The following is a 72089-nucleotide window of genomic DNA, read 5'->3' on the forward strand; positions in this document are numbered from 1 at the left end:
GGCTCAAACTCATGACCCAAAGATCAAGAGTCGCATGCTCTACCAACCGAGCCAGCCAGGTGCCCCAAGATGCTGCTCTTTTTATTTCTGAAATTTCTTGTTTGTATTAAAGTGGCAAGAATGGGCATTTATACTTAAGGAGACACACCCACCCCAATCTCTAAGCTCATTGATTTATTAACTGGAGTCAAAATGTATGACCACCAAGAAACAATTTACAATGCAATGAAAATGATAAGCTTCACTTTCTGAATAATATCAGAGCAAATGGTTCCATGAGAATACTGGTCGAGTGGTCTTCCCAACCTCAGGAGTGATCACTTAAATCTTGTAACTACGAGAGCTATTACTTACACATTAGATAAATCCAACTTAATAGCCACAACTCAATAATTTGTTCAGTGCCTTTTCATGTTTTAGGACATTTTAAAAGAACAAAGGAAGGAAGAAAGGAAAAGAAGGAAGAAAGGAAATGGAAGGGAAGAGAAAAAGAAAACTAGCACTTAAAATTTTAATTATTAAGCTCAACACAAATCTTTCTTCATCCTTGATATTATTAAAAGTTATACCCTCACAGTGTTACACCAAAATATCAGCAGACCCCTCCTTTATAATTGCTAGTTTGCAGAGTCCCTACTGTTGCTACCAGAACATGCTGTGATATATTGGAAATTCCTAAGAGGTAGTTGGTGCAGAGGTTAGGATGTAAGCCCTGGGCCCTGAACTGGGGTAGGGCCTGATGCAAATCTTAGCTCTGGAATTGCTGTTTGTATGAGCCTCAGTAAGCTAATCACGGTGAGGGGCAGTTCACTCCAGGATACAATTCAGATAATAATAGCTCTTCTATAACAGTACTATTAGAAATATTAAGTGAGATAACATCTATAAAATTAGGACTTAACATAGTGCTTGGCATATAATTTTAGATGCTTAATAAATGTTACCTATAATTAGATCACAAAGTAAAAATTGGAGGAAAACAAGGAGAATAATCACAAGATGAAACTATGCTTTTGAATCTGTTATCTGTGATTCTTAAAAAATTTGTTAGCTATTTAATATTTGACCAGTGAATGTAAATATTCTTGCCCATGCTGTATCTAAACTAGAAGATAGTCTTTTATAATTGCTGTAAGATTCTGTTGGAAATGATAATTTCTTAAGACAATAAACCCACTGGATGGCATTTTCATCTTATTATAAGCCAAATTTCATCCCTACAAAATAAAATACCTAAAAATATACTTGCTTTTAGAGATAACAAGTGTTATCGAGGGTGTGGAGAAGAGGGAACATTTGTTGACTGTTGGTGGGAATATAAATTGATGTATCCACTATGAAACACAGTATGGAGGTCCCTCAAAAAATTAAAAATAAATAGAATTACTGTTTGATATAGCAATCTCCCTTCTGGATATATATTCAAAGTAATTGAAATCCAGATCTAGTAGAGATACCTGCACTTTCAGGTTCATTGCAGTATTATTCACAAAGCCATGATATGAAAACAACTTAAGTGTCTGTTAATGAACAAGTGGATAAAGAAGATGTGGTGTATTTACCGTGGACTATTATTCAGCCATGAGAAAGATGGAAATCCTGCCATTTGAGGTAATTTGGATAAATCTTGAGGGCATCACGCTAAGTGAAATAAATCAGACAGAGAAAGATAAATACTATATAATACCACTTACATGTGAAATTGAAAAAAAGCCAAACTCAAAGAAACAGTTGAGTAGTGGTTACCAAGGGCTGGAAGGTTCAGGAAATGGAGGGATATTGATCTAGGGTACACATTGCCAGTTATAGGATTAATAAGACCTGGGGTCTAATGTACAGCATAGTGTTATATCTAATAATATTATATTATATATCTGAACGTTGCTAAGAGTAGATCTTAATTGTTCGCACAGCAAAAAAGAAATAGTAATTACATGACAGGATGGAGGTATTAGCTATGATATGGTAGTAATCATTTTATAATATATAAGTGTCTCAAATCAATGTGTAGTATGTAGTATGCCTTAAATTTACACAATGTTTTATGTCAATTTGATCTCAATAAAACTGGAAGAAAAATAAAAACCAAAAATATACTTGTCTTGGCCAAGCAAGTTTATTTGATTTTATAAATACAATGTGTGCACATTTTTGGGTACATGTTTGATTTATATTTACCTTAAATCTTTTAGTAGATGTGAAAAACATGCATATTTTCCCATGGTCAATAATTGGCTGCTAGGTTTTGTCACTGAATGCAAGCTTTGATTCAGTTCCTGTTGAGAATTAAGTAATAAGAGAATAAGGAAAATTATAATGAAGAATTTGCCAAATTATACCTTGACAAGTTTCTGTGTTAATGTTTTGTTCTAAATTGCATATTTCATTTGAATATAATGTCAATACTAAGATCCTTTAATATAACTTTAACGATTTATAAGATTTCAGTTTTTTATTTAAAAAATGCACAATCAATGGATTTTCATTAACTACATGTGTGGAAAGCCTGTCTATTTGGATGGTGAACCAGGGTCCTGCTACTGACAATTGTCCTAGAAGACATGGTATTAGCCTGAGAGTCTAAATCTATGTAATGAGAAAAATTCACAATGATTTGTCAGTGTTCTTACAGTGATTCAAACTAGGTACTTTGATTGTGTAAATTAAACATAAAAACATCCTCATAGTCTAGGGGTTGCATTGACCAATATGCTAAGCACTAGCCCCAAGCAGGCATACAAATTTAAGTTAATTGAAATTAAATAGAATTTAAATGCAATTTCTCAGTCCCAGTAGGCACATTGCAAGTGCTCAATATCTCCATGTTGCTAGCGGCTACCATATTAGAAAGTGCCAGTATACATCATTTCCATCACAGCAGAAAGTTTTATTGGGCAGCACTGGTCTAAAGTTTCCATTTCCTATAGTAATGGAAACTGTTCTTTTTTCTCATTTTCATCCCTTTGCTTAATTTCTTTCTCTTCTTTCTTCTGCCTATTCACTCCTCATCTCAATAGAGTATCAACCAATATGATTTTAGTTTCAAAATGAAATTAAATAATTTATTTTAATTAAAAATTAATTTCAAAAAACAAAATCTTATGTTTCCTGAGAAATTTAGAGAACAATATAGAAAATGATGTTTCATTTTGTTTTTTTTTATTATTCTGATTGAGGTATAATTAACATACAATACTATATTAGTTTCAGGTGTACAACACAGTGATTTGACATTTGTATACATTGCAGGATGGTTACTGTAATAATTCGAGTTACCATCTGTCACCTTACAGAGTTAACAAAATATTACTGACTATAGGCCCCATGCAATACTTTACATCCTCATGACTTATTTCTTCTGCAAGTTTGTACTTCTTAATCGCCTTCACTCATTTCACTCTCCCTGCAATTCCCCTACCCTCTGGCAACCTGTTCTCTGTTTCCATGAGTCTGAGGTCTGTTTTGTTTGCTTTGTTTTTTAGATTGCACATGTAAGTAAAATCCTGTAGTATTTCTTATTTTACTCAGTGTAATACCCTTGAGGTCTATCCATGTTGCCACAAATGGCAAGATTTTATTTTATTTTTTACAGCTGAGTAGTATTCCATTGTGTGTGTGTGTGTGTGTGTGTGTGTACACACCACATTTTCTTTATTCATCCATCAATGGACAATTAGGTTGTTTCCATATCCTGGCTACTATACTTAATACATCAATGAATATAGGAGTACATATATCTAGAAAAGGATATTTGAAACACTCTGCAGAGATGAATATTTAGTTACAAATGTAATTCCAACATGAAGATCTATTCATTAATAGTATATTAGGCAAAATTAGTAAACAAAATTCATTTTGATTTTTAGTACTACACCTTAGAGAGAATTCTCCATCCTCTTCTCATATTTTCAAAAAGAAAGGTGTATTTCAGAATTATTTCTCCACACCTACCTGTATAAGGAAAAGTGACTAATCCCATACTCTTTAGGCCATTCGCTGGTAGTGGGGACCACTGGGCCCCCAGAACAGAACCTTGTGTTTCCACTTGCTAATGGCTAAGTGCTCAGGTTCAACAGGCGCCTTCGCCTGCTCCTGCAAGGGCAGTTCAGGTACACGGTGCTCTCCCTGTGCTGTTTTCTCTCCAAAACAAGCCTTTTCCTTTTCCTTTTTCTTTTTTTTTTCTTTCAAGTTTAGATCATTTTGCAGGAATGAGTTGACTTCAATCCAGGCAAGAATGATGTCACTTCGGTCCCAGATCTAGGAACATTTTACAAATAAGCTAGCTTTAACCTGGAAGTCCTGCTTTGGTTCAACTATTTAAAAAATTGGTTCCCCTGGAGCTATTAGGTCTTTACCAGTTATTCCATTAGCCAGAACCTGGGAGAGGAGAAAAATCTTTAGAAAGATAAAAGCACAATATATAACAGTGCTTCTTAACCCTTTTTTTCTCATTACTGCCCCCTTAAGAAGCCTTTCTAGACATTTTTTTTCCCTAAACCCCCATCATGAAATTTTAATACCTCGGATTTCCTATAATTACTGTCTGTATGCTTGTGCTTTGTACATAAAAAGAGTAAGAACTTGTCACTTTCCAAAAATCAAGTTTTATCTCCTTAGCAACAATATTGCCCCCTTTGATAATGCCAGATAAACAGGAATTGAAATATCAGAAATAGATACTATTTTCAAGATCATTTACTTATGTTGTAGCGCACTGTCATGAATATTTCAAAGCTTGTAGTTTGCAAGTGTGGAGATTAGAAAAATATTTTTTCCTCCTGCGTACATCATAACTTGCATACATTAGTAGTTTAGTAAGGAAATAACCTCTTTGGGCTTTCTGAGAAATCACAGTATCTGAAGTCACTGGATCTTGATCTTTGAGCTCTTACGTCTTTCTACTCCAGCATTTTCAATGCCACTGCTTACAGGCAGGAAGAGGGGGTGGTTAGGGTCAGAGGGAAGTGGGAAAGGGTAAGGGAAAGGACATGGAAGGAGGGGAGGAAAGGAGGAAGATACCTACATAATAGCATATAACATTTATTCTATTTTCGAATAGTCATTCAAATCCATTAGTGAATAGCTTACCCATGTCTCTTGAAACCTCTGAACATGAGAGATTAGCACTTGGAGAGCATCTCTTATTCCCCACCCTCAATTATTTTTTAAAAATATTTATTTGTTCATTTGAGAGAGAGAGCGAGCGTGCAGGTGGGGAGAGGGACAGAAGGAGAGAATCTCAAGCAGACTCCCTGCTGAGTGTGGCGCCAGATGTGGGCTTGATCTCACAATCTCACCACGTGAGATCGTGACCAGAGCCGAAATCAGGAGTCTAATGCTCAACCAACTGAGCCACCCAGGTGCCCGCCTCAAACCCTCAATTATTAAAATCACTTCCTAAAAAAGAAAGTAATATTCAAATGTTGAGCACTGAGTTCAATATGAAGTCTGCCATACTTTAAAGTAATCATTGCTAAAGATTTACACTAACCTATGTTTCGTTTAGTCAAAACTTTCCTCCTGTATTATTTGATAAATCAACAATTTTTTGGCAAAAATCGTCAACTCTTACAATTAAGACAATAAAGCTTGTCACTGATACTTTCCTTCATTATGCTTTGCACAGTAATAAAGAGAAGAAATATGGGGATTTTAAAGTGTAATGAATTATTGTTCTTAAGATGTAATCAGTTAAAGTAGCAGGCAAAATGTACTCTTTGATTTACACTATCACTCATTCATTTGTTCATTCAAGAAATATTCACCGTGGGCATCACGTGCCTGGTGCTATGCCCTAGAGGAAAGCTGGTGCTGGGTGATCATTCTTGCCCATCTGTGGAGCTCCCCCTTTTCAGGTTAGATCCTCACTAAAAAAGGGCTTAATGTCTTTTCCCTTTGGTTATATTTCTTTAACGAAATTAGGCTTCAGAAGATACAGTTCCTTCTTTTCTCTCCCCAAATCTTTGCCATAAGTTGACAAATTATTTAGAAGTCTCCATCTGAACCTATCACATCCAAGACATGTCTGTTTGGAGAAGAAATGAGCTTTTCAATAAAACAACTCCAGTTATACAGGGTCTAGTGCTTTAATGCTAATATTACCTTCCTAGACTATACTGAAACATTGGCCCGTGACTGTTATTTATTCATCTGGGGACAAGCGAAAAACAAGTTGTAAGTATTTACTCTGAATTCATTAAAACTCCTTTATTTTGGGGGCACCTGGGTGGCTCAGTTGGTTAAGTGGCTTTCTTCGGCTCAGGTCATGATTCCAGGGTCCTGGGATCGAGTCCCGCATTGGGCTCCCTGCTCAGCAGGAAGCCGGCTTCTCCCTCTCCTTCTGCTGCTGCCTCTGCTTGTCACGCTCTCTCTCTCTCCCTGACAAATAAATAAATAAAATTTTAAAAAATTCCTTTATTTTCTAGTGTCTAAAACATTTCAATTTGTCTAGGAAGAAAAAAACATCCTCTTATTATAAGGCTATTATTTGTTTAAAGTATTTTTCTATGAATTAGTGCATAGAGAAAGTAACATTTGGGAACATATAGAAAGAACACAGATGGTAACAGGGGACGGACGGTGACAACATGACCCTACCTCACTGAGACAGAAAAGCATGTCACAATTTGCTTTGTGACATCCTCCATTGGGAAGGAGAGCATTCTTCCATGGAGAGCTAAAACCTGACATCAGTCTGCTTAGAAAGGTGTTCGTCAGGACAGCTCACACTCCTGCACTTCCAGGTGATTGCAGTCCTCAGTGAGTGTGAGAGTGGCCCATAAATAGGGTCAGGTGAAGTAGGAATGGCTAGGGACACATGTCTGATCTTCTGATCTGAGGTGAAATGAAAATACAATTTCTTAACACAGATTGTGCTTTTAAAATGCAGAGATGGAGTCTTTACTTTGTCGTGCCCTCATTTTGTCTTTCTTCACTGCAAATGACATGTGAGGTGGCATCCTCCCCATTGAGTATGCAGATCTGCAGATCATTAAATACGAAGGAAGACAGCTTTTCATTATTTATTTAGCCAGAACAAATAGTACATGAAATCTGTGTGTTGCAGACGGGGTTTCCATGGAGACTATTCTATATGAAAGAATGCCTGACCAGGCTGGAAGATTTACTGTTACCATCACCAGCCATGGCAACATTGCAAATCCCACCACCATCTTGACTTTAAAAGTAATTTGCATGGTAAATGGACTCTACCTCCTCACTGTTCTGGAAATCTAAGGTCAAGCAAAAATGATGCCTATGTGTTTCAGTGCATTTCTACAGATTTTAATGTGACTTTTAGTTTTGCTTTTGGTTTTTCTACCCAAAAGAGCTACAGAGCTGCCTGAGATTGTTTCTCCTTTCTACAATGACTAGAAATAGCGCTGATTTTCACATATGGTAAGTTAAACCCCAGAAATTACTCTTCATAGGGCTCCTTAGTAAATTCCTTGTCTTAAGTGGATCCTGCAAAAAAAAAAAAATCTCCTTATATATGCAATAGCCAGATGTGACTCTGGCTCTTGTATATGTACCCTTTGTGGGTTTTTACAAAGTGATTCATTCTAGATAGAAAGCTGAAGGATTGACTTGATGTTAAACAAATTGACAAATACCAGAATCAAGGGAGAAAGGAATGAGGACCAGCAGAAAGGGAGGGCGCAGAGGGCACATTTCTTTGGTCGTTGTCAATCCATTTAAAATACTTAAATTCAGAGAGCTACCCCTAGAAAACTGAAAGTAGGTTAATTCTCTACTTTGATCGCTACTATTCCCTCCTCATCTCCAAGCATAAGGTAAAAGCAATATGCAATCCTTAACTGTTTTTCTATTTTTTTAAAGATTTATTTATTTATTTGAGAGAGAGAGAATGATAGAGAGCACGAGAGGGAAGAGGGTCAGAGGGAGAAGCAGACTCCCTGCTGAGCGGGGAGCCCGATGCGGGACTCGATCCCGGGACTCCAGCATCATGACCTGAGCCTGAGGCAGTCGCTTAACCAACTGAGCCACCCAGGCGCCCTATTTTGTTTTGTTTTGAATGAGGTGTCTAAGGCTTGACTAACTGGAAGGAAGGAGTTGTCATCAGCCGAAAGAGCAGGAACTTCCTTCCGGTGGGGCAAGCTGGGATGAAAGTTTAGAACTCCGTTTCGCACATGTTCAGATATTTGTTAGTCATGTAAGTAAAGATGTCAGGTAGCTTTTGGATTTCTGAGTCTGAGCAAAGTCTTGAAAAGAGATGAGTGTACTTAGAAAACAGAAATGCACCAGGCACAAAGCCCTGTGGCACTTACATTAAGAGTCAGAGCAAGAGAACAAACCAGAACAAAAGACTGAGAAGCAGAGCTGCCTCACCCCGTAGAGACCATTTGTATTCTTGTCTGGGTAAATGGCATCTCCTGGAATTGTGCAGTTGATGGCCCATCTGAGAAAGCATGACCAGTGAGGCAGAATAAACATGAGAGTTTGATATTCTAGAAGCCAAGTGGGAAAAGCTTCAAAGAGTAGAAAATTATCAACCATGAAAAGAAGCGTGATGAAGGCAGAGACTAGACCACTGTAGTTTGCTTTGTAGAGGTCATTGATTCCTTTGACAAGAGCAGTTGCCACTGGTCAATAGGGGGCAAATGCCTAATTAGAACACGCTAAAGAGAAAACAGAAGAATTGGAGAGTGGGATTATATAGATCATTTTTAAGTAGACTTTTTTTTCAAAAGAGAGCAGAGAAATAGGGCAGTAGCAGGTGAATTGGGCCAAAAAAGAATGATTTCTTTTAAATTATAAGTTGGAAGAAATAATAGACATAATCTATTGTTATTCCAGTAAGAGATATTATTATTATTATATATTCTTATATATTACATGTAATATTATCATATTATTTCCAGGGAGGAAAGATTGGTGATGTAGGAGCAGGGAGGGAGAACTGTTAGAGTGATGTCTTTAGTAATCAAATACAGTGTACAAATGACATGATAGCCTTCAAATACAAGCACCCTCTGAAGAAGACAGTCACAGAGGACTGGAACTGATGCAGGTTGGTAGATGACCATGGTGACGGGACTCTGGATGCTTTGTGAGGTGTCACAGATTGGGTTCTCTGGTGGCAAACTGAGATGAAGTTTAGAATAGTGCATGTGCATTAGGGATCAAAACCTATGGAAGGGAGAGGGAGGAAACAGGATTGGGTTGGAAGAAAAATTCAAAGTACAATACATGCCGAACAAAGCCTTAACCAGCTCCAGAGAGAGCTCTGAATTTGTCCCTCAGGGATGTTTATGCCACCCCCATTCCACTGTCCCTAAAAAGACATTGGATTTGGGGTCCCTCTGGAAGTATGCACTCTTGGGCTCTTGTTAGGTGAGGTAGACCCCACAGTAGCTGCTTGCAGGGGAGCATAGCTGCTCCCAGTTCTCCCAGCAGCTGGGCTAATAGCTCTCTCGTTGAAGGGGGTGTGTGTGTGGAAAATCATCTCTATGTCCATTGCATAGAATCCTTTTTTTCAGAACAAAGAGGCAAGGAAATGGATACTTGGAAGTTAGGAAGGACGGTGAAATTGGGGGTGGGGGGAACAGAGGGCTTGCAGCTAGGAGAGGTATGATGCTGTCACCCAGGTGAATGACCGGTGAATGGACTAGGGAAATACAGAGCATTTCCAGGCAGCTTTAAGAGCCCATTTTATGTTAGGAGTTAGGAATTTCAAGCTATACCAGACAGTGTGGCGCTTTAGTCTTCTCTAATCACGTTCAACTGTGTATGTAGAAAAGAGTGAGAGAGTGAGAGAGAGGAAGAATTGAGAAATCAAACAGTTACTAGGGGGCCAAATTGTTGAGGGATTTGCAGGCCATTTAAGGACCTTGTCTTCTTACTCTGAACGAGATGAGAAGCCATTTCAGGGTTATTTTAATCCTTCTTATTTTGAAAAATAATATACATATAGGAAATTGCATAGAATATAAATGGACAGCTCATTAAATCATCACAGGTGATCAACCATAGAACCCTATCCAGGTCAGGAAACGGCATGGCCAGCCCTGTGAAAGGGCCACTCTTGCCCTCTCCCAGGGATTATTCCTTTCCTTGCTGTTAATAGTATTTACTCTCCAGACATTTACGGTATTACTTTCTTGCTTTTTCTTGTAATCGTTGTGCTATCAAACATTGTATCTGTAGAAACTAAAGATTAGGTGAGCTAGTTTTTACTTTTCTTTTTTCATCTTCTCATAAATGGAATCAAACAATATATGCGTTCTGTGTCTGGCATTTCTGCTCTATAGTACATTTCTGACATTCACTTATGCTGTTGCATTTGTAAGTTCAGCCAACCACAGGGTCAGACTTGGGTTTGGTTTTCAGAAATTTTAAGCCTGCAGCTATAGAAGATAGTTTTGTGGAGGAAGTTGTTTTTGTTTATTTCAGAACAACATAGAATTTTTCTGAGTCCATACCCAGATTGTGACATTAGAATTTTCTTCCTTTTTCTTTTTCTTTCTTTCTTGCTTTTTCTTTTTTTTTTTCTTTCTTTCTCTTTTTTTTTTCTTTCTTTCTTTCTTTCCTTTTTTCTTTCTTTCTTTTTCTTTCTTTTTCTTTCTTTTTTTTCTTTTTTCTTCCTTCCTTCCTTTTCTTTCTTTCCTTCCTTCCTTTTCCTTCCTTTCCTTCTTTCTTCCTTGTTTTCTTGCTTTCTTTTCTTTCTTTTTCTTTCTTCCTTCCTTCTTCCTTCCTTTCTTTTCTTTTTCTTTCTCTTTCTTTCTTTTCCTTTCCTTCCTTCCTTTTCCTTCCTTTCCTTCTTTCTCTTTCTTTCTTTCTTTCTTTCTTTTTCTTTCTTTCTAGATTTTATTTATTTATTTGAGAGAGACAGAGGGCAAGAGAGAGCATGAGTAGGGGGGTCAGGGCAGAGAGAGAGGGAGAAGCAGACTCTCCGCTGAGCAGGAACCCAATGCAGGGGTTCCATCCCAGGACCCCAGATCACTACCTGAACCCAAGGCAGATGCTTGTGGCTCCTGGTGAGGTTAGAATTTAAAGCCCAGAGCTCAATTCCTCCTCTCTCCAAACCTTCAGGTGTACTTAGAAGCAATCAACCCAAGGCAAAGTCTTTATTTTTTATAAAGTGTTTTATGGCAGCAACTACTTGATCACTTAAAAACTTTGTCTTCCTAAACACAAGCTAACTATACAGTTGCTGCATGCCTAGGGCTACTCCTGTTTTATTGACCATGACAATGGGTCAATGTTACCTTTAAATCTAGTCAGAAAAATAACTCCAGATTCTTACCCTTAAAATTCTATTTCTTCTACTCAAATTCAATTCCATTCAAGGTTCAGTCAGGAAAATATAACCATTAAAAAAGTATTATGAGAATAAGAAGTGTTACTATGGAAATTAAAACATACACAAATGTGGAGGGAGCTGGAAAAGGAATGACAGGAAGAAAAGAGTTGAGAAATAATAGCAAGTCACCACCAGGACAGAGGTGGGATTAGGTAGGAGCATGCAGGAAAATCTCCACAAGACTCCCTCTTCCTTCTTTACAAAATTATATTAGTATTTCCTATCTCACAAAGGATTAAAACATATAATGCCAAATATATCCCTTTTCTCAGAGACTAACACCTTACATAGTCACTCAAATCATAACCAGAGTGTTATTACAGAGGATTTCCCTTCTCAACCCCACCCCCTAACATTGCAAGTCCTTATCAATTCACATTCCTGAAATTTCTATCATCCAAAACCACATCCCTATTTCAACCCCTAGTAAGTCTTCATCATCACTCTCCGACACTGCCTTCATCAATAATTTCCTGATCTGCCTCCTTCCATCCTTCCATTTCGTCCCTCTAACTCATTCTCCCCGTTAGTGGTATTTACAAGATATGAAAAAAAAAGAAAAAGTCAGTAAACCAGGGTAAAACTCAAGCTCCCCAGAGCTCTCAGTCATCTGGCTTCAGTTCCTTTCCAGCTTCTGGGATCGGTTTCCTCCGTTCCAGCCACACCCTCCACATCCATCATACCTATCCGCCTGCTGGCTTCTAAACACCTTGACTGGTTTTACACTTCCATAGCTCTTCTCAGGCTTATCCCTTATATTGTAAGAATCAGCTCCAGAATCATGTCCTCTGTAAATTATTCCCTTTTCTCCCTTTCCCCAATCCCTACGCAAGGTAGAATTGACCTCTCTCACCTCCATGTTCCCACCATACTCTGTACAAACATATACTTGCATGATACAGCACCTGGTACCCTTGTTTATTTCCAACAGCTGCACTCTAAGGGTTGTATCCCCAGCATTAAATAGATGACCAATAATAAGTACAAAACAGACATTTATTAAATTAATGAGCAGTTGAAAGCTCAATGGCTTGGGATGCCTGGGTGGCTCAGTCAGTTAAGCGTCTGCCTTCAGCTCAGGTCATGATCTCAGGCTCCTGGGATCAAGTCCCACGTCGGGCTCCCTGCTCAGCCAGGAGCCTGCTTTTCCCTCTCCCACTCTCCCTGCTTGTGCTCTCTCTCTCTAGCTCTCTCTCTGGCAAATAAATAAATAAATTCTTAAAAAAAAAAAAAAGGCTCAATGGCTCCGTAACCCCAATTTCCACTCGGGTGGTTAATCTAAAGAAATATTAACAGCAAATTATAAGTACCTCCCTATCAGTTGTTACAAGACATTCACAAGATTTGTGCTTCTATTGTTTTTTTTTCATATTTACAAATGAATCTAGTGCCATGATCTTAAGTGGCTTTCTCATCCTGAAGCCATTTTACAAAGTAGAGAAAATTTGGAGGGGAAAGGAAATATCTCCTAGAATACTAAGCCTTCTCTTCTTAATCTTTAGTTTTAAATTCTCTGGAAACCTTATTATATATATGTATATCATTCATTATTCTTTGCTATCTGTAAGGTTAGCTCTCTGAAAGGTATATTTATGGATAGAGCAGCATATATATATAATCTTACTGGATGACCAATATAGAGATCAGCCCAAAAACCCCACAGTAAATTTATCATTCTTTGTTAATAAAGAATTTAATAGCCATATTTTGATATCATCTAAAATATGAATTTTAAGCATATTTTATTATCTTGAGGAAAAAAGATCATTAATTTTGCTGTCAAAATGCTATCATTTCCACATTAGTGTTGATAAAGTATTATCAAAACCAGTTCCAAAAAACAAGTGAATCCATTTTCTACTGATCTCTCTGGGCCATTTTTGAGGCACATCTAACCTGAAAATCTTTGCCAAAATAGATTTCTGATATCCTGAGAAATACTTTCAAGTTATTAAATAAAAACAATTATCAATAATACTGTGGCATTCATCTGGAATGAACACACGTAAACCACTGTATTCTAGAAACACAAAGTAGAATCCCACAGGTTATGAATCAGCAAGAAGCATCTGGCAACAAGGTTGCAATTACTGTCTCGTACAGAGAGATGTGATCAAACAGTACTGGTCCTCAAGGAAATTATACTTCAATATGGGAGATTGATACAATCAGTTACAATAAAATGTCATGTGTATTATGACCATGTAAGTAGAGTACTCTATGAGAATTAAGCCTATTATTATATTTCATGTTGCATTCACAAAAATGAAACTTTTTAAATGAACATTTTGAACGGGATAATGCTGCTTGACCATGCTGGGAACAGTCTTTAAATGCCTCCTCAGTTCAGAGATCTATATGTAAAAGTATCTAGATATATTATCTGACTGAAAACTTATGAAAACTAAAAAAGTATATCAATTAGCATGGCTGAATTCACATTTTAATGAGCAATCTATACATTTTCCTTTTCTGTAACAAAAATAAATTATACAACTTTAAGAGATAGTTTATATGTAATCTTCCACATCCTCTGTCCTGAGGAAATGGGAGAGATGCCATTGCTGATTATGCCTGGCTGGTCTCATCTTGGCTTAATCTCCACTTTTCCTTCCAGAAATTTTTCTTGATCATCTGTGTTCCATTCAGGTCCTTCCCTTTTCAGTTGTTCCTATGTATGGACATTTACAGTATTGGTAGAAATGTCCTTAGACTTTGTTAATTTGGTCAAATTTCACCTCTCATCACAATATGCCTAGAATGAGTTCTGTAAAATGGACATAGACAACTAAATTTGTTAAACTGAAGATACTGCCCTGTTCTCATAATGTAAGAGTGATTTCCTATCTAAAGTCTAAATTATAAAGAAATTCCCCATAGTGCAGAAACATACATGCTGGACATTTTCTAGACATCTAAGACTGTTAAATGTTTACTCCTGGCTATACTCATTTGGAAGTTTTTCCTCTACAGCCATTTGAAACCCAAGATTGTCTAAGACAATTGTTTAAGTTGAGGTCCATAGATATATTTTTGCAGGTATAAAAAATCTGTAAGAAACTGAAAGATTTGCATAGAAATTTAGTTTCATAACTCAATGTTTCCCAAACTGTGGTCTGTGGATATGTTCTTGGAGATCCACAACACTTTTTTTTTTTAAGATTTTATTTATTTATTTGACACAGAGAGAACACAAGCAGGGGGAGTGGCAGGCAGAGGGAGAGGGAGAAGCAGGCTCCCCAGTGAGCAGGGAGCCCAATGCGGGACTTGATCCCAGGACCCTTGGGATCACGACCCAAGCCAAAGGCAGATGCCCAACTGACTAAGCCACCCAGGCACCCCTCCACAACCCAACACTTTTTAATTAAAGAATTTGTGTATTATCAAATTTGAGAAAGATTTATACTGTTGTACCTGCTCCAAAAGGAGAAAACCTTTTGAAAGACTGACTCTCCATCTTCTTTCTCTTCATATATTACTTAAAAACAAGATGAAAGTCAAGGACCCTCTCTCCTAGAAAAATGTACATCTCAGGTTTTTAGTGGGTTCTAGAAAACTGGGGAACAAACCTCAGGTTAAGAACCACAAAGTCTACACTAAAGAACAGTATTTTCCTAACCTAATACAAAATATTTTAATAGTTCTTCTGGGCCCCATGATCTTCTCATATGGGTTGTCCTCTTAGCAAGACTAGAGATAGAGATCTCTTAGAAATGTTCACTACTATAAATTTCTGCCAGCTATCATCCATGACAAATATTTCCCAAAACGTGTTCTGGTAAGTAATGGTACAGAGGGATGTTCTATGAAGAAAAATAAATATGAGAAGCAATATATTTTATAGTCCATATATTACATTGGACCATTTGAAATGTCTTACTGTGTAGGGAATTTCATATGGTTCAAACTAACTATATGAATGTTAACAGTTACCATTTGGGTCATATATCTTGTTAGAAACAATGTTTAGCCCATATATCCTCACTGTAAATAAAAAGCTTTCACCATATAAGGTTAGTTTGTTCTGTTTGGGGGATGGTGCCATGAAACTAACTACAAAATAAAGCAATGGAACATTTATTCCCATTTTATCAACCTTATAAGTAGAAACAAAAGGTACTAAAATATGCATTATAATCAGGCTTTTTTGTACTAGCCTTCGTGTGTGTGTGTGTGTGTGTGTGTGTGTGTACCTTTTTTTTGAATGTGAAGAAAATTTTGGTATTTTTCTTCATTGGCTATTTTCATTATGTTTGATACACAAATTTGTCCCTTGTTTCCAGGGCACTAAGTAACTGTACATGTCTAATACACCAATGGTAACAATTTAGGTACAGAAAGCACACAGAGCCAAAAATGAGATGCAATTTCATTGTTGCAAATAGCTCAAAACAAGTACTTTGGTCTGACAGAAGGTATTAAGAAGATATTTCTCAACTTTAATTTCAGGCACACTACAGTAATTGTTTCCTTGGTTTTCTGGAACATAATTGCCACATAATCTAGGATCAGACTAGTTCTCAGAGTGAAGTAAAGAAAGCTTTTGGAATTCTGGCAATTTATTTGCAGAAAAAGATACAAATGTGTTTTTTTTTTTACCCGAAATGCATTAAATTATAAATAGTGTAGAATGTATTAAATCATAAATAGTGTGACTGCAACAAAACCTGGCAATGAATTCTCATAAATAATTCTATTTTTTCCAGCTTGCATTCTATTAAAAATATTTTTTATAGTTATACCGCAGAATTATTGGTATCAAATTTGCAATGTCATAATATTTTATGAATGTACATGAACACAAATTCATTTTCCAAAATAATCTAGTTTTAAATTTGTAAATTTGGGTGCCTGGGTGGCTCAGTTGGTTAAGCGACTGCCTTCGGCTCAGGTCATGATCCTGGAGTCCCGGGATTGAGTCCCGCATCGGGCTTCCTGCTCAGCGGGGAGTCTGCTTCTCCCTCTGACCCTCTTCCCTCTCGTGCTTTCTATCTCTCATTCTCTCTCTCTCTCAGATAAATGAATAAAATCTTTAAAAAAATAAATTTGTAAATTTTTTTTGAAATAATCTATTTAAAAATCTACTTATTTTCCCTAGTACTTAATTGTAGGAGTACATGACTATTTTCAAAAATTCTAAATACCCTAAACATGTGAAGATAGCATCCTAAGTAAAAAAATTTCTCAAGCCAACCTCAGGTACCCTAGTGAAAGAGACTGGGAATGGGTGAGAAGTAGACAAACAAAGAAAGGACTTACTGTTCTTCCTGTGGTTGAATTCCCCTGATTTGTGTCACCCAGAAGGGAGGCAGGATTGCCGCCTTCTACAACAAAAAAGATCTCAGGAATGGGACACTGTATAAAAGAACTAGTAGAAAGCATTGAAAACCAGTTATGATTTTTTATGCAAATTTTATATAATTGAATGCAAACACTAACATTATTGTCCAAAAAGAACATATAAAGATGATGCATTATGGAGAAGCTGAGTGGCTCAGTCGGTTAAGCGACAGACTCTTGGTTTTGGCTCAGGTCTTGATCTCAGGGTCGCCAGATGGAGCCCCACCTTGGGCTCTGCACTGAGCAGGGAGTCTGCTTGAGATTCTGTCTCCCTCTGCACCCCACACCCTTGCTTGCTCTCTAAATAAATCCTTTAGAAAAAAAAAAAAATTCTTTCTCGCTCTTTGCCCCCAAACCCTGCCCCGCTGCTGGTGCTCGCTCTCAAAAAAAAAAAAAAAAAAAAAAAAGATGCATTATGTCCGAGCTTCTGTCTCTCCCTAAATCATTATGATTGTTATCTTAAGAAACTTTGTCCTTCAAAAATACACTAAGATTTTTAGCACCTGGAGATTTAAAATACCACTTCTATTTATTAGTTTGAAATTATAGTAGACTAGGGCGCCTGGGTGGCTCAGTTGGTGGAGTGACTGCCTTTGGCTCGGGTCATGATCTCAGAGTCCTGGGATCGAGCCCCGCATCGGGTTCCCTGCTCAGCAGGAAGCCTGCTTCTCCCTCTCCCACTCCCCCTGCTTGTGTTCCCTCTCTGTCTCTCTCTCTGTCAAATAAATAAATAAAATCTTTATAAAAAAAATTATAGTAGACTAGAACTTAGATTCTATTCATGTCTTAATCATTAAATGTTCTGAAATTTTTAATGTACTTAGTGTACACCAACTCCAAGGAAGCAACAAAAAAATGTAGCACACAAAGCAGTGGAGGTGGAGGGCAGGGAAGAATAAATCAGCATGTGGGTGAGAAGAGGGAAAAAGAAGGGAAAGCATTCTATATTCCTCACTGACCCGAAACAATGGAGACCTGGGCACACACACAGGCCCCCTGCCATTGCTTATTCCTTTCATCTCCCCTACGTCCAATTAGTATTGACAATTAGGTCTACTAATCATTTAGCTGCACAAAAGAGATGGATACACTTTGGTCCTGAAACTACACATTCTATTCCAGGTCTCCACTAGACAGTCTCAACCCAGTTCTTTCAATAGCTATTTCTATTAAGTAGACATGTCATCCAGTTACCATGAACTTCACTATCCTTTTTGGGGCAGGGGGGAAAGGAGGAGAGTTACTCATCTTAGTAAAACAAATATGTTAGCTTAGGCAATCATTTTAATTTTACCATTTGCAACATGGATGGAGCTAGAGAGTAAAATGCTAAGTGAAATAATTCAGAGCAAGACAAATACCATATGATTCACTCATATGTGGAATTTAAGAAACAAAACAATGGGAAAAAGAGAGACCAAGAAACAGACTCTTAACTACAGAGAACAAACTGATGGTTACCAGAGGGGAGGTGCGTGGAGGGATCGGTGAAAAAGGAGATGGGGATTGAAGAGTACACTTATCATGATGAGCACTGAGTAATATACTGTTTAATCACTTTATTGTACACCTGAAACTAATATAACATTATATCTTAACCACCCTAGAAATGAAATTAAAAATTTAATAAAATTTAAAGAAATAAAAAAGAACATTGGGAAAGCAGACCAAAAAAAAAAAGAAAAAACAATTTCCTAGGTCTCATCTTACATCTACTGAGCTGGAATCTGGGGATAAAGTTCAAGAATGTGCATTTTTAGTAAGCTTTCTGAACCTTAGGTGATTACAGTGGGTGATTTCTGGGCACTCTGAAGTTTCAAAATCCCTCAGTTAAGTATAATGAGGAAGCATACGGGATATAACTGTTTAAGGTAGCAACTTAATTGAAGATAGATACCAAATGGTATATCATTCAGGTCTATGTTTCATCAGATAATACCTACAGTCAGACACCAGTAGTTGAGGCACAGAGGTTCAAAGATTTTTTAAAAGCCATGGCAATTACAATGGCTTGTTGATATACTGTAAGTGAATGTTAACATCTCACTCTTTCCATTCTTGTAGAAAAATGTTTTTAGTACTTCTAGATATAATCTCAATTCTGAGAATATTCTATCAACCAGAAAAAAAAAGACTGCCCTAAACTATGAAGGTTACCTCCTAAAGAGAAGCTACAAACACATTTCAAGAAAGAATAACAAAGTACAACATATGATAAAGTCAATGTGTACCAAAGCAAGAACTTCTCAATTGGGCCCCAGGAAACTTACAGTCTCCCCAGCCTCTGGGGATGTGAAGGACCTGTGTGCAACCAGAGTCCATGGGGTTGTGATGAATGATCTCCAGATTACCCCAATGATGTGCATAAAAATATTATTTTCTAAGAGTGTCAAGGAATAAAAGATTGGGAAGCAACAATTTAGTAAGAGGTACTGATGTGAAAATCAAGAAAACTAGGTTCAACTCCTTGTCATCCCACTGAGTTACCTTAAATTACTTAAATTGGAACACTTAGGTTCCTCATTACTTGCTAAATGACAACTAGTTTAAACTACTTCTAAGGCCTCTTCTATTTCTAAAATTCTGTAATTTTCTTTGCATTTACATTTCATGAAGTAAAATAATACTTAGTGGTAATTTAATTAAAAGCTCTAAATTCAGTCATTCAATAAATACTTATTAAGCACCTAATCTGTGCCAGGCATGTGAGAATCTGGAAAATAGATATAAAAGATAGTGTCCTAAAATGGGGTTACATATACTTCATTGTGAATAAATATTATATTTTATTATGAATAACCAGTGTCCCTTTAATTAGTTAAATAGTAAAGTCTACTGAATAACGCCTAAGTTCTAGAAACCTGTAGATAATGAAAAGCTTGCCTGTGCAAAATTAATAAATGTGAACTTCATAGTCAGAACATCTACCAATATTGAAGGGTTTTCTTCTCTGTATCCTTCACTTATTTAAAAAAAAAAAAAAAAAAAGGGTGGGGGCACCTGGGTGGCACTGTGGGTTGATGTCCAACTCCTGGCTTTAGCTTGGGTTGTGACCTCAGGTTGTGGAATCAAGCCCTGTGTCCAGCTGTGCACTCGGTGCAGAGCCTGCTTGGGACTCCCTCTCCCTCTGCCCCTCCCCACCACACTCTCTCTCTCTCACTCTCCATCTCTAAAGCACTGAGTGTTATACGCAAACAATGAACCATGGAACACTATATCAAAAACTAATGATAATAATGTATGGTGATTAACATAATAAAAAGACATTTACCTTTACTGGTAAATTGCATTGACAATCAAAATCACTTTTCAAAGTATACATTTGTAAAAATAGTTTATTTCAAAGACTCTCAATAAGACTTCAACATCTTATTTTCAGATATACCAAGACAATCGATGTGTTCAATATATTTTAACCCACGATGAAAGTTGCTCCAGATCTATTAGACCTATATACATTGTTAAATTGAGCAGGGATAGGGAAAACATGGACTCAGTTTTAATTAAATATTACATAGATTTTTTTTCCTCCACAAAGTGAAATTTTCATATGGATACAATTTCACAAAGGTTACAAATATATATCAACTTACGACTGAAGGAATCATTTAGTATTTTACAATGTTAAAAATCTAGCTCCATAACTGCTTTCTTTAAAAAAAAAAAAAAATTCTTCCCATATAATATAAAAAATCCAGATTTCTCCAGAAACCTAATACAGTCACCTAGTAGTAGGATCCAAAATGGGAAGAAGTACTATCCCCAGAAGAGGGTGGTGGAGGCAGTGGTGGGGGGGGGCGGGGGTATGGAGTATGGTAAGGGAATTAATGGATGAGATGCCAGGTTAGGTGCAGCCCACCCCAGGTTTACAGATGCAGGTGGTGGAGGTGGAGGGAGTGGTGGCAGAGGAGGAGGGAGTGAGAAACTGTGCATGTCAAACACTGGAGGAGGAAAGGGATACTGTGGCATGATAGGATTCTCTTGCCTCTGAGGTGGAAATCCTGAAGTCTCCTGAAACACCATATGCTCAGAATTATAAAACTGTGGCGATGGAGGCCTGCCGTGGCAAGGTCGAGGATATCTACCCCGGGAAAATCCTCGTGAGAATTCTCTGTTACGATATCCTTTTGAATGCTCTGAAGCAGAGCTATGAACATTCCAATTCTGATGTACTTCTGAAAAATTTTCACCTTTGAGTGAAGAAAAAAGCATAAAAACAAAATTAAAATTAATTTTAGTACATCAAAAAACACTGCTTAAAATTTCAATAATGCCTTTTCTTTAACTTCTGGTATTGTCTTATGGTAACTAAAAAAGCATAAGGCTTAAAATTATCAATTTTTAATGAACCCAAAAGGCCAGAGGATCAGGAAGGACAACAGATGTCTCATCAGAAACCATAGAGGACAGAAGAAAGTGGCTCAACATTTTCAAGTGCTGAAAGAAAACTCAATCCAGAATTCTAAACGGAATGAAAATATCCTCAAGAAAAAAGGGAAACTAAAGACATTCCACAATGAAGAAAAACTATTAATTTATCTCCAGCAGGTCTACATTGAGAGAATGACTAAAGCAAGTTCTCTAAGCAGAAACAATAAAAGAAAGAAACTTGAGACATCAGGAAGGAAGAACATGACAAAAATATGAGTAAATACAATAATGTCCTTCTTTGAATTTTCTAAATGTTTGACGGTTGAAGCAAATATAATTGGTAACATGATTCTAATTGTATATATGAACTATTTAAGACAATTTACATTATAAACTAGAGAAAATAAAGGAACATAAAGAGGTAAGGTTCTACAAAAACTGGCAAAACAATGACACCAGTAGATTGTGATAAGTAACGTATATACAATTTAATACCTAAATTTAATACCTACTGAAAAAAGTCATACAAAATAATACATTCAAAAACACTACAGATAGGATGCCTGGGTGGCTCAGTTGGTTAAGCAACTGCCTTCGGCTCAGGTCATGATCCTGGAGTCCCGGGATCAAGTCCTGCATCGGGCTCCCTGCTCGGCGGGGAGTCTGCTTCTCCCTCTGACCCTCTTCCCTCTCGTGCTCTCTATCTCTCATTCTCTCTCAAATAAATAAAATCTTTAAAAAAAAAAAAACACTATAGATAAATCAAAATAGAATTCTAAAAAATGTTATAGTGCTGACAAGCAGTCAGATAAAAGAAAACAGAAATGAAAACTGGAGCGAATGAACAGAAAAGGGCAGACAAGCCCTAAAATATCAATAATTACATTAAATATGAATGGTCTAAATACATCAGTTAAAACACAGGGAATGACTGGCAGAGTGGGTTAAAAAACATAACCCAGGGCGCCTGGGTGGCTCAGCTGGTTAAGCGACTGCCTTCGGCTCAGGTCATGATCCTGGAGTCTCGGGATCGAGTCCCACATCGGGCTTCCTGCTCAGCGGGGAGTCTGCTTCTCCCTCTGACCCTCTTCCCTCTCGTGCTTTCTATCTCTCATTCTCTCTCTCTCAAATAAATAAATAAAATCTTAAAAAAAAAAAAAAACAAAAAAAACATAACCCAACTATATGTCTACAAAATACTCATTTCAAAGGATACAGTCAGGTTGAAAGTAAAAGGATAGTGAAAGTTACAACATGCAAACATTAATCAAAATAAAGGAGCAGTGGGACGCCTGGGTGGTTCAGTCGGTTAAGCATCTGCCTTCAGCTCAGGTCATGATCCGAGTCCTGGAATCGAGCCCCATGTTGGGCTCCCTGCTCAGTGTGGAGTCTGGTTCTCCCTCTCCCTCTGCCGCTCCCCCTGCTAGTGCTCTCTATCAAATAAGTAAATCTTTCCGTTTTTTTTAAAAAAAGAAAGTAGTTACATTAATATCAGATAAAATAGATTTCAGAACAAAGAAAATCATCAGAGAAAGAGACAAGAAAATTCAACAATATACATATAAAGAATTATACACTGTGACCACCTCTGGTTTATTCCAGTGATGCAAAGGCTGGTTCAATATTCTAAAACCAGTGTAATCTCCTTATTAACAGGCTACTGACAAAAAATCATGTCATCTTATCAAAGTACTGTCAAAATTTAACACTCAGATTTTTTTAAAAAGCTCCAAAAAGGAATAGGTGGGAATTTTCTTTACTTGATAAAGAACATCCACAAAACCCCTATACCTAAATTATACTTAATGATGAAAGACAATGTTTCCTCCTAGGATCAAGAACAAAGCACATTTTACTCAACATAGTGCCAGAAGCTAGAGCTAGTAAAAGAAAGAAAGGGAGACAAAAAAAAACACACAGTTTGAATAACAAAAACAGAAAGAATATTCTCCCTATTTGCAACTGACATAGTTGGCTAAGTGAAAATCTCAAAGAAAAAACTCCTAGAGCTAGTGAGTTCAGCAGGGTCACAACATATAAGCTAAACGTACAAATAATTTTATTTCTATATTCTAGCAACAAAAACATGGACACTGGAACTAAAAATGCAAAACCATTTACAATGATTTGAAAAATTAAATATTTAGGTCTATACTAATGAAAACAAAAAACAGGATTTGTAAACATGACAAAATGCTGCTGAAAAGAACTAAAAATCTAAATTAACAGAGATGTATACCATTATTGCACAATGGAAGACTCAATACAGTTAATTTATCAATTCTCTCCAAACCAATAAACAGGTTTTACATGACTCTCATTAAAATCCCAGCAAGTTAAGAAGAAAAAAAAAGGGGGCGCCTGGGTGGCTCAGTTGTTAAGCGTCTGCCTTCGGCTCAGGTCGTGGTCCCAGGGTCCTGGGATCGAGCCCCGCATCGGGCTCCCTGCTCTGAGGGAAGCCTGCTTCTCCCTCTGCCCCTCCCCGTTTGTGGTCCTGCTCTCGCTGTGTCTTTCTCTGTCAAATAAATAAATAAAACCTTAAAAAAAAAACACGTAAGACTTTTGCCAATATAGAGAAGATTATTATAAAATGCATATGGAAAAGCAAAGGAACTAGAATAGCTAAGATAACTTCGAAAACTTTTAGGAAAAGAAACCAGAAGAAAAAATTTGGAATGTAGGTCTAGACAAGAAATTCTCAGACTCCACAAAAGGAAAACAATAAATTGGGCTTCATCGAATTTAAAACCTTTTGTCCTGCAAATGGCCCTCTTGAGAGGATAAAAATACAAGCTACAGGCTGGAACAAATTATGTACAAACTTCATAACTCAAGAACAAAAAAGCAGAAATATAGTTAGAAAATGGGCAAGAGACATGAACAAATATATCACTGAAGAAGATATGCAAATAGCAAATAAGGACATGGAAAGATGTTCAAAATCTTTAACCATTAGGAAAATGCAAATTCAAATCACGTTTAGATATCACTACATACCTATCAGAATGACTAAAATAAAAAAGTGACAAAACCAAATGCTGGTAAGAAAGCAGAGAAACTGAGTCACTCATATACTGGTCATGGGAATCCAACTACCGCATAATCCAGCAATTATTCTTAGACATTGATCCCAGAGAAATGAAAAGTTGTATTCACACAAAAATCTGAACACAAATACATAAACAACTTTATTCCTGTAACCAAAAAATGTTAACAACCCAGATGTCCTTCAACTCATGACTGGTAAACAACCAGTAGTATAGTCATACCATGGAATACTGCACACCTAAATGAAAAGAAACAAACGTGAAACATAAAACGATCTGGATGAATCTGCAGGAAATTATGTTCAGTGACGAAAGCCAATCCCTAAAAGTAACATACTGTGTGGCTCTATTTATGTAATCATTTTTGACACAAAATATATTACAGAAATGGAGAACAGATTAGTAATTGCCAGGAGTTAAGGAGGTGGGAGGGAGGGAAGTGGGAGTGACTATAAAAAGGCAACATGAGGGATCCTTTTCTGTGGTGGAAATATTCTGTATCTTGAATTGTCTCAATGTCAATATCCTGGTTGTGATATTGTACTGTATAGTTTTACAATGTTACCATTTCAGGAAAGTGGGTAATGGACATTCAAGAAAATCTCAATTATTTCTTACAACTGTGTGTGAATCCATAAAAAGTTTAACTTTTTTTAAAGTTTCCTTTAAAAAAGGCATAATGAAAGGAAATGCCATGTTAAAATATAAAATACTTTGATTTAGGTGTAAAGTACCATATCATTTAATTCTAAATATGGAAGCAAAGAGGTTTCTTAAGAAAAAAGTGCCTATATGCACAAATGACTAACAAGGCTTAGTTTTACCCCTAGAAGCCATTTTTACATACGTAATCTCGAAAAACTAACACTGAATATCCCTCATGACTCTCTTCTGCCACATCTTGTATTGTGTAAAGCCTCCTATGTTAGATGAATGCCACAAGGTAAAGAGAGATCCCACATGTTTCCTTCAATTTTATTAGTTATCGACTTATATAAATGTTAAGTGAAGATAAAAAATTACTATATATTGCATTTACTCACTTGATTCATTAGATTCAGACTTGAATTTTTTCCGGCCCTGAATCTGAGACTTTTTCCTCTGTTTGGCTTCTTTTTCCTTTTCATCATCACTGAAATCTAAAGCCTTGCAGAGGAAAAATATAATTATGTCACATGGATTTACCAATTCATTGGTACATACTTGGAAGTGAGAAGGATAGACCTATTATTTAACACTGACCCTGAAAGAATATTACTTCTTGATATGTAGTATTTTCTAGTAATATCTGAATTAACTATTTATGACTCTTAATTAACACAGGCCAGAGTACTCAAGGCTTTTATTTTTTCCTAGAAAGTTTTGGATAGATAATTCTTTTTTTGCAGATAGGTAACTTTAAAATGCCAATCTTTAACAACCTTCAGATATGGGTATTCCCTAGCTAGAAGACTGACTTCAAGCTTGAGTCAAGAATGTCAACAATGCTAAAGGGAAGGAACAGTTAGGAATATGCGAATAACATAAATGATCAGAACTAATATAAAAATAGAAGAGAATGTTTTATCTTTCATTCATTCAAAAATTTATACGTACCCATTCTATGCCAGGCACTGTTCTAAACACTCTATAGGTATTAATTCTTTTAATAATATAATGTCAAATATAGTAAGGGCTGTAAATAAATAAAGCAAAGTAAGGAAAGAGAAAATCACTGCAGATGCAATTTAGACTGGACTGCAGGGAAAGGCTTAGATAGTACCTTTATCTTTAGAAGATAAACTCAAGATAAATCTCTAATGATGAATTAGCAGTGAATAAAGGAAAGGAAAATTTCAAGAAGCAGGAATATGTGCAAAGGCATGGTGTATTTCAGACATGAAACTGGTTTTGTAAAGCAAAGCAAAAGCTTCTTATATAGTGAAATCAGAGATGATAAAATTGGAGAATAAAGAACTTTATGTCCCAGTCACTGGGCATATCCTAAGAGCAGGAGGGAGGTATTAAAGGATTTTAATTGGCATTGTTTTATTTTAGAGAGACTGCTTTGGCAATATTTTGCTATCACCTCCTAAAGTGAGAAAAAAATTCACATGTTTCTTGTATACATATTAAATTTGCACTCAGACACATTTATTCAACTACAAATTATATATTCATGTATTAGAAATGAATACCAAAGTGAAGAAGATGCATGCCTTATACATAATCTATGATTAACATCAGGCAATAATTCTATACTACAAAATTTCATAATAAAATAAACTTTAAAATCAAGAGTTTTCCCCTATTACAGAATTAAAGGACATTCAGTCAACTACTTAAAAAAAAATAAACAAAATAAAACCATGAAGTATGCTGGAATTTAATTTTAAAATTAACCTAATCACAGAAATTTTATAAACAACATTACCATAATTAGCAACTTCAAAGCTTAGGTCTAAAACAACAGAGATGTATTAGGGTATTTTCATTTCACAAGAAATATGTTTTAAGACCTTTGTGAATTTTCTCAAATACTTTAAAAACATGTAATTTCAGTAATTACTGAAGATGACCTAAACATAACTAAGAACATTAAGGGAACCTTCAGAGCTGTAACAGAAATCACATGTATATATAACATAAATTAGAAAACATAACCCCATGGCATTGTGGATACTGAACTAGGATCACTCACTGGTTAAGTGAACCTGTAAGTTAGCGTTACCTGATTCATGCCTCAGCAAAATTAGAAATTAATATGAATCTTCAGCACTGCTTGAGAACATCTAAAATGAATAAAGTTAAATCTACAAACCCAATAAATTTATATACTATAAAACTTCATCAGAATTCCTGAGTATGTTTAAAAACTCTCACTTATAATAATTGTATTTTCCCCTATAGTGTATAAATTCATACTATTTCCAAGAAATGTATACACTCATTGCTGCAATTTTTATATTTTAATAACTTAAAAAAAAAGAAAATCTCCATGGAAAGTTAAATAACCCTACAGATTATTCCTGACTATTCCACATCTCTAGAAAAACTATACATCAAGTTACTTGAGACATAAAATTAATCTTGCTGGGATGGGTTAGCCTGGTGATGGGTATTAAGGAGGGCACGTACTGAATGGAGCACTGGGTGTTATACGCGAACAATGAATCATGGAACACTACATCAATAAAGAAATAAATAGGGAAAAACAATCTTCCTGACATGGATTCAAGAAAGAAAACCAAGAATCCTCTTTTTAGGAATGTAATTATATTACAAAAAATGGGAGAGGTAGGTAGATTCTAATGATTTTGTACCTCCACAAGAAAGGCAGCTTATTACAGGCACCATTAAATGTATTCATGTCCCATACGGTTAATATACTATATTAAAAAATATTTTTTTTTTAAAAATAATGACAATTCTGCCTTTACCAGATGTCAACAAAATTGATTTTTAAAAATAGGAAATTACAAGGAAAATAATAAACTGGTACTTATTAAAATATGACTGAAAATATTTTTTTTTTCCTGCAATGATCCATCAAAAACTCTTATTGAGGGGTATAAAATAGTCATCTGGGAGAAGGGGAAAGTACATGCTCCCACAGATGGCTGTATGACTGCCAGGCAGCATGAAAGACCTCCTTAAGGTCAAGATGAATTTATAAAATTAAGTTCTGAGGTGCTGGGTGGCTGTGAGTTAAGCATATGCTTTCAGCTCAGTTCATGATCTCAGGGTCCTGGGATCGAGCCCCGCTTCTCCCTCCCCCTCTGCCCCCACCCCCTCGTTTGTGAGCGCACACGCTCTCAAATAAATAAATAAATAATCTTAAATTAAATCCTGCTTTACTTCCTAAAATATTATGTAAAGAGACTTATACTTACTTCTGGTGGTGGCTCCTGATCATTCTTCCATGACGCATCTGATCCCCTATCCCTAGAAAGAGAAAAAAGTTAAAAGAAAACATGAAGTACTTAAGATTCTGTGTTTATAACTCAGTAGTATAGAAAATAATGAAGTAGCAGACATGAGCTCAATCCTTAACTTTAAAATATACATGAAAATAAGAGCAAAAAATAAAGGACCATGTATATGTTCTTCACCTTGTTTCAGAAGATGTGGGAAGCTCCTAAGAAAAACACAAAATCTGGACACATATAAAATATTAGGACTGGGGAAATGAGAATGAGAAGCCAAGACTATGGTGTGCAGAGGAAAGTGGCTTTGTAGTTCATAAGCATCTCTAGATGCTATGACTTTGATTGATGCTTTCATGACACTTGAGCTCAGTTCATAAAGCTCACTTCAACAAATGTTTATTCTATACCAACTATAGGTCAGACACACTGTTTCAGGTGCTGACACAAAAATGACCAGGAGGCATTCCCTTAAGATTTTACAGGTTTAATGGTAGAGGTAACAACATGAACTTCTTCTTCCTCTATTTACCTGAGGAATATCAACAATATTCCATGAGTAACCAAAGCTTATTCCAACAGTATTCCTCAAAGCAGAGAGGGTGGAATAAAAGCTATCTCATTTGGTAAGGAGAAAGAATTCTGAAGAGTCTGAAAGACAGTATAATCACAAGCACTAACTACTTTTAGTGGAAAGTTTTATACTCTACAACCAACAAAAATACATATATTATTATGACTATGATTTCTAAAAGCTCATCTTTATCTCTTTAATCTTTTTGATTTTGTAAGTTTGACAGTATCTTGTTACTCAATTACATTAAAATATTACAAAATATTAGGAGTAGACGTTGTCCTGCTTTAAACTAGATCCCAAAAATAAATGAGATTCTCAGGATTTAATTCATTAAAATCATTAATATATTAAACCACAATCCATAAAAACCAATGTACAGATGTCAGTGGGCTGGCAGAGTAGGAAAATCATTAAGTCTGATCTGAAATTTTGATTCGGAACTTCTGACATTGTTTATGGGGCATTATCAATGATTTTTCTACCATTTAAAAAAAAAGCTTACTCGTTAATGATCAGTTTACATCTATGCATTTAATATAGCTCCAGTACTCCTTTTTGCATATATGCCATCACATGGCCTATGGGGTTTAAAGACATAAATGGGGAAAGTTCCCCAATAGTGCATGTACCACAGAAAATTAAAATCTACTAAAGAAGAGATCAAGCAACATTTCAAAAGCACTTTCAACAAGAATAAGTTCATGGAAAGCTAAAATTAAAATAGCCTTACAAGAGGTGGATAAACTAGAGAGGAGGTGACCTTCTCTACCTCAAAGGCAAAGTACTACACTGAGTGCCCATGCAGACACCAAATTGCAGTCTAGAATAAAATAATCTTTGTTAGAAGAGGCTTCTGCCCGGTGGGCCTAATTTCCCAATTGTTTATTGTTTCTTTCCAGGAAAAAAGTCTTATTCTTGCAAATCAAGAACACAGATTTCTCTTGTTTAAAATCTATTTAATAAATGTCTTTAGAGAAGCTTTTCAAGTTTATCTGTTTTAAGCTAAAATATTTTTATTTGTTAAAAGCCAAAAAAATCACATAACCACAGCAACATCCTAATATTTAAAGCAGAATGAAATGCCACCTATTTAAGGCATGATTTTAAAACACGACTTTTCTATTTAATTTGCCTTTCTTTTCAGCGGTTACTTAGAATGACCAACCTGAAGAACTTAGGCAAAATGTTCCTCAGATAATTATGTGGATTCTTAAGCATGAGTTTAATGAATTATGATAAATGAAATTCAGAGACTTGATTTAATATATAAGTGCTTTAGAGATTTTACACCATGCAATGGGGACTAGTACTTTTGAGGTAGCAGTAAGGCTACTCACTGACTGAAGTTCCCCTCTATGTTCTGCAAAAACCACATTCCTACTGCTTCAACTACACTTCCAAGTTTCCCATCAAAAGACAGCTAGACCTAAAACGGAGTTGTGTGTCAAACTGAGTGCAAAATCTTTTTGGATCCCCACCCTTCCCCCAATCTTTCTTAGTGTTTTTTCCACTTCTACTAATTTTACAATATTTTTAGTGGCTCATATTCAGTACATCTTTCCAAAGCATTCAACTTTTTTTTTCCTGAAAAAACTATTCTACTTGAACCATATACCACTGATTTACCAAAAATAAATTATATGATTATAACAACAACTGATATAAGCAGCTTTATAGCTAACACTTAGCAACACAAATAATACATGGAAAATGCACAATTAATGAGTAGCATAAACATGCAGAAATATTACTACCCACATGCCACAGGAATCATTTAGCATCCACAAAATGGAAAGCAGTAGTTTGCTGGTTAAATCAACCCTGTTTAGGGGCGCCTGGGTGGCTCAGTTGGTTAAGCATCTGCCTTCGGCTCAGGTCATGATCCTATGGTCCCCGGATTGAGCTCCACATACGGTCCCTGCTCAGTGGGGAGTCTGCTTCTCCCTCTGCCCCTCTGCCCCTCTCCCCGGTTGCACGTGTGCTGCGCATGCACGCTCCCCCCCCAAAAAAAATAAATAAAAATTTAAAAAAGAAAGAAAGAAAGAAAGAAAGAAAGAAAGAAAGAAAGAAAGAAAGAGAGAGAAAGAAATTGACCCTGTTTATCAACTTGATACACAACTTTTTAGAGGCATATTTTTATTGTCTCTTCTATAAATTTACAATATATAAACAACCAGAAATTTATTTTCTTTTTTTTCTTGAGAATTACCAAGTTTTATTAAAACAGTTAAGCCTATAATGCAATCCAAGGAATAATTCTATTTAAAATGGAAAAGAATTCTTTTTAAGTGGTAATACTAATGCTGAAGTAGCAAGTTTATAAAAAAAAGTATGTCATGGAAAAAAACATGATTTAGAATTCAGAAACTTTATATGGCCTAAATGTAGTCCTACTAGTTGATTATGTCATTTTGGGTAAAAGATAAAAATCATCTCTACCTGTAAAATCTGATAACAAATTGTAGCTTTCAGAGATGTTATTAGGAAAATGAATGCTTTGGAACACAGATACTTAACAAGAAACTACCTTCACTGAAAATTATTTGTAAAATATAAATTAAATAAGCAGACAACAACTAACCTATCAGTAACATACTTACTGTTTAAGTTTTTCTGTGAATATGTACTGGGTGAAGTCTTTCATTGATGGAGCAAAATACATAGTATCCTTTATTTTAATACCTTTACTCTCAATGTGCTCTGAAGAATTAAACCGTAACACATAAAATGGATGTGCGACAGGTCCAAATATCTCAAATATCTATAAAATAGAAGAAACATAAAGACCTTTAATATGCAAAATAATAACTCAAAAAGTAATTTTTTAAAAACTGATAATTGTTATAACAAGGTAATTTTGTCATGTCAGAATAAAATTGTATTTATATTTAAGTCATTTTTGCATACTCACAAAGTCTTCATATTTTGATTATAAATGCATCAACTCCTGTCCAGATTTCCTTTTTACGAGAATTTAAAACAAGTGTAGCAAATGTGTTAATTGCTAAATTCAAATCATCTTGGTGGTGTATGAATTAGATACAAATTATGAAGTTTTTTTTATTATTCCTCATTTAAGTTGTAAAGAATGAAGAATCACAATGGGTAACTTTTGAGAAATAAAATGCTGTCACTTGGAATCTTATAACATGAACCTTAAAAGCAAGCTTCTGCTTTAGCGGGTATTTAATCATTTCTGCTATTTCCATACAGTAGTTAACATTTTTCATAAAATTAAACCACCACTGTTTCTAATTCAAAACTTAGACAAGTAGATTTGAACTTGAAGTTGCTTATTTCTCAAAAACCAAAGAAGCTTATACAGCCCTTAACTTTTATATAAAGGAACTGCTTTTAGTACAGACATATTTTATTTCTGAAAATGTTTTGTGAATGATTAAAGGAAGCCTCGTTTTCAAACCCTTCTCAAATACCTAAATTTTTTGAAAAATGTTTCTGATAGTAAATATATGTATGCTATAGAAACCAGACCATGACCAATGTCAGTGTTCAACTTTTCTAGTCTTCTAATTCTTTTCTTCTGAGACCACATTATAGTTTTGTACACTGTTCCCTTTTAAAAACTAAAGTTGCATTAAGTGTTTCCATGTTATAAATATTCTTCGTAAGCGTAATTTCAGTAGCTGTATCAATAACTCCTTTATAGATCTGGCACAATTTAACTTGTCTTATAAATAAGCACATTTAGGGAGCTTCCAATTTGTTCAATATATAATAAATGATGCCATGATGAACATGCTTTTATGTAAATTTCTGTACTTCAGGTTTCCCAAAAATGTATTTGTAAGGGGTGGAATTATTGGAGCCAAGAGTATGATTATTATTAAAACTCTGGATATAAATTACTAAATAACTTTCCAAATAGCTTGGACCATTTTAAACCAAGTGTACTGAAAGTGCCTGTTTTAGTACATTATCAGTTCTTCATTTTTGATAGTAAATATTCTCATTTCATTCTCTTTAAGTATACCATTCAGGATTTTTATTATTGTTCAGTGAGGCATAAAACAGTTCACCTATCAGGGTACCAATATTCTGAAGGCATGAGTACCCCCAAAACAACTAGTAGTATTCAATACAATTAAAATGCCAACATATTCTGAAGGAACACTAATAGCATAATTTTTTTTAATATTAAAAGAAAACAGCAAATTTGCTTTGAAGAATTTAGATACAAAGAGTAGACCTCTTCCAACTAGAATTGCAAAGGACAGAGGGATATACCGCAACATAACTCTTACTGGCTCACATTACATAAAGTAATGGATTATCTTACTTGTCACTTTTTAAAAAGTCTTAAAATAATTCGTTTTTAAACTCCTTTGATAAATATTGACAAATCTGATTCTTCAAGTTTGAACGGGGATAAAACATTTGTTTAGAAACATTTCCCATAAAGATATAATAATCACTGTTAGCAACCTGGTACACAAAGCTGTTTCCCCATGATTGGTTTCCTGGACAAAATAATTCCATTTCCTAACTGAGAAATGATTTCACTAGAGAAATGCCTGAACAGCTTCAGGCTTACACAGAGACTGGTTTGAACTAAAATGTTAAGTGACATTCAAAATGCCTTGATAAAATCAAAGCATACTTGGTTGACTATTCTTAAGATCTGAAGTGTTAATGAGCCATACCTAATGATAAAATCATTATAAGGTTTTAAGTAAAATAACTCCACACACAACTGTTAAGAGGAAGCTACTTTAAGGAATCCATACATGTCTTACACCAAAACTGAGAAGTATTTATGCTCCTACCTCGAATAGCCATGGAATACATGACTGAGTTGACATAAGCAATTTAGCTAATCCAGAGTTACAGAAAAAAAGGTTTAACAATATTTTAAATTACTGTAAGCTAAAAAGTATAGATTTTAGATCGGCTAATACCTGAGAGCTAAACTCTGAAGAGCAACCTCAGACAAAGTAGGGGTCGGGCCAGCCCACTTCATCTCATAGTTTCATTAAACCTTGCATCCTGGCTCACTCTTCAGACCTGCCTTTGCGGATTCTGCAAGTTCCAAACTACCTGACTACAGATAAAAGGAAAGGAAGGAATGGCTGAGACAACAGTGTAAGAAACAAAACTCAGGATAATAATGTCTAAGACATTTAGTTTAAGGTAGGCAAGAAGCTTTCCTTATACTTTAAATAATAGTATATATCCCGTAGAAATACTCATAAAAATTTAATCCAACTAATGTTTTATACTTGCCCTGTCATTTGAAAGGTAGTTTTCAGTGTCTTTCCACTTGGCTCTAGCTTATAATACTTACCATCTCTTATTCAAAAGCAGTATCTTTCTGCTGAAAGACCTCAAAGGATTCTTGTCACACAGAGAGATCACAAACACACACACCACTATCACATTATACAGATACAGTATAAGGTCTGTTAGGAAAAAAACTGACAAGCAGAGAAGTAAATTCATTCCCCCAAATTCTCATTCCACAACATAGTCCAGGCTTAGGTGTTCTGTATGCTGCATGGCCAAAGTTCTAGCGGCTGGAGGCCAGCCTGAGTCAGCTGGCTAGACACGCACAGAGAGCACTCCAAGAGAGAGAATAAGCTGCACTCTCCCCTCTCCCCACACATTATATACTTATTGGTTAGCCTAAGAGGGACTAAGTAATCCTAGTTTCTACAGGTAACGAGAAACAGATCAAAGACCCAGGAATAATGCTGGAAGACTGCAAATGGAGAGCCAAGATATGCATACTTCTTCTGCTCTGAGAACAGCCTTCAAAGAATGCCATCAACAAAGGCCTTATGGTTGTTCCAGCTGAGCCACCTCTTGGCTAACCTACCAAAAGGGGAAAGGGGGAATTGAACCCCTCATAGCCATTCAGAATTACCTCTTATCAATCACTCTACACTTATCACTGTGTGTTATTATTACTTCACAAGTTGCTGAGGGAGGAGAAAATAAACCACTGTATCAAAATAATACAGACTTCCAGAAAATCAACATACTACCAACCAAGATTGTAGCATATTCTTTTTTTAAAAAGATCAGTAAAAATTCTGGCCCAACTCTAACAAACACACTGAAAACTAATGAAAAACCAGTAAGTAATTCATGTTATATAGGGATAATAAATTGCACAGGTTGGTCAATTTTTAAATCCCCTGATAAAGAGCTAAACATTCAAAATAAAAATTCATTCATCATTTATCAAGAGTAACTAATCATCATTAGGATTAAAGAGCAAAAGCCTGAAACACAAATCCAAGGTTACCTCCCTTAAATCAGTGGGTAAGGGGGAGGAAGGTGGAAGGAAAATGCAGCACTTAATATTAACTAGGTTGTAAACTCAAACTTTGTTCCTTTTTAAAACTTTGTGATTTTTGAGTAAATGGGGATAATTCCACTTGCTTAGAGTTTCAATGAATTTAAAAAGATACACAAAATATGTATCACTGTGACTCATTATTATTGTTGAAGAGTAAAGGGAAAAGAAAAGATGTACAAAGGTTTGACATTGAAGGTAAAACTAAATCAGTATATAGGTAAGATCTAAAACAGATTCAATTTCATTTTCTGGTCACTGGTTTGTTTAACTGATAGTCCCAACCCTCCCCACCCCTGCACCATTATTTTGGGGAATCATGTCAAGGCACTTAGATGTATAATCAAATATTTTTTAAAGGCTTGTCACTTCTTGAATTTACAAAGCTCTCTATGTAAAATTTAGAAACAGATTTAATTTTTCCCTCTAGACTTATGTCACATTAAAGTTAGAGGCATAAATGTTAAATTTTTATCTGACTCCTTTCAAAGTCAAATGACAAAAGAGCTGAATATTAACATTAGTCACAATTATAGAACTAAAAGTTCAGCTGTATTGGGGGATATAAGAAATGTGAATTTAGAGGCTTTTAATTAGCAAAGCATTGGGTATTCTGAAATTAAAACTGTCTCAGCTAGCTACTTAAAAAGACAACTGTCATGAATATCATAAATAAAAGGAATCATGGAAATTGTCGGTTTCAAATGAGTTAGAAAACCAAGAAATAAGTTTCCATTCCCCGTTCTCCCCTCCAGTCTTCTACTACTTTCCGGAGGAGAGTGAAAAATGCTTTGCCTTTGTACCAGAGCAGAATACTGGTTTCTCCTAAAGTAGTATACATACCAATGGGCATGGAGAGCTACTCACGGCACAGTCACTGACTCATTTCCCATCCCTTTTCTCTCTCAACCTTCTCTAAGGTTAAGTCCCCTAGTCAATCTCTAACCACTTACAAAGGCACCAACAGAACTCACTTGAAACAAAGACTGAGCTTAGGTACCTGAAAGGGAAAAAGGTACAGCACCATTCTTTAGGCATTATAGTCTTTCTTCCCCTCGCCAACTTTCTCAAGAATTGCCAAAATATATTAGCTCTAGACTCCAATTAACTCTGTCACTGATTGCTCTGCCATCCTAAGTCACTCATTTCTCTTTGGTAAATCTAAACAAAAAGAAAAACAAAACCAAAAAAGTATGTAGGTGGTACAAGGTAGGCAGGACCCTGATAAAAATCTGACCTCTTTCTAATCTGTGTTAGAATTGGACAGTAGGAAACAGCATATAAAAGGGAAAATTATATGAATGACCCAATAATATAATTGAAAAGATATGCTTTTTTTCTGATTAGATGTAAATTAATTATATCTCCTAGAACAAAAAGGAAGCCAACTATTAGTTATCTGGGAAAAACTAAACCCCAAAAAGTGACTTCCCCAAAGATAGCGGCTGGTTTCTTATTTTTATTTGTTTTCAACACAGTACACATTTACTTAGCACTTACAATTTACAAAGCACTGTACTCTGTGTAGTGGAGAATGCTGAGGTGAATAAAACTACCCCTACAGCCAAAAAAGGAACACTTGGTTGGTATTTATATATATATATATATAAATTTTTTTTTAAAGATTTTATTTACTTATTTGACAGAGACAGAGAGAGCACAGATAGGCAGAGCGGCAGGCAGAGGGAGAGGGAGAAGCAGGCTCTCCGCGGACCAGGGAGTCCGGCGTGGCGCTCGATCCCAGGACCCTGGGGTCATGACCCAAGCCAAAGGCAGATGCTTAACCTACTAAGCCACCCATGTGCCCCAGTTGGTATTTATATTTTTGATCTTAGAGGTTTTACATCCTCTGCCGACAGCTCAAAATTGCATTATTTACTGGGTAAAATGTGTAGTCTTCCATATTAAAGATGGACATGCCAACTGTTGCATTCGAAAGATGTTATAAGGGACTTGACTTTTTGGTGAGTACACATACTCATTAATTCCCCAGAATGTGCTTACAGTGACACTTTGTAGCTATTGTTGAAATCTTTTTCCCCTTTTTCTTTTTACCACTCTAAAGATTTCACCTGAGGAAGCCAAAGTCTAAAAAGTTTTGAAAGCCCCAACTCAAAGGGACTCACAAACCAAAAAAAAGGTTAAGAACTACTACACTGTAGAAAGTTTGCTGCACTCAACTTTGAGTACCTGGAGATATTCAATATGAATACAGACCCACTACTTCACAAGTTACCTGACAAACAGGAAAAAATTATATACCAACAGACACGAAGTATTGAAAAAAATCAAGAATAAACTAACACTTCAGAACTCTAGACTGCTCATCTACTAAAATTAATAAATTCTCTTTAGGACAGATAGGGAAAGTCAGAAAAACCAATCAACAAAGAAACAGAATAACTGTAAGATTTGAATATTTTTTTTTTTTTTACAAACCTTTCCTGCTGCCTGTCGATCGCTTTTAAAAATTACAGTTTCCTCATTAACCGGAGGTAGGTTAGTCACAGATTCAATTATTACTGAAAAATGAAACAAAGGAGATTATTCCAAGATTTAAGCAGAAGATAATGTAAAATTTAAGTGGGAATTTTTAACTCCAACATAATTTAAAATGAAATTTAAGGTGAGATAATATACCTCAGTAACTATTCCTCTTAAAACAACAGTCTACAATCAAGTGGCACAAGGAAATGGAATCTACATATTTTTATTTAATACAAAAGCTACAACTCTAAGAAACAAAAAGTAAAAATTCTCACAGAAAATTTGTATCACTCACTAAAAAGTCAATAAATTTAAGTCATGTACATTTTCCCAAGCAATTTTTACCCAAAAAAGGTATAATCACATTTAGTCACAAAACTCCTGTTTTAGGAAAAATTAGTCTTCTTCCTCACTCTAGAAATTCTTTTCTAGAAAGCACTGAGTACTTACTGATCTATGAAAAAGCTAAAGACTTCCCAAAAGCATCTTCCTCTGAATAGAGAAAGATGATAGAACTCACAGTAATTGTTATCATTCTCCCTCTCAAAATGCAACAGCATTATCCAACTCGTCTATCATAATCTCCAATTCCTGTATGGGCCACAAATGTTAAAACACCAAGCTACCATAGCAAAGAGAGAAAACAAACAATAGGCTCTAAGAATATTAGAGAAACAAGCAAGAATATTTGCCACATTATACAGATAATGCCATGTCCACTTGAGAAATGAAATGTCAGTTCAGATTATTAAAACTTATTTTAAAAATTTCAACTGTATCCAATTAATTCCAACAGTTAGTGCTTCTAAGTTCTGAACATACATGTGGAGTAATAGATCAGAGGTCAACATTTTCTGAGTTAGATCTGTTTCTGGAACAAAGATGATGAGTAAGGATTAATAATGATAGTGAGCACTTACAGCATTCATTTTCAATCATTTATCCTCCCTAATCCCCTTCCCAAGAATCAAATTACATGAAAATAAAAGATCACCTAATTCAATTCCCTCATTTTATAGAAAGATGAAAAACCAGGACTTAAGAGATTAACATTACCACATGGCCAATTCCAGACCAAGTCATCACCAGAACCTAGAATAACCTAGATCCCTAGTTCCAATGCTCTTCCTTTAGCAACACAACTACTGACTGTGTTTCCACAGCCTAAAAAACCCATTCTTTTTTTATTATGATTCTAGGTGGCAGTTGCAGGTAGCTGGATACAAATCAACCTTAAGTTTGTACCATACATTGATAAAAATTTCCAAAGCTATCAATAGTCAAAGTATCTTCTAGTACATGATCCTTAAATTCATGAAATCTCTCTACTTCTACCTAGGTGGATATTTAACTAGCCTCTTATATTTTCCAAATTAAGTAAGAGAGAGAAAGAAAAACAAGCCAGCACAACTTGTGGAACCACTGCAGAGTACAAAGCCAAACCCTCCCTTTTTCTCCTGGGGTTCTTATTTGAACTCACATATTTTCTGCTTCATGTATTAATATTTATTTTATTTTCTCTTTTGTAATTTGGTCCAAATCATGTTAGATATTTTAGGCTCTCAAAACAGGGTAGCAGGTGCTGATTTTCAGTCAATCTTTATTCCTAGCAGCTTGAGAATTTTGTTAGTCTATTACGGTATGCTAGTAAAAACAATATCTTTAAAAAGCATTATCTTATGCATATTGTATAGTTCACATTTTTTTCTTGATGAACATTTTGACCTTTATTTTTTTCGATATACATCAAGTCTAATAAATGCTCAACTCACACTATGTAATCAAATGATTACTTATTTAACTTATTTATGCATATTATTAAATGCCATAAGATAACTCAAATACTAATAAATGTAATGACTCAAGAATCAGGTAAAGAGTTTTAATAATCATGATTTTTGTAAAAATAAATAAATGTTTCACTTTAATCAGAATTTTGACTAATAAATTGCAAAAGTACAAAATTATATAAGTATAAACTTTTCAAAATATTGGTATGGACAGTTAGAAAAAGGTCAAAAGTCCAATTTCTACCACTGACCCATTATACAACTAATCATAAGGGCAAGTGAGTTGGGTTTTTCTGTGCCCCTTAAGTCCTATAAACTAAGAGGGCCAGTGGATAATCTAGGTCTTTTATCCAGTTCAAATATCCTTTGACTTTGTCAACTCTGAGTTCTACTTTCAGATGGATCTTACTATGAGATATGAGAGCTAATGGTAGCTACGTGAACTTTAAGGCCTTTAGTACCTACCTCACAACCTGGGGCTAAAAGAAATCTATAATATCTAGTTCTCTTAAAACCAACAACTTTATATTTCATGATATTAAATCACAGAACTTTCTAATTTACATGTTTCTAAAATAAAAATCAAAGGCAGTAGGCAGAATAATGTTCCCCCCACCAAAAGACACCTATACCCTAATCCCTGAACCTATAAATACGTTACCTTACATTAAAAAGAAAAAAAAAGGATTTTGCAGATGTGATTAAGGTTAAGGACCTTGAGATGGGGAGATTATTCTGGATTATGCATGTAGGCCCAACCTATGGAGTCCTTCAAAGCAAATAATCTTTCCAAGCTTTGGTCAGGGAGAGATGTGATGAAGGGAGAAGGGTTACAGACAAGGTATACTACTGGCTTTGAGGATGAAGGAAGGAGACCATAAGCCAAGGAATACAGGAAGCCTCTAGAAGCTGAAAGGGACAAGGAAATGAATTCTCCCCTAAAGCCTTCAGAAAGGAACTCAGTCCTGACAGACCTCTTGATTTTAGCCCAGTGAGACCCATATCAGACTTCTGTTCTACAGAACTATAAAAGAATAAATTTGTGTTGTTTAAAGCCACTAAATTTGTAGCAACTTAATAGCAATAAAAAACGAATATACCAAATCAAAGAAAATTCTGGAGAAATGTCAGTAAAAGCAGACTTCAAATTTTAAAAAAGACACAGCATTTATGAGTTATGTATATAAGTAAAAAATGAATTTATCTATTCAAACTTACTAACTATAAAATGAAGTATTAATATTTCACAGAAAATGCACTAGTCATAAAGTCTTTGATTTGATGAATGCATACTTGGATATAAGTTATTTTATTCAAAAATTATTTACATACCTAATTGCTCAATAATACTTGAAACCATCCCAAGAGGCTTTAATTCAATATCTTCAGGCAGAATAATAGTGAGTTCTTCAACAGAAGGTAGTTCCTATAATATAAAAAAAGCATTGATCTTCCTCCAGCTTCAACAACTAAAAAAAATAGGACATCATTTCCATTTAAAGTACTATAAACATTTCTGAAAATATAACATTAAGCACTTATACCATCTCTTTGATGTTATCCTTTTTAGTGTCTGACAGTATTTCTTCTACTTCCAATATCTCCCCACGAGTGATGCAACAGCATCTATACTTGAATCCAGCTAGACTAAGAATATGGACAAAAATACCTAGATTTTTCCAACCATACTTTTGAAAAGAGAAACAGCAATCTTTTCTGGCACTGTTTGAAAAAGAGTAAATGTCTAGCTTCTTCAGGAAAAAGAATCTAGAATTCCTGGGAAACAGAACATAGGCTCCACCCGGAAAAGCTGTGAAGTGTTGCCTAGTATGTTCTTTCTCTATGTTAAAATCCAAATTCCTTTACGTTAAAAATTCCTCTTTTCTGACCCAGCTACTAACTATACCTCAGTTGCTATAGAAACTAGATGTTGAAGTAGAGACGAAGTTGAAGAGAAATCTAAGAATAAAACTGACCTTAGCCTTTAAACTAAACAGAATTTTCTATTTTTGACCTTTGCCAAAAGACCACAATTAACTTTTAGAAGGAAGTTCTTCCTTAAGAAGGCTTGAAAGTGTATGTTAGAAGTTGGTTTGGGAGGAGAAAGAGAACTTCTGAAGAAATGTTGAAAAAGATGGGAAAAGCCTAAACAATACAGTGTATTACAGATGAACGGATCATGGGTAATCATTTTCCTCTTCAGGGACTCAAACAAGGTTTTTAATAAACCATATAACCAGAGTTAAAGTATAACTTGCTTCTGGGAGATGCTATTTTCTGATCAAGAATAACTTACGAACAACCGTATTAAAGGTCTCAACCAACTTCACACAGAAGACTTAACCTCTGCACGGTTAGTCTGGATGGTGTCGTGAGGAAATGATTGTTTTATGTCAGAATTTTTCTGAGTACTTTTAGGGAAAGGACAACTACTTGTCATTTTTGCATATTAAATATGGATAGTTTTTCTTGGCAAGACCATGGTTTGAAAGTGGCCCATATGCGTATTAGAATAGAGAAGGGAGTACAGTTCTTAGAACTGGTAAAGAACATGTGACATGGGATAGCCTTGTTAAGAAGCTCTTAGCAAAAGAAATCCCATACCCAGTTAAATACAAGAATAGAGAACTATAATGTTGGGAGACTGCAGACAGGAGGGCTTTCCTGATATTTCAGAGAGCAAATCACACTGCCTTCTGCTTCTGGGAGGGGGGTGCAGTAGCTCTTATAAGTAGCAAATGGCATTTTCTAATGCAGAAGTATGTAGTGATGAAATCTGTAATCTCCCCCACTGACTAACCAAATCACAGTTAAATCTAGAGTAAAAACTTTTCGTACTTTTGAACTGCAATAGAGCCCACTGGTTAAATTAAGTCAGGATCACGTAGGTAGAACAAAGGAAAAGGAAGTCTCTAAAAGTGCTGTTAGATCTTTTGGGAAAACCTCTGAACTGAGGAAGAGGGTAAACCAAATCCTGTTAACACTTAGAACACAAAATCAATGTTATTCTCAAATAAATAAATGCTATTTGGCCACAGAATGAAAAGCTCCTGTTTTGTATTTTCTATTAAGAGGAATTAAGGTCCATGCAATATAATTATGTTTTGGTATAGGCCCAAATTCTGATACTGTTTTGATTTCTTTTAACTTTAAAATATAAAATACATGCTCCTGTTTTTTAAAGAAGAAAAAAAAATTAGTAGTACCGAAGGACTCAGAGTAAAAAGCAAAAATTCCCGATTACTTTCAACCTCCCAATCCCTCTCCACAGAGAGCTAACAGTTTATCCTTTAAATACATCTACCATGCAGATATAAATGTTACATTTCTAATTGTAAAATGTTTTACTTATATTCACATTATAATGCAAGTTATCCTTTTTATCTATCATATTTTGTACATCTTTCTACACCAAAACATCTAATTTTTTAAACATTCTTATAGTATATCACTATACAACTGTAACTTAACACCAATTACCTGATAAAACATCTGCTTCTTTTTAATTTTTATCATTACATACAATGATAAAATGAACTATCCTTCACATACATCTTCATGTAACTCCTGTGATAAATCCCTGTAAGTGGAACTGCTAGATCCAAAGATACCAACACTTTTGACAGAGACTGCCAAGTTTCTTTTCAAAAAGGTTCCGTCAATTAACAATTCCACAAATGATGAGAGATTTTCTCACATTCATGCCATCACTGAGAAGCAAACTAAATCTCTGCCAGTGTGATAGGTCTACAATATAAAATAGCATCATGCTTTTATTTTAATTTCTTCATTAATCAGGAAGACTGCATCCTTGCATGTTTCCTGGATTATCCAATTGTGTTTATGAATTGTTTGTATATTTTACACATTTCTCTTTCAAAGAGTTTATCTTTTTATTAATTTATAAGAGAACTTTCGTTTAAAGAACATTCACCCTTTATCAAATACGAAGAAAATACCCACTCCCTTTCCTCCCAGAATGGTTTTTAGTATTTAAGTTGCTTAATGAACTGCAGCATTTTAATTTTTATGTAGTCAAATATATCAAGCTTTTCTTTTTTTTTGGCTTTTGAGACTTATGTCACAGAAAGACCTTCCCTATACGAAAATCACTTTTTAAATTCACTCATACTGGGGGCCTGGGTGGCTCAGTCGTTAAGCGTCTGCCTTCGGTTCAGGTCATGGTTCCAGGGTCCCGGGATCGAGCCCCACATCGGGCTCCCTGCTCCACGGGAAGCCTGCTTCTCCCTCTCCCACTCCCCCTGTTGTGTTCCCTCTCTCACTGTGTCTCTCTCTGTCAAATAAATAATAAAATCTTTAAAAAAAAAAAACTTTTTTAGGGCACCTGGGTGGCTCAATCGGTTAAGCGTCTGCCTTCGGCTCAGGTCATGGTCCCAGGGTCCTGGGATCGAGCCCCGCATCGGGTTCCCTGCTCAGCGGGAGGCTTGCTTCTCCCTCTCCCTCTCCCCCTGCTTGTGTTCCCTCTCTCGCTGTGTCTCTCTCTGTCAAATAAATAAAATCTTTAAAAAGAAGAATTTTTTAAAATAAAAATAAATAAATAAATTCACTCATTTTCATTGCTTCTCCAATTTCATTTCTAATATTTGCATATTTGGACCATTTATAAATTATATTCTTGTATAAAAGCAAGGCACAGATTGGCTTTACCTTTATCCGTATTACTGGCCAATTATTCCCACATGTTATAGAATAATCTATCTTTTCCCCTGCTGATATGAAAAATAAATTTTAACACATACTAAATGTACTTATATTATTTGGTTTTTTTTTTTACTGAAATCTCCATTCAGTTCTACTAGTCTATTTCAGTGTCAGTACTAAACTATTTCAACAACTGTGCCTTTCATTACATGTTTAATATTTGGGAATAAGGCTAGTTCCTCTATGCATTCCATCCATATTTTCCCCCTTGGAATTTTCCTATTCTCATGTTTACTTCACCAGACAAACTTTAAAACCATCTTGTCATATAAGTCTTGTTAGTATTGATTAAAATCACACTTAATTAGATTGTTTTAGGTCCTAAATAGTCCTTAGGTTTATTTGAAGCCATCTTATACCTTATTTGCTATTATAAATTCTTAGTTATTTAATATCTTTTATTTCTGTTCTGTAAATGCATCCTTTATAGGGTATCATCTGAACACAAGAAAGCATCATGCTAAAATTTAGGTCTAATGACTTTTTTATGTATTTCCGAAAAATAAGTCCTGCTCCTCCTCCAATATTATTGTATCATATTTTTCATTTTTCAAGTAATATTGATTGGTATGTCCAGAATATCAAGTGTCAAGAAATTGTAATGATAGTGGGCATGATGTATGACTATTTATTAGACAAGTTTCAAATATTAAGCATAACGATGTTTCTTGATTGAAATTTCTTTTTAAAAAGGTTTTTTTAAAAAGTGACCGCCTATTCCCACTTCTGTTCCTATTTGTGTTTTTTTAAATCAGACTACTGAATTTCATCTAATGCCTTTTCATCATCTTTTGAGATAATTATAACATAATTTACTGTAAGTTGAGCAGGTCAGCTCCAGGGTCTGCTGCAATCATGATGTCCTCCTCCTCTAAGGATGTCTATGAGACACATCTAGCGATGAGGAAAACAGGGGAAGATATACAATGCTAGAATATTTGTAGTGATGCAGGGACCCACTCTTGTGGTCAAAAGCAGAGTCTGCCAGGCTTCCCTAATTTCTGTTATCCTGTTTCCAACCTATGTGTTAACAGGACGAAATTGCCTACAAATGGGGAGGATCTCTGTCTCACATAGAACTAAACTTAGAGAAAAAACAGACAGATAACTGTTATCTTGTGATCACCACCATACCTCTAATTCCAGTTCAGTGATCCCAAGCATTCCTTAAAAAAGACCAATGAAGGCATTAAATTGCCTCTTGATAATAACACACCTAAAGTGATGTGCATCCCCAATGTTTATAGCAGCAATGTCCACAATAGCCAAACTATGGAAAGAGCCCAGATGTCCAATGACAGATGAATGGATAAAGAAGATGTAGTATATATACACAAAGGAATATTATGCAGTCATCAAAAAATGAAATCTCGCCATTTGCAATGACATGGACGGAACTACAGTGTATTATGCTAAGCGAAATAAGTCAATCAGAGAAAGGCAATTACCATATGATCCCACTGATATGTGGAATTTGAGAAACAAGGCAGAGGATCATAGGAGAAGAGAGGAAAAAATGAAACAAGACAAAACCAGAGAGAGAGAAAAAGAATAAGAGACTCAATCTCAGGAAACAAACTGAGGGTTGCTGGAGTGGAGCGGGGTGGAAAGGAAGGGGTTGTTGGGTGATGGATATTGGGGAGGGTATGTGTTGTGGTGAGCACTGTGAATTGTGTTAAGACTGATGAATCACAGACCTATATTCCTGAAACAAATAATACATTATGTTAATTAATAAAAAAAAGTGCACGAAATCTCCATCCCAAATACTCTGCAGAACATAAAAGGTATATAAAGAACTATATATTATACATAAAACGTATAAGAAAGAAATGAAATCAGCCTAGTACAATTCCAGATCAAAAGCCTATTATGGAATTTACCTTTGAAAGTATAGTTATGTCAAGCAGTATATTTGCTTTGAAAATAGCAGTCATTTTGAGGGTTGGATCAAAGAAGAAGAGATATATTTGTCCCTTTTAAACAAGCATGCTTTCAGTGGGCTTTCCAGAAAGATTTTTGTCAGGCTTGAAGAGGCAGAACTTCAGAAGGTTTAAAAGGAAAGTTCCTTCGACTGCCATGTCAGACAGGACAGTATATGATCTTGTCTTGATATTTGGATGTCAAATGTTACTTTCTCTTCCCTATGAAAGCTGAAGTACTGCACCTCCACCAAGCCTAGTTACCTCTTTATTAAATTATCCTGATTTTCTTTTTTGTAAACATACTACTGTCTAACATCCTATGTGTTTTCTTGCTTAAAGTCCATTTCCCTAACTATACAATAAATCCAACAATAAACAGGATTTGGTCAGCCTTGCCCATTGCCATAGCACCCAGAACAATGACTAGCACATAGTAGGTGCTGAGCATATATTTATTAAATGACTTACCTCATCAGTCTGGGTTAAACAAAATTCTCGGAAGAGATCACAGTCTTTTTCAATCAGAGCAAAATCAGATAATGAAAATGTAATTCCCAGAATTCAAGAGAATCCTTAAAGAATGAAAGTTAAAAAGGCAGGCTTCTAAGGAAGCTTCATTGCCCAGGACTAATGCATAGATACGTCAGATTTGCAGCAGCAAACATTATTACAATTATTAGACTGACACCTGGCTCCCTGATTACATAGCAGCTGTTCAGCAGCTGTTCCCGGTAAGATAACAAATAAATCTGCTCAGTCGCATAATCTCCTTTCAAGAAATAAAAATCCATCACTTTACTTTTCCATGAGTGGGGAAAGGATGTGTTACAGCAAAGAGGAAAAACAAACTCCAATAAGAAAAAAAGAGTAGCCAGAACACACACTGAAGGACATTACCACTCTTGACAGAACACATAGAATCTAAAGAATTAGAAGTAAAAGGCATACTGATAAAACTAAAACACTTAAGTTAGAGTTGATGAGGAAAACCTGGGATAAGAAAGACCTTCTCCATCACATAAGCAAAATCCAAGTGTCCTGAAAATAAAAGACAAGAAGGCTATTTACTGCAAGTAAGGAAGATTAAAGTATGAGCCTGGATTACCCTATAACCCTCATGGAAACATGGATAAGTGGGTAAGAAAGGCTCCTTTTATTCTGTTTATCCAATACCAGACACTACCTACATTTGATTATTTAAATTTCATTAATGAAAATTAGGTAAAATTTAAAATGCAGTGTTTGATTGGACTAGCCACATTTCATATGCTCAACTGCTACAGTATTAACACAGTGTGGATATAGAATATTTCCCCCATTGCAGGAAGCTCTACTGAACAGCACTGCTTTACATTCTCGTACATCCCAAAAGCCCTCCCTTACAAAACATACACCCAAGTATTAATAGCACCACTCTATTTTCGGCCATTAATACAGATATAATTTTAAGGCCACATTAAAACAGCATACACCATACTGTTATGAAGTCTTAATGATAACCTGAAAACTTTACCTGGGAAACAAAGATTTGTGATAAATCTCTATTTTTACCACTGTTACTTCTCCCAAATTAAAAAGAAACTAAAACCTTTCTTGGGTGTACAGTATATACAGCTAGAGATAAATATCCAGCTATCATTTAAATAAAGTTTATATTATGCTTACTGACTCAAAACAAATGTTATCTGTAATAACAAAGAACAGGCAAGGAAAGGAAGAAAAATACCTCATTCACATCATTAGCAAAAGAAAAGGCCACATGGAAATAAAAATCCCCAGATACATAATACCATTTGGCAATGAACTACTAAAATTCACCATACTAAAGAAATTCAATCACGTATTTCCTACAATCTACAGTTCCAAGTCAAAGGCTCTATTAAAAGATAATATGGCCCAAGCATATGCAATTTAAGAAAGCTTACATGATGATACAATCTATTACCATGACAAAATACACTACATTATTCAGAAACCAAATAATCAAGGAAGTTCAAATGACCAAATTCTAATGTCGCTATGTATGGACGTCTACACAAGCACTAAAAATACAGCAGACTAAAATCTACCTGTTACTAGTTCCTGTTACTCTGCTCTCCCCTACTTAAATACTACCTCAGGCAAATCACTTTCCTTCTGGGAATCAGTTTTCTTATCTCTAAATAGTGAGAAAACTGAGCAAAAGTTCTGAGTATTTCATGCAAATGGCTAATACAATTTTAAAAATGTTTAACTGCATGTAATCAAAAAGACAGCACATTAAGATAGAAATTATATGCCAGCCTCAAACACAATTACTATAATTCTGGATAACAGATACCCTAACTATGGCATTAAATAAATGCATGGTCCTACCTATACTTCTGGAATATCCATGAAAGAGCAATTATTGTTTGTGTTACAAAAATATTATTATATTCTGATTCCTGAACATCTGTATGGCCTACAAGATTGTTCAGTTGAGTACCACATAATATTAAAAATCTCCCCTATTAAAAAATTAAACTGTAGACACACTAGTTAAAAAAAAAAAAAAAAATGGATGTCTAAGACTTCCAGTGCAAAAATGGAAGGAGCTAATGGGTCAAAAATGGCCCTCTGAGAAGATGACCTTTGTACATTACAATGACCTTGCCTTCTCTAGTTCTTTGAAGACTTGTTATTGGGCAAGAAAAAAAAAATCAGTAATTTATGATTTTCTGAGGAAAATTATCTAAAGAACTTTGATTTGGGTTTTCACTCACAAATCTAGAAAAAGGGCAGCAGGGAATAATGGGAAAGGAATCAAACATTACAAATGGCAACTAACCCTTTCATGGTGCTAGACTGGGGAAAATTTTTAAAAAGTGAGGAAAAGTGGAATAAAATTATCTGACCACTTTCCTTATATTACCCAAGAATAGAGGACATGCATGTGGCAGCCAATTACCTGATGCTATTAGGTGAGCCTTCACTTTTCAGATATGGTTGGAAAGTAGGATCCAATCCCTGGAGTACTGAGAGCCATGATTGGAAACTTTTTTTTTTTTTCCCCTATAGTTGGTAAAACATATTGGAAAAAAGAATGGATTAGGTCTGTACCCTGTGTGGTAACTAAGACCACACATAACATTTAGTCTAATTCATCAACGTAACAAAAGTACTTTTACAATGTTCCATGGAACTCAATACACTTTAATTGCCCTTCTTAATTACCCTGTTGTGTATGACACTAAACTTAAGATTGAGACTAGCCCATTAAATATTTTCATCTAAAAAAATGAAAACCAACACTCCTTTGCAGTGTTTTTATATTTTTCTTTTTAAATAAATACTGTGTTCTTACCCTGTTTTTCTCTAAAACTACTGTCAGAAACAAAGTTCATAAGAGTATCTTCAAAAGTTGACTCACATTAAAATAAAATTATAATCCATCTCAGTAAGAAAAAACCTTCAATGATATAATTCTAAGCATTATCTTTTATGTTAACTGAGGAGTCCATATTTCATCAAATCTAAGACACTGACTTTATATATCATGAAGATAAAACCACTACCAAATTACTGTAAAATATCAACAATTATTAGTCCCAAATTTCAAAATGAAAAAGTGCCCATTTTGGAAGTGACAACATCAGGTGTATGGATGATAAGCAAATGAACAAAGAAACACTCCCTGAGTTCCTACTATGTAACCAACACTGGGAATACAACTGTCATGCAACAGACTCTTATCTGTCAGTGGGAAAGTTCAGATTCTCTTCACCCATCACCTTTCTATACCTGTCCTACCCATCCTGCAATCTAGGAGGACTTCCTTGACCCTTGCACTGTTAGCTATCTCCTCTTCCACTCAATCCTACAACTTTGTAAGTCCACTACCACTCATCTCGCTTTCAATCATTAACTTCCTGGTGTCACTTTGCTTTTAGCAAAAGTGCGTATGCTCACTCTCTAGCTAGATTCCCTTTTAACAGACATTTGTCTCTATCCTCTAAAGCAATCAGAACTTACTAAAATCTACTGAGGAATGGGGGAATCTAATAAATGGAATGCTTGTGTGTAATAACCATATATACACACAGAGAACATACATGCTTATTACTTTACTGAAAACACTATTTATCTGAAGTTTAAGGGATCATTTCTGTTGGCTATAAGTTCTACTAAAATAATTTTCTATAATGAAGCACAAAATTTTAATTTTTTAAAAAATCTGAGCACTATTTTTAAAGAGCACCAAGTATTAATTTAAAAATATCTCCTCTCAAGTACATAAGCCATTTCGTAAATATCAAACATTTTGAAAAGGATGTTAAAAAGTGTCTTCAGTATTCTATGATACAATGTTAATTTCAAATACATTTAGAGTCACAAAATGCTGAAGTTGAAAGAGGCCTGCATTTAGGGCAAAATTTATAAAGTAAGCTAGGCCTTGAAAACAACATATTCAGTCAACGATTATTAAGTGAAAACCATGGTGCATTGTAATTGCATGGATGGTGGGAGATCAAAAGTATGAAATAATCCGCTGTAACTTCTGACCACTTGAGGTGTCCAGATATTTCCAAAACCTCATGTTAGGATGTTTTATGTGTTTGCACTGCCAAAATCAGAAAGAAAATATAGTTTACTCAACCTAACTACAAAATACATTTGTTTTACAATATAATATAGGCAGTTTCCAAATTACGAAGGTACCAAGAACTGCCTACAAGCATTACATTTTTTGTTAGTCATGCTATATTATGTGTATGAATACACATTAATATGCCTACTGCAGTATTATCCATTTTTTTATCCCCATAAACACTGTAACCATAACTTTTAAATGTTATGTAAAACCTTTCAGGTTTTCAGAAGAGAAAATAATAGGCATTAATTTATAAAATTCATTTCTGATTAAGGTTCTGAAATGTCACAATCCCATAAATGTTTTTATGATTCTAGATTTTTAATTATACCTGATTTATTTAAATAAACAGGCCAGGGCATAAACTGCTGAGAAAATTTTTCAAAAAGGATGTAATTTTCCAATTCACTGAAACACTGAATAAACCCTATGTGGTTTAATGTAGTTCAAAGCTGTAATACATATGCTGTTTTACATTTACTATGTAGATTATGTATAAACCTTCTCAGCATTAAAGAGGAGTTTATGATCAAAAGAATAATTCCACGTGGTTAAATTTAACAGCATATATTACATAACTGTGACATATAAAAAGAGCCAACTAAGACTACTCTCCTTTTCAATGCCTCTTTAGCTAACCATTCCCTTTTTTTCCCTCTTTTCCTCACCCCTTTTTCCAAATCAAGATATAACCATATCTTGTCATCCCAAGAGACTGCTGCAACTCTCTAAGGTTTAATTCTAAAAAAAACAATCTTGAGGTTACTTCACTGTAGCTCCCATATACTTACCATTAAAGACTGCAATAGTTAGTAGTTAGATCACCAGGATCTAACTTTCCAACAAAGTGAAAAGATTTAAAAAGCTAGATACAGGGCTAACTGGAGGTAAAAATTAAGATCAGCACGCCTGCATGGCAATAGGAAACAGCCCAGAATATGAGACACTTTATAAAGAGGTGGGGCATAAAACTGAGTTAAATTGGGCATGCCTACGTTCCAGAGATCTCTAAAGATCCAGCACAAACCCTGAAATTGATAGAACTGTTTGGCCCATTTTAATTTATGTACACCTTTTAGCAAAATAGAATACATAGATCAAATGCTCCATGCACAATCCCTGCTAAGAGGATATACCAGAATGACCTGAACAAAATGGTACATCTGACACTGGCTAGAGCTGGTTTTAACAAGAGGGGACAGTTCCCAGGAAAAGTGGACTGTCATTTTCAAAAACAAAACAAAACAAAGAAACCCAAAAACCAAACACACACAAAAAAACTAATCTAGTAAGTAACAGGACTGTCCCAAAAGTCAGCAAAGAAATATAGCACTAACTGGCTGGTTCAAGGGGAAGATCAAAGTAGAAGACAATGTATTTAGAGCCAAGGTCACAGCAATCTACACGCAAGCTAGAATTTTAAAAGATTAATCTATAGGTAAACAGAAGAAGTCGGTGAGTAAAGAAAGAATAACGACACTCAGGAAACTATGAGAATATCCAAGAGGCATATAAAAGAAATAGCATGGCTACCCTCAATAGCTGCCTTAATTCCCAATGGCTTTCTTATCCAAATAAGTTTACAATGCATTCCCCTTCTCTTGAGGTAAGTGGAGAGTCTTTTTGCTCACAACCACAAGAGTCCAACATAAAGTCACATGTGATAACCCCTTCCATGTATTCCCCTTTCACTCTCTACACAGGATGACTATTATTACTGACTAAACAGCATCCCTTTTTGAAATGGATAGAAGACTTCCTTTCCTACGACAGAGAACCCATTCCTTGTGGTTTGCATGGGTTGGTATCGCCCACCCAACCCTCAAGTTTCTCAAAATACACATACATTCACACTCCCTTTCTGTCAGCCGGCTTTTACATGTTCCCGCCCTCACACTTGCCCATGTGCTTTCTCTAAAGCACTCACTTTCCTACATACCCTCCCACACAAACAAGAGTGACTATGTGACTCAGGCCCAAGCAATCCAAATACACATTCCACTAGCCTCAATGATGTGTTCAGGGTTGTCCCCAGGTAAACCAGTACAAGTCCTCCCTGTGACTTTCATATAGGAATATCAATGGCCAAACTGCCAGCCCCATGGAGAAAAACCTACCGAGCAAGAAAGAAGCAGAGTCCTAAAGATACTGAGTACAGGTAGCCCTATCATCCTGGTCTTCAGGGCCAAGTCTTTCTCTCCCCTTAATTCCAGAGTTGAAGTCCTGAAGGAGTCCTAATAACACTCCTTCACAGCCCTAAGTCAAAGATTTATGGCAATCCAGGGAACTCATCCCTCTACCTAACCCATTAGCAGTGGTCTAACGGACTAGGAACTTCCAGTAAGTTCACTTCCTAATCATGTAAATATAAAATAAAGCAGACAGCTACTCAAGAATCCAAAGTTGAAAAATGACTATAACTGCTTCTTCCATCCTTCCCAAAGACCCCTTGGAACTGGCACAAAAAAGAACAGATTGGCCCACTGTTCAAGTTTCAAAAGCTAACATACCTTTCCAGCAAAAATGTAATTTTCTGATATGAGCCAAAATACAAGAAAACCAAGGCATAGCAAAAGTATGCCCAATAAGAGGTTGAGAAGTCTTCAAATTTACAGAGCCAGATATACACCAAATAATAACATCAATATTAGTATCATAACATATTTAATAACTTTCAAATTAGGTTTAATAACAAATCTAAGTACTTACATTAAGGAGTAACTCATCTTTTGTTTTAAGAGGAAAATTCTTATTTTCCTTCTCAGTTTGTAAATCATCTTCTCCATCTGACAGCAGTGGAGGAAGTGATATACAAGAGGAAGATGATGAGGAAGATGATGAAGATGAGGAGGAGCTTGAACTATCTGAATCTGTTTCACTGTAGGGAAGAAAAGTCAAAAACTTAGGAAAGCATTATTATAGTGGTATTAAGTTATAATTTTTCAACTAGGAAATATCTACTATGTATTTACTGTTGCTGATATAATTCAAAAGCTAGCAATTCGAAGTTGACTATGGTATTTGGAAAGCAGTCTTTAATCCACTGATAACATTTTCAAAACCCCTGCTATAACCCAAACCCTATTATTATAATAGTCTCACACATCACACGTTTGTCTTAATCTAGTTAAGCACATGACAAATCACTGACAAGAGATAGGTCTGAACAAGACACCTTTCTTATTAGCCATCAGTGACCAGATCACTTAATTGCCAATGAAATGTTGTCTTCAGGGGGCGCCTGGTTTGCTCAGATGGTTAAGCGGCTGCCTTCAGCTCAGGTCATGATCCCAGGGTCCTGGAATCGAGCCCCACGTCGGGCTCCCTGCTCGACAGGGAGCCTGCTTTTCCCTCTACTGTTCCCCCTGCTTGTGTTCTCTCCCTCTCTCAGCCAAATAAATAAAATCTTAAAATAAAAAAATAAAAATAAAATGTTGTCTTCATACAACTTGGAAACTCCTGAAAGTTACCAACCATGTTGACCACTCTACTCTTAAATTAAAACTCCCTTAGCCCTTGGCTTCACAGCAATTGTTACCAGTAATCCTCTTAGTTTAAATTTTGTTTGCTGGCTTTCTCCCTCAGCCCATTTTATGTGCTGTTTTTAAAAGTTCCACTCTCATTTTCTCTTCTATCCTCTTCCCATTGATAACCTCATTCACTCAAATGATTTCAATCATCACCCATGTATAGATAACTGCTAAATCATCAGCCTTGATATTGATAACTCTAGGCTCCACCCCTAATCTCCAGCTGCATACTGGCCACCTCTATGAAAAACCTATACCTACCTCATTCTAGCAACAAATTTAATTTAAAAAAAAAAAAGCATTCTCCTTACTGAAACTGCTTCTGTCCTTGAGCCTCTATTTTATTCCATTGCTTAGTGTTCAATCCAGTCACTACAGGTAGAAACCTTGGAATCACTTTGAGCCAATGCCATCTCACAGTCAATGATAAAAGCCTACCTTCAGATGACAAACATCACTCCTATTCCATTTCTCAATCCCATTTCCACTGTTACTATGACCCTATTTGGGGGCAATCCTCATTTCTCAGCTATTTTTCTGTAATAATTGTATAACTGACGTCAATACTCATAGTCTCTTCCCATAACAATCAACCCTTCCTCCTACTGCTATTACCTTCACCCTCTCATGACCTTCCATCCTATTCAGTTCACACGCTTGCTTTAAAAAAAAAAAAAAAAAATCCATGACTGGACATTAGATCTGAAGGAATTATCAATTTTGTTATGTGTGGTAACTGTGATTACATAATAGAATGTCCTCTTAGAGAATGCATGCTGAAACATTTAGGGAAAAAGTGTCATAGTATCTGTAAATGACTTTAAAAGGGCTCAATAGCATGCATATGTGAAACAAAGTTCTGAAATGTTAATAAGTGTTAAATCAAGGTGATGGCTCTATGTGTTTGTACCATTCTTTCCATTTTTTTATGAAGAAAACATTAAACATAGAGAAAAGCTTTAAAAGTTTCTCCACAAATTTACACTGTGTACTAAAGGCCACCTAGGGCCCTTTGCAATCAGGTTCCCAATAACCTTCACAATCCCATCTCCGGCCACATCTAGCACAGAAGCATATAAAACGTCCCAAATCCTGTTGTACTTTCACTACCTCATGCCATTATTTGTGCTATTTCCTTTGACTAGAACGTCTCCAGGGCAAAAAAAGTCCATTCCTCTTTATAAGCTCAACTCAAATGTTATCTCCTCTGAAGTCATCCCCTATCCACCAAAAGTAGATTTACTTCTTTCCGTGTCGCCCAGAGCATTTTTTTGAAACTGCCTAGTACAGCCTGTCTCGTACTCTCCATAATTCATGGAAAAACATGTCTTCTCAGATGGATTATGAAGTGCTTGAAACAAAGGCACTAGTTCTGGCAAGTATGGTCTTTTTCTGTTTACAGGGGTAAATGGACATCCCATTCACGACTCCTTCCTACTCTTACCACATTATGAATCTTTCCCTCTCTCCCAGATCATTCCTATCAGCATACCAAATTCTATAGTACCTCTGCTGAATTCCTCCAGCTATGGCCTCATTTCTCCCCTTGAAGTTTCTTTTCTTTTTTTTTTTTTTTTAAAGATTTTATTTATTTATTCATGAGAGATGGAGAGAGAGAGGGAAAAAGAGAGAGAGAGAAGCAGAGGGAGAAGCAGGCTCCCAAGGAGCAGGGAGCCCGATGCGGGACTCCCAGGACCCTGGGATCATGACCTGAGCCGAAGGCAGACGCTTAACCATCTGAGCCACCCAGGCGCCCTCCCCTTGAAGTTTCTTGACAGAGTTGTTAACATATGCTATCTCTGCTCCTTTATTTCCCATTCAGTCTTTACCCCAAATTGGCTTCCATCACCACCACTCCTTTACAAGGTCACCAACAATCTCCATGTTGTCAAGTCCACTGGACATCTTTCTGTCATCTTAACTTTTCAGCAACATCTGACATGATTCCCACTTACCTTCCCAAAAACCTTCCACATTTTGGGGTGGTATTCTACCCTCATGTATCTTCTTCTGTCTCCATGGTTTTAAATATGACCTTCACTTAAAAGAGACTAAATCGACTTAACATCCAAATGTACTGCTTGAGAATCTTGTTTGAATTCCAATTCAAACAAACCAACTGTTAAAAAGACAACTAGAGAAATATGAAAACTGACTGGGTATTAGGTGATATTAAGGAATTAGGGTTAATTTTACTACATTTGATAATGACACGGTGGTTACATAACAAGTACTTTATCAGTTAGAAATGTAAAGAACATACAGATATGGTAACATACTGTTTGAGACTTGCTCTAAAAATCTCAGGTTAAAAAAAATGTTAGAAATACTAGATGAAACAAGATTAGCAAAATACTGGAAACCGTTTAAGTGTGGTAATGAGTACATTTGCATTCATTATATTACTCTCTACTTTTAACAAATTTGAAAATGTCCATAATAAAAAGTTAAAGTAAATCCTATCTGTAATCTCATGTTCAAATTTACATCTCCAGTCCAGAATTGTCCTCTCAACTTTAAATTCATTATCCTACTGCTTCCCTGACATCTCCAATTAGCTGTCAAAGAAATCTCAAATTAACTGTCCAAATTAAACACTCATCCCAGATAGGTTACCCCCCATTTTACTAAACAGCACCATCATCCACACAGTTGATGCCTCCTTGTCTAGCCCACTACCCCATTTATTAGGGTGACCTCAAAATACTTAGCTCCGATAACCATGGTCACGTCTAGGACTCATTCAACATCTTTCCAACTCTTTCCACACTAAGCCCTGTTCCACTCGTGCTTCTCTGCTTTCACTCTTGAACCCAGTTCAATTCCTTCTCTACAGAGCAAAGCTTATTAGAATATTAACCTGAGCATGCCATTTCTCTGCTTAAAATTCAGTAGCTTCCCTAACACTTAGAATTTAAAACTTTAACATATGGCTACACAGTTTTACAGGGCTGGTCTCTCCTATTACTTTCTCCATGCCTTGCCTGTTCCTTCATTGTAATTTTCACCACCTCTAATTTATGTAGTGATGTATTTAGTTTTATTTTTCATCCTTCTCACTAGGGATATTTTGTTCACCTATTCAGTATCCCACGTAACACACTCAAATACTTGTAGACAACGTTCAGTGTGATTTAGTAACATCCCAGACCTTAAGTCCTCTCTCACCATAGGTTTCATATTTAAAAGACACGGCGGCGGGGGGGGGGGGGGGGGGGGGGGCGGTGCTGTCTATAAAACCTACCCAGATCATAAAACAATGCGAAATAACAATGTTTCGCTAATTTCATGAACACATGCTCCCTGCAAGGATTCTACAAAATTATCAGGAGCCAAACTGGAAACGTATGAAATCCTTTAACTGGTCCTTAATTCATCTGGTTCAAAAAACAAGGCCACACTCTAAACCTGATTTAAAAAAAAAAAAAAAAGGTCTGACACAAAATTCAAAGTTAAAACCACAAAGGGACACGCCAAATTGAGTAGTTATCGAAATAATCCAATATCCTCAGGGTTTGGTTTTTTTTTTTTTTTTTGCGATCTACACATAAAACCTTTCAGACTACCAAATTTAGGAAGAAGAGAGATCTGATTATTAATCTCGGATTCGCAACGCGATTTGCAGAGAAGGGCGAGGAATGGGCGGTCCGAGCTACTTGTCAACACGTGCGCAGCGAGCTTCAGCTACCTCTCCTCTCTCCCAGGCCCACGCGGGCACCCTCTCAGTCCCCGACCCCGGCTTCCCCCCTCTCCCCCACCCCCGCCCCGCCCCGCAGCTCCAGGATCCCCAGGCACCCGACCTGTCCGAGTCCGAATCCGAGTCCGAGTCCGAGGTCTCTAGAGAGTATGGAGTCCCCGCCTGCTCTGCGGCGCTCGGGGCGGTGACGCAGTTCCCTCCGGGTGAAGGTTCTGGCCTTGACTGCGGCGCAAATTCAGGTGGCTGCTCCTCTGCAGGCTGAGCCTCCGCGGCCTGTCCGGTGTCCGGGTACGCCTCATCCGACTGCAGTGACGGCCGTGGCTCTGGGACAGGTACAGAGCCCGGAGCCCGCACCGCCTGACCTTGGCCATCCCCCAAACCGGTGCCATTAAATTTCAGAGTTTCCAGCTGAGCGGCGGCGGCCTCCACTACTTCCATGGCGTCGCGCCAGAAACCCAGTCAGGCTCACGTTCAGGGCCCCCAGAAGGCTCGCGGCTCGCTAGGGAAGAGATAGAACAACGACGCGTGTTGTAACAGCACCTGGCCCGACTTCCCGCGTTTCTCCGGTAACTACAAGCCGAGCTGCCTGGAGACACGCCCCCGCCGTTTACCCAGCGGCACTTCCGGGGGAGCGTACTACGTGACGTGACGCGATTGCGCCCAATGGGAGCGGGACAGGGCTTTTGGAAACCAGACCACGCGCGGCCCTAAACCCGCCGTTTTCATTACCTCCTCGAGCTACAGCTTGCATCTTGGGGTCAAGTGGTTAGGCTTTCCTTTCATTGGATGTGGGCCAATTCTACTTGGAGCGGAGATGCGAAGGAAAGCGTGTAGGACAGGGGGGATACCTGATTGCACGAGTCTGTACGTAAGAAACTTGAGCCAGGAAGTCTTGAACAGACACGTCTAGTAAAAACTTCATTAAAGTTAAATGAAGCTGAATCGATAGATAGCAAGCACGTTAACCATTCATCTCAAAAAGATTACCACAACTATTCCTTGTGTTTCTCCAGAGCACTCTCAAAAAGAGCGGTAATAGTGGACCTAATGTTGCTGCTTGTTGATGTTATGGCGATGTCTATATGGTAGTTGACGCCACTACTAGAAAGAGTGGGATGGGACTAAAATGAACTAACTTAGCCGGGGAAACGATTACTCTAGATCATTAGGAAGATAAAGCAAAAAGTTCTTCCTACTGAGGCAGAGATCAGAATTTTATGGTTTCTTTTTAGGACTTCAGTTCGATGCATCAGCCGCTCCAGCAATAATAAATAATAATCCTTGTTACCATTTATTAAGCATGCATATGTACCAAGCACGGTGCTAAAGATTTTATCAATTATTCACTGAGAATGTATTGTGTGCACACCACAGTGGCAGACCTTCATAGAAACTTAAGAGTAAGACATAGTCTCTTATTTTAAGGAGATTACTCTCTAATTGAAGTAAAAAGGTCAATGCACAGGAGATAACTAGAAAAATATTTGAAATGTGGAATACAGGATGCAAGTTCAGCAGTCACAGGAAGTTAAGTAAAACTGGTGGGCCGTATCATGGAAAGCCTCCAAAGAGAAACAGGAATTTAAACCTGAGATACCGCTCAATGCAGTTATTAACTAAAGCACAGTGTTCCCAGCTAAATAGACCTGTGTTCAAATTTCAGCCCTACCATTTCCTTACTGGTGTAACTGTAACTTTGAGCAGGTAGTCTAACACACCTAACACTTGTTTTCCTTACCCATAAGATGGAGATAAAAATACTATCTCGTTTAGTTCATGTGAGCACTAATTAAGGTTTTATACAAGAAAATGGCACGTGCCATACACATACTAGTGTGAGAAATGGTTGATAAATAGAACAATGAATGAACTTATGAATAAAATGATACTTCAGTAACAATGATCTTGCAGAGATATGCAGTACGATGTGAAGAAAGAAGAAATTTAAGTCAGAATGTCTTTCCTGCCAGGTAAAAGTCTGTTGCATGCTTACAGGAATTAAGCAATGAAAGTCTGAACCAGGGTTAGAGTCAATGTAGTCGAGTAAAGGAAATCCCCAACATCAGAAGAATCAAAGTACTCTAAAATTTCTAACCAAGGAAACTAGAAAGAAGTTGGTATTACCAGTAAATACAGAGAAATTGGAATGAGATGAATGGAAGAATGCAAAAGAAAACAAATAATGAAGTTTTATGAAACAATGACAGTAAAAGAAAAAATGACTTACAGATAAAGGTACAGATGGTACCTAAGTTATTCATTCAGTTTAAATGAATCCAATGATATCTAAGAAAGGCTAATGGTTTCGAATAAAAATCTCTGTTTTCGAGGTGGGATGGTCTCCATGTTTCAGGATAAGAATAGCTGTACCTCTGCCTAGATTTAGACTATGTTACTATTTTGTAATTGGTATTTTTTTTCTAAGCTCTTGAATGTTTCAAAATGTCTTGAATTTACCTACTTCCAGAGCTCACCTCTCTAACTGCATTACTTCCAACAGCTGCTAAACTTAGCCTGAAATCTTTAGCCTTAGACTAAAAGTTAAAAAAAAAAAAAACTCCTAGAAAGAATAAGTAGTTTATGGGATCACATTAAAATTAAGAAAGTTTGTCTTGAATTAAATTATGAATTACAAGCCATATTAAACTTCAAAGTGAACTTGTAAAACACCTAAACATATTCTTTGAAGTGCAAAAACAAAGTTTATGAGAAGATATTCACTTGAAAAAATTTTGCAAGTTCACCCATTTCTACTTATTATAAAGATTGTGAAATTTTACAAAAACAAAAAACAAACTGACAACAAGCTCTTAGTGCCATTTTCACTGATTTGCAGTATTTCTATATTTAAAAAGATATGAATAGCACATGTACAATTAGAAGCATACAATGCCCTTGTTAAATGGAAGTAAGATATTCTAATATTTGTCGTATAATGATTAGAAGCGCTGTTTATCACTCCCTCCACTTGCGGCATTTGTGATATCATTCTTATATTTCTCCCCTTTCCACTTTATTTTCGTTTTCTTAGTTTTACTTTTGGCTTTTTCTCCATTCTGTCTTCACTCTTGATGTACTGGTTAGTCTGACTTGTCTCTACCCCATCCTCTACACTCTTGCCAGAATAAGATGTCTGAAAGGCAAATATAATCATATAATTTTTCTGGTTTAAAATTTTTCAATAATTCACCATTGTCTTAAGATAAATGAAAACTCTTAAATATGGCATGAAAACATAAGATTGTAAATCAGCCACCCAAGAGGTGGTGATGCGAATGAAGACAATGTTGTCAGAGACTATTTTAAGCAAAGCACGGAGACGAGGAAATAAATGTTGGGCTGGTTTTCCTTTTCTTGTGTTGGAAATTTGGTGATTTTTACGTTCAACATACTGTTCTCAGATATGTCAAAATATACAGAATGTGATCTTCTAATACTTGAGTGCCCTTGAGATTTGGAACCATAGACTTTATCTTAGACCGCCCTGAGGACTCCACATACTTTTTTTTTTTTTTTTTTTGGTTTCAGGGGTAGAATTTAGTGATTCATCGCTTACATATAACACCCAATGCTCATCACAAGCGTACTCATTAATACCCATCACCCATTTAGCCCATCCCCCCACGAACCTCCCCTCCAGCAACCCTCAGTCTGTTCTCTTAACTATACAGTCTCTTACCGGTTGCCTCCCTCTCTGTTTCTATCTTATTCTTAACACTTAAAAATAATCATCTGTTGATTGCATTAGATCATCCTCTGACCCTGTTTTTATGGCTGTTATTTTAAAGTCCTCTGCATTTAAGAATGCCAGTGATGTCAGGTCTTTCAGGGACTCTTCAAAGCCCTCTTAAGACAAATATACATTCCCATTGTCCACTGCTGCTAGAACAACCAGATGGACTATATAAATCAGACCCTTGAAGAATGTCTCCAGGGACACGCATCCTTTAGACATGATTATAGGATTGCCTCTTTCCCCGGAGACAGAATTCATGTATACCTGCGTGTGTGCCCCCAAAATTCATATGTTGAAACCTAATCCTGGATGTGATGGAATTAGGAGGTACAGTCCTTGGGAGGTGATTAAGTCATGCGGGCAGAGCCCTCATGAGTTGGATTAAAGACCTGAGAGAACACCTTTGCTTTTCTAGCCATGTGAGATTAAAAAAGCAGCTGACATTCTGCAAACAGGAAGGGCACTCTCATCGGAACCAGAGCATGCTGGCACCCTGATCTCACACTTCAAGTCTCCTCAACTGTGAGAAATAAATTTTTTGTTTTGAATAAGTCCACAATACTTCATCTTAGCAGCCCAAACTAAGATACCAGTTCCCCATGGCATAGTTCTAACAGGATATTAAATCGGAACTTTTGAACGGAGCAGAAGAATCTAGGTGGTGCTGCATTCAAGAAAGTGCTAAACTCCCTTGAAGGCAGAATTTCAAAGGAGACAGCCAACAGTCATTTATAAAAGCCTTAAATTGTCCTTACTCACATCAGAAATAAGAAAAAGTAGAAAGATGGACAGAGGATTTTATGAAGTGGTTTTGAAGGAGAAAGTTGATGGTGGGAAGTTGGGGATGTGATTTCCACCCCCACCCTGAGTCTGCCTTCCCTCTTCTCTCTGCCATTTCCCATCAACACAGGAATGACCGAAAAATAACTAGAATGGTAACAAGCTAGAAAAGGAAGAAAAATAGTAGGACAGGTTAAAAGAGAAAAGGAACACCGTGCCCCCTTCCTACTGTCGGCAGTCAGCTCAAGAAAGGCTTCAGCTCGAGGGAAGTGTGAAGATTTGATGTTGAAATCAAATTTAAAATTTTGATTGTTATGTAAGAATCATTATTCTTTCTGCTTGTTAAAAGGTTATAGGACTTTCTCTTATAGCACAGTGACCAGAAAAGTCAGAGGGATTGAGTTTTCACACAAACAGAAGGATTGCTCCCATTGGGCAGATTTAATGGGACAATGGAAGACATAAATTTTGTTTCTTGGCTTATATTGCTTGAGTCCCATTGTGTTCAAAGTAACAGTTACATAGTCTTGGCCCCAGACTTTCCCCACCATTTGCTCTTTCAAACCTAGAAGAGCTGTCCCACTGTACCGCACTCTTTTATAGCCAGGACCAAACACCCCTCAAAACCTCCCAGAAAAACGTGCTCCACCGAGAGCTGAAGGGAATTCAAAGACAGCCATGAACTGCTGCAAAGTGAATGACCAAGTTCTTGGCCCATACCAGAAAACCAGTGTTATTTATCTCATCACTTTCTTGCCTAAAATCCCTCGCTTTGTATATTAATTTCATTTTTCTTCGTTCTTTATTATGCCACATTTCCATATGGCCTTGTTCCTCTGTCTCAAACCAGTCCTGACATTCAGCTTTGGTCCTTCGGTAGATTATGGGCCTCAGGGGGCATAGCTAGGGCCCCTAGCTTCCTCAAGCACACTCCAAACCAGGCACTTCTGTGTTTAAGGTGGAGAAGGTAGGGGAGAGGAATGAGTGATTATACCATTCCTGGCAAGCCAATTTCCACTGCAAGCTCAGGGCTTCAGGTTAAAAGGGGTCTCAGAATGTTAACATTTTACTATATATTATCAGTTTCGCCCCATGTGTCTACATATACATGTGTGTCTGTTTATGCATGTGTCTATAAGATTATAGCCCATTTGAAAGTTAGCAACAGACATGATACCTCTTTAGCCTTAAATATTTCAGTGCATATTTCCTATAAAGAGGACATTTCATGTGTTAACACAATTATCAACTGTGTACAATAATCAATTGTTTATTTAGAGAACAGGACAGTTATTTTGAAGAATGTCCCTAACTAGGGTTTCTCTGATGTTTTCTTATTATTTGGTTCATGTGATATATTTATTTTGTAAGGATATCACAAAGGCAATGCTGTGTTTCTTTTTTTTTTTTAAGATTTTATTTATTTATTTGAGAGAGAGAGAATGAGAGATAGAAAGCATGAGAGGGAAGAGGGTCAGAGGGAGAAGCAGACTCCCTGCTGAGCAGGAAGCTCGGTGTGGGACTCGATCCTGGGACTCCAGGATCATGACCTGAGCCGAAGGCAGTCGCTTAACCAACTGAGCCACCCAGGCGCCCGGCAATGCTGTGTTTCTGTCAGCAAATTACATCAGAAGACACACAATTTTGAATTGTGCCATTGTGGTGATGTTAATTTTAGGTAAGCTGGGTAAAGAGTCAATGGAAGTTCTTTGTCCTATTCTTATAACTATTCTGAAATTGTTCCAAAAAATTCAAAATCTAACTATGTATCATTATAATTAAAAAAAATAAGAAATAAAGGCTTAAAGAAGTTTTCCAAAAAACGGAGTGGTGTCTGAGACATATTGAACTGTTCAACACAAACTATACTCAAATCCAAACTATACTCTAAATCTCTTTGTTTAACTCTTTATTCTTCTGGTGAACTCGATGTAATTTTTTTTAGTCCCATCTCATCAGTCTTAGCATTCATCATTATATACCTATTTATACTTTTGATCCTTTTAAACATTGTCTCTTTATTCCATCAACACAGCTCAAAAGCAGGTGGGCTAATATTGCTTCAGAATCTCTACTTAACCTCAAATAACCTCTAACACAGCACTATGAGCAACACTGCCACCAGTTTGGCTCATCTATGCTTTAAGGTGTTAAAAAGAAATAATAGGTGCCAAATGGAGTCACTTGTGCTAAGCCCATGTCACCAAACCAAAGCTTAATACCTAACCTAATTTTACTTTCAAACTTCTCCAGGAATGTAGTCTTAACCAGTCAGTCCAGAATTTTCTGGTCAGCAGTAATGAGGTAATCTGTCACATAAATCCTTTCCATTCCCCAAAGGAAGAGGAATGAATTGGTTCTTTCTTTATCCTTTCCCCCTCTGCCTATAACAGTCTTCCATCTTGTACAGCTTTCCAGAGCTCCTTTCTGCTTGCTAGATGGGATGATGCATGATTCATGAATTGTTGAATAAAGCCAATTAGATCTTCAGATTTACTTGGTTGAATTTTTGTTCTTGAATGGATTTGGTGATGGCAGCTGGATCCAAAGCAAACTTCTGATGGCATTCAGAGACAATGAAAAACATAGGCACAGTACTCTGAGTTCACAGTCTTTCTTGCCATTTTTGGGGGCCATGGGCAAGTCCACCTGGTTCTGAGCTCTGCTGTCTTTACATTGAGCTCCTGATCTCATTGGTTTTCCAGTTCAGGGCTTAGCAAACAGTTTGAGCTGTCAGATGGTTCCATTTGGAACCTGAGTCCCTAGCCTTTGGTTTGGTCCAAAATTCCCCATTGTTTGGAACCCCTTTCTCCAGTTCTAGTCCATAGTCCTCATTTACTGAAGTCTGCTAGTTTAATCTATGCTGGGATTTGCTGTTGGTATACACAGGCTATTTATTCTCTTGGCCAGGAAATGGTAACATCTCTCAGTTACTGTTAGTCTAATTGGGATTTACATGTTTGTTTGCCTTGTTTTGTGTAGATAAAGGATAGTTGCTAATGGGGATCTTGGGAGGAAAAAAGCCACGAAAATTGGCAGGCAAAAGTTGAACACTTAAAGGCGGTCTTAGAATGCTTGCCAGCTAACTCAAAGACTCCCGTGTGGGGATCAGTTGGTCACAGAATGGGTTAGACACTAGGCCACCCACCAACCTCAAGATAATTTGTGTGGAATGAGGTACACTGTGAAACACCACACAAACCCAACACCATGGTACATCCTCTTAGGTATTAGTTTGGCTTGAGAGACCCAAAGGCTTAACTAAAATAACAACAACAATAATAGTCTTCTCAAAATTCAACAAGTTAAGCACACCATCTTCTAGCACACCTGCTTATTTGGGGTCTAAAAATGGTGTTCCTGGAAGCTTTTAATATCCACAAAAATGGCAAAATTTTACTAAAGACAATTTAGAATTCAGTGGCCATTATGGGGAATGTTCCTATTATATATGATTGTTTACTTAAGAAGTACACTTAAGAGTTCCCATTATCAATCAAACTGAATGGGATACCTATTTTAATTGGTATATTGACACTTCCAAAGGCTTCAAGATTCCAAAATAGCTTAATTTAAAAAATTCATTGCCAAAAAAAAAATTATTACAAAAGACTAATGGAAATTTAAAGACACAAAATCATAAACAAAAGTCTGCTGAACTCTTAGCTTTACAGCTACAACAGCTCCAAGGCCAGACACCTAAAATAAAATAACACCTGACTCTCCAACCCCCACATCACAGTCTCTTATGGGTCCATCGTTAAAATGTTGGTCCAGCAATCGATGTCTCAGTTGTAATCAGCTGGGAAAAAGATTGCTCTCAGAAGGCCTACGCAAATTTTTCAACATCAACTCAAATGCCTTCAAATATATTATTAAAGCTGGGCCCCTATTTTGGTCCCTCCCGAAGTTGACCTGACTCAGAGGGATTTTCTGATAAGCTGCTGTGTTCCCAATAAAGGGAAAACTAAAACTAAAAATGATGAAAAACCCAAATTCTGGTAAATACCAGAGCTACAGATGGGATCCTAGGAAAACTGGCAGAAACAGGTTAAGGGTGAGAATTCTTACTAGACTCAGCTATCCTGGATCTCTGCTATAGTACACAGTAGAAACAGGAAAAAATATCTTTTTCACCCTCTTTGAGAAAACCTTTTCAGTCCAAGGGGTTGTTCAATACTGTCAGAAATGTTTATTATTTGTTCTGGCTAAAAACCACAAAGTAGCACTGTGGTCAGAAAATTGGTCTATTACAGAGCCTGATAGAAAATTTCTTTTTTAGGCCTTCTCCCCAAGCTAAAATAAAATTACATACTCAGAGGAAAAGAAAAACTTTCTAAAGCCCTTGTAAAAAGATTTATGGGTGGATCAACTTATGAGGTCATTTAAGTTGCAACCCCACTCCTTGAGGAAATGAGAGGAACTGTCTTTGTCTTACAAATCTTTACAAAACTAGAAATGCAACTCTAGAGGCAGTTCAGAATTTATCTATTGTCTTTTTACCATTCCCAAAGCTTCCCCTATTTATCTTAAAAGGCTTGTAACTTACATTCTTCCTGATGCCTTTGAGATGTAAATGTTAAAGTACAAACTCCAGGGAAAGAATTCTTATGTGGGGGTGGGGGGGAGGAGAAAAGTCATTTGGAATTTAGGCTAATGGGAAATCTTAAGTGTATGGAAGTGGTAAGGTCTCTGTGTATCTATCTATCTATCATCTATCTATCTATCTATCTATCTATCTATCTATCTATCTATTGTATGTGTGTGTGTTGTAGATGTAGGTGGTATAGATGTAGGTGGTATTTTCTACCTCTGAAGGATCTTGCCAAAATTAATTTGTAAGAGAGCTCTATTTGATTAGTTTATATATATATAAAAGATTTATATTTATATAAATATATACATAATATAAAGTTTATATATATATATATATAAAAGATTTATTTATTTATTTGAGAGAGAAAGAGCGTGAGTCGGGGGGCGCAGAGGGAGAGAATCGCTGAGAGACTGACATGGGGCTCGATATCACAACCCATGAGATCATGACCTGAACCAAAACCAAGAGTCAGATGCTCAGTTGACTGAGCCATCCCCGGTGCCCCTCTATTTAATTAGTTTAAAGAAAATCAAAACCTTATATAAATTAAGCATTCTTAAAAATCTTCAAAAACAATAAAAAGTAACCCAACTATTTTTCATGTTCACCTGATATCTTTGGCAAATAAAAGATAGTTTAAGTTTGATTTAATTAAAATAGGCATGTCTTCAGAGTTATCAGCCTTAAATATAATACAGACATACAACTTCTACCTAGGTTTGATAGTCAAATAAGTTCATGTTATCTCTTATAAATTTTGTCAGAAAACGGAAAAAAGAATAGCTTGGGATGATGGTTGACTTTGTCTAATGTCTCACAAAGACTTTGTAGGTGTAGAGAGCAAAATGGAGTCTCTCATGTCAAGCAGGGATGTGTGTCAAGCAATGACCCAAGTAGTTAAAGTACTACTGTACTTGCTTTGTAATTGTGACTTAACTTTGCTTTATGACTGAATAAAGCTGCCATTGTGGAAAGACACAACTCTTGTGTTTGTCTTCATAACATGCTCTTGACAATAGGTAATCTAAACATAATTGTTAAGAAGCTGTGTATTAAATAGATGTAAATAGGATAAAAAGGTTTTAGGTGAACTTCCCAAATATTTTTGATAACCTGAAACCTTTAAGTTTTGCTAGGGTAAATTAAATGATGGATGCTCATTAAACAACTAGATCATTTCAAAATAAGATAAAATATTAGAACATTAATTACTAAACATAAGCTTCCCTTTTCAGAGAAACTAAAGATATTTGGGCCTATTAATCAACAATCCTGTGCCATACTAAAAATTTTGCATAAAAAATGCTCCTCAAAATTATAAAAAGTATTTATAAATTTGCCAAGCTACAGAATGCTAATATAAAAAAAAAGTTCATAATTGTTTACTTCTTTATTGTCACTAGAAATCAAGGATTTTAGGTTAAAAATTCTAATATATAATTAAAGCTACTAAAAAGTAATAAGAGAAACATTTCCATATCTAAGAAAAATAGGATGCATGTTTTTGGTAAAAAAAAAAAGAAAGGGTATGAGAAATGGAAATACAATTTATGTTGAGAGAAAAAAAGTTGTAAAAGGTTTATGGAAATGGGCTCTTCAAAAAGGGATTTTATGAGTGGTCAGGGCTTGCTAAGATTGTAATGAATTTAATTAAGTTAAATGAATTTTATATCAAAAGTAAGCAGGTACAAATTAAAATTTGGCTTTCCCTCTGTTAAAAGGACATTTTCTTGAACTATTGGTCTGCACTTGATAAGTCACTGTAAAAAGGTTTTCTTTATCTTTTAAGTAACCTGCCTAACAAAGAAAGATTTTGTGTCTTGTCCAAATAATTTCCTTTGTCTTTATCAAATCTTTGATTACTTAACCAAGCTGAGTCTTCTCTATTAAAGGAACAAAGGTTGTTTTGTTTTTTACAACTGAATTCTGAACACAGAATTCAGTTTTCTGTATTTGCCTGTGAAGTGTTTATTTTTTTATTCTATTTTATTTTTTAATTTATTTATTTGAGAGAGAGAATAAGCACGAGGGGGTGGGTAGCAGAAGGGAGAAGCAGACTCCCTGCTGAGCAGGGAGCCTGATGTGGGGCTCTGTGTGGGGTTCAATCTCAGGATCCTGAGATGACTACCTGAGCCAAAGGCAGATGCTTAACTGACTGAGCCACCCAGGTGCCTCTGCCTGTGAATTGTCACTATTGCTAAATGGATAACTAAACATTGCCTCACAAGACCTATAATCCTATTTGACCAAGTGTCTTAAAACATTTTGATATTCTCTACAAACTTCCCCCAAATCAACTTCTAAAGTCTTTTTAACCTTAAACTAACTTAGGGATTTTCCAAAGGGTCCTTGGAACACCTCAAAAGATTTGTTTTCTATCCTTATAAAAAACTAGATATTACACTAATCAGGTTTATTTGGTATCTTAAATTACATGAGAAGCATTTTCAAATAAGTGGTGCTAAACCTTCTTATATTTGTGTGGATACATGTTATTAACATAAATATTGCAGAAATTGTATGAAACTGATATGTCCTGGTATGTTATCACTTGTAATTCTAGTGATCATTTTGAAATGTCATGTGTCAAAGAAATAACCAAATTTCTTTGTCAATTGCATTACAATGAACTTTCATCAGATTCTTAATAGCTATTTTTAAGGCTTTGTCATTTACAGAAAACTATTGTTTTACCCTGATGCTTTTGCAAAAGTGTTCATACCAATTGCTTCATCTTCAAGGAGACTCACGGAGAGGGAGAGGACTCTGATAAGTATTCCAGAATACAGGTCTCTAATACCTTTAAAATCATAAAACTGAACTGGATAAGAATTTCCATAACTAATTGAAAAAACTGGATTCAAACAGAACAAATATTATGGAACTACATGAACTGAGGAAGATGATTATAATTTTTTATGACTTTTTGCTTAAAAAATTGTTGGTTCCTTAATGTTTTGTTTTTCTAGACTTAAAAAAACCTCTGTTAAGCTATTGATGACATGCAACAATTCAATACAAGCATACCTTTGTAAACGAACATGAATCATTTAATTTTCTCCCTACCTGATTCCTCCAGAATTCAGAACCTCTTGAGTATTCTTTACATAGCAAAATAGCTAGTTATTTACATAACTTCAATAAAAATCAGTTTTCCTTATAACAGGACACAATTGGAAACATTGGTTATATTACTAAGACTTTGACTGCAATGTCATATTTAAGAGAGGTGAGCATAGACTCAAATATGACAAGACAGTTTTAAGAAACTAAGGTTGATTTTATTTTTTTTAAGATTTATTTATTTATTTATTTATTTGAGAGAGAGAACACAAGATAGCACATGAGTCAGAGGAGAGGCAGAGGGAGGGAATCTCAAGCAGACTATCCATTGAGCAGAGCCTGACTTGGGGCTCAATCCTAAAACCCATGAGATTATGACCTGAGCTGAAACCAAGAGTCAGATGCTTAACGGACTGAGCTGCTCAGGTTCCCCTAAGGTTGATTTTATACGAAGCCAATAAAGCCCCATGGAAAAACTGACATGGTGCCTTGCTTAAAAATTCCAGCAAAGCAGTCTTTAAAAGAGCTTATATGGTTAATCGCTATTTTGCTGCACTTAAATAAATAATTAGGCCAAGTTGTATGCAAACAAATTAGTTTTACCATAATTTTCTTTGGTAAAAAATGGGGGTAGTTGTAGACAGAAAAAATAGGTTTGAACCTTTATAGATAATAAAATTCTAGTCCTATTAATTGTCTTTGAGGATTTACTATATATCTGTAAATTGGGCTGGTCCCTAAATTCTTCTAGTTTCCTCAAATATTTGGTTATAACCTCCAAACTAACATTTCCAATTTTCTCCCACCCTTCCGATTTGGATTCACCGAGTACAAGACTGACCTTGATTCTCCCTGGAAAAGACTATATCAGGTCCTTTTCACTACCCAGATGACAGCCAAACTTTAGGGACTCAAGTTTTAGATATACATCTTAGAGCCCAAATTAACAATGAAGAGAAGTAGCCGACGTGAGTGTAGACTGCTTCCTCCCAAGACATCGGATCAAGACTTCAAAATTCAGCTAAACATGAAATCCTTTCTTCTATTTCTTTCCTTTACATTGGCCTGGAAAGATGTCATCATCCACACATCCCAGGCTATTGTTAAAAGGGATAACCTTTTAGACTGCTGGATTGTCATCAAAAAACTGATCTGTCATTGGTGCCAGAGACATCCCTGGTCTATTTCCCTGTTTCTGGTTAACAACCCCAAAGTTGGGGAACTCTGCCTCCAGGCTCGGTGCAAGGCAAGGGTAATTAGAATGAAACTGCTTGTGTGGTCTACAGACCCTTAAACTTTTTACTGGTCTACATGGCTGTCACTTCTAGTCTTGAGACAGAGTCAGACAAGAATTACCAGGAGGAGGCATTTATGATTCAGGATTCTCTTCCTGTTGCTATTACAACATCATTGAATATATTCCCTATACTCTACCTTTTATTCCCATAACTTTTCATTCCAGAACTGGAAGCCTATACCTCTCATTCCCCTTCGCACATTTTGCTCCTTACTCCACCCCCTTACCTCTGGCAATTATCAGTTTGCTCTCTGTATTTATAGGTCTGATTCTGCTTTCAATGTTGTTCTTGCCAACAGAATAGCCCTTGAATATCTTTTAACTGAGCAAAGAGGTTTCTGTGCTGTGGCCAATACCACCTGCTACCCCTGGATTCACACTTTTGGAGAAGTTGGAACTTAGTTACATATAATCACTGAGCAAGCCACTTGGCTTAAAAAAATAACTCCTTCAGTAGGTCTTTCTTTGACTTATTTGATTTTGATTGGTTTGTGTCTTGCATCTGAAGTGCACTTCAAATATTGGGAATTATCCTGCTTATAATAATCATAATAATGTCTCTGGTGTGTTGTATCCTCTCAAAAGCTTTTCATAAATGTTTGCAGCCACTAACCAGCAAGCAAATGATCTCCTTAAGGCTGGAATATCAGAAAATGAACAATGAGAATGATCAACTTAAAGATTATGAATCTGCTGTGACCCATGAACATTACCAGGATTAAGCAAAAACATCATAACCTATGGATAGCACAGAAAGAACCAACAAAAGCTTCATGCAATAGCTGAAAGTGGTGCTAATGCCTCAAATTTTGATCACATCCCTCAGTTAAGCTGAGAGTCTGATCACAAGGGAGGAATTGTTAAAAAGAAAAAAGTGGCCAAAATGGAGTCACTTGTACTAAGCCCACATCACCAAATCAAGACTTAATACCTAACCTAATTGCAGTTTCAGCCTTCTCCAGGAATGTAGTCTT

General features: G+C 36.2%; 1 protein-coding gene across 1 annotated transcript; it reads right to left on the reverse strand.

Annotated features, from left to right (window-relative positions):
- Window positions 1-19980: 19980 nt before the first annotated feature.
- On the reverse strand, window positions 19981-58254 carry NAF1 (nuclear assembly factor 1 ribonucleoprotein). Its single transcript, XM_027600432.2, is given in 9 exon segments — window positions 19981-20461; window positions 20463-20853; window positions 25125-25227; window positions 27954-28005; window positions 31164-31324; window positions 37319-37401; window positions 40489-40582; window positions 53125-53293; window positions 57746-58254. Coding segments are annotated over 9 exon segments (1461 nt in total). The 5' UTR covers window positions 58081-58254; the 3' UTR covers window positions 19981-20388.
- Window positions 58255-72089: the final 13835 nt, after the last annotated feature.

Source organism: Zalophus californianus, chromosome 2 (assembly GCF_009762305.2).
Source record: "Zalophus californianus isolate mZalCal1 chromosome 2, mZalCal1.pri.v2, whole genome shotgun sequence".
NCBI lineage: Eukaryota > Metazoa > Chordata > Mammalia > Carnivora > Otariidae > Zalophus > Zalophus californianus.